The sequence below is a fragment of the Prorops nasuta genome, unplaced genomic scaffold (genome assembly GCF_024137725.1).
Source record: "Prorops nasuta isolate Cenicafe-Biocafe unplaced genomic scaffold, Cenicafe_Pnas_1.2 PNAS00048, whole genome shotgun sequence".
NCBI classification, from domain to species: Eukaryota; Metazoa; Arthropoda; class Insecta; order Hymenoptera; family Bethylidae; genus Prorops; species Prorops nasuta.
Window position 1 is genome coordinate 117,315 of NW_027116845.1, and position 72,089 is coordinate 189,403.

The 72,089-nt window shown below is 37.4% G+C and overlaps 3 protein-coding genes across 3 annotated transcripts; all 3 read left to right on the top strand.

Moving 5' to 3' along the window:
* Positions 1-20,575: 20,575 nt before the first annotated feature.
* On the top strand, positions 20,576-21,964 carry LOC136784108 (uncharacterized). The gene is made up of 3 exons (XM_066744626.1): positions 20,576-20,731; positions 20,777-21,066; positions 21,163-21,964. Exons 1-3 carry the CDS (start codon positions 20,576-20,578, stop codon positions 21,962-21,964), a joined length of 1,248 nt encoding a protein of 415 aa, XP_066600723.1.
* Positions 21,965-23,502: 1,538 nt separating this feature from the next.
* LOC136784109 (uncharacterized) lies at positions 23,503-24,288 on the top strand. The gene has a single exon (XM_066744627.1). The coding sequence runs from the start codon at positions 23,503-23,505 to the stop codon at positions 24,286-24,288; it is 786 nt and encodes a 261-aa protein (XP_066600724.1).
* Positions 24,289-42,824: 18,536 nt separating this feature from the next.
* Positions 42,825-43,583, top strand: LOC136784110 (uncharacterized). Its single transcript, XM_066744628.1, has 3 exons — positions 42,825-43,114; positions 43,178-43,511; positions 43,557-43,583. The coding sequence occupies exons 1-3, from the start codon at positions 42,825-42,827 to the stop codon at positions 43,581-43,583; spliced, it is 651 nt and encodes a 216-aa protein (XP_066600725.1).
* The last annotated feature ends 28,506 nt before the right edge of the window (positions 43,584-72,089 follow it).

Consider the following 72,089-nt stretch of genomic DNA (forward strand, 5'->3'; position numbering starts at 1 on the left):
AGTACCAGAATGCAGGAATGAAAAGCCCAATGTTTGATTCAACTCCAATAGTCAGTATGTGAGCGAACCTTCTTCCTTGGATTTTTAACTCTATTGTACCAAATGTATTTAAGTGAAAGTACAAGTATTACTATTTGCTATAATACACTTGCACAGTGACTGTAAAATACTAAATGATAACACTATGAGTAAGCCTGAAATCAAATTCATCATTTAACAATCTTAATCTTCAAAGAAAAAAAATATTTGAGGGAACATGAAACATCTCAGCTACTTACCAGTATTTGATTTTGCTCCATCTCCATTTTCTTTATTGCTTGTTGACCTAACTTCTGTAATATTTGGTTGTCTTCGCATTTTTTGTAAACATCTACTATCGTATAATTTGTTCAAATCCAAATACTGGTCAACTTGTATTTTACATAAATGAAGATTCTTTGGAATGTTTCACATCTTCAAATAAGCATTACCATAATTTAATCTGAAATATTTGTTCGCATATATATGATATAACCTATCGTGTAGTTACAATCATTATCAGTTTAAAGAAAACAAAAAGCAATACATGCATTTGATTAATGATTTCAGTACCTGAAAGTTTAGCATATGAATACTTCAAAGAAAATAAATATTTGAAGCAACATGAAGCATCTCAGTTACTTACCAGTTTTTGATTTTGTCCCATCTCCATTTTCTTTATTGCTTGTTGACCTAACTTCTGTAATATTTGGTTGTCTGCGCATCTTTTGTAAACATCTACTATTGTATAATTTGTTCAAATCCAAATTCTGGTCATTTCATTACCTGAAAGTTTAGCATATGATTACTTCAAAGAAAATAAATATTTGAAGCATCATGAAGCATCTCAGTTACTTACCAGTGTTTGATTTTGCCCCATCTCCATCTTCTTTATTGCTTGTTGACCTAACTTCTGTAATATTTGGTTGTCTTCGCATCTTTTGTAAACATCTACTATCGTATAATTTGTTCAAATCCAAATACTGGTCAACTTGTATTTTATGTAAATGAAGATTCTTTGGAATGTTTCATATCTTTCAAATAAGCATTGCCATAATTTAATCTGAAATATTTGTTCGTATATATATGATATAACCTATCGGATAGTTACAATCAATATCAGTTTAAAGAAAACAAAAAGCAAAACATGCATTTAGTTAATGATTTCAATACCTGAAAGTTTAGCATATGATTATTAAATACCTTAACAATTTCTTTCAATTAATATCCTCCTGATAATGACCGATGCACATTAATGTTGAAAGTATACTTCTCATAGGCACAGAGTTGTAAATATTAATCTTATTTAATCCAGTCAGCTCTATCCTCATCAATGAAAATGAAATTGTTCTGTTTTGATTTAATCTGAAAAAGAAAGACCACAAAGTATACTACATCCTGCATTGTAAAATATAATGTTATACTTATCTAATTCGCGAATCCTTCAGTCACTAGCTGTTAACTGAATTTATTTGTGATTGTGGAAATTTAACAGATGCAATATCGCAACACGATGAATAACCTCACTGCATTAAATAAAAATAACCTACATTACAATTTACACAGTTCAATATAGTCACCGAATTAATTATCGATTATATCGATTTTAATTGACAGTTCACAACCATATATAGTTTGGTCTTTGAGTATATTATGTTGGAAGCGTAGTAAAAATGACGTCATTTTTTTTAGCGACCAACTTCAGCCCGAGACATACATACACTGTTCGCCATGTATGGCTTACCCCTAATTTTTTGATGCGTTTAGGAACAGCTCCGAAACTATGACAGATCATAATTTCGCTCCGCCTACCTCACTTATGTATCTATTTAACAACTTTCTTTATAATGTATTTGTAATTATAATAAATGTTAAAAAATAATTAATAATAATGATTATGTATAGTGTTGAACAATGTTTAATTACTCATATAAAAATACATTATAAAATACATGGCCTAAGGAGTGATTACTTATGGCAATTGTCTTTTTCTATGGATCAATTTTTTTTTTTTTTTTTTTTTTAGGCAGGGGAAATGCTCATGTACACCAGCAAATCTGCAAATGAATTACAGACTACTGATAGTGTGGGACTCATCTATTTCAGACACATACCCACTAAAACCCCTCAATGCATCCTGGTGGTGGTACTGATCAGCTAATATTTAATAATCAGTCCAGTATCCCTGCCTGTCCAGTACTTGATCGACCCTATTCGGAATAGAGGCTGTTAAAATGCGCAAAAAATCGGGCTCGTAGCGCAGTTCCTCCCATACATTTTGAGCATTCTGTAGCACCGTCGCTCTTGTTCTCCGTGCTGGCGATACCCACAAATTTGTCATTCTTGCCCATACATTCTCAATGAGATTCAAGTCTGGAATCTTAGCGGGCCACTGCACCAATTCAATTTCCGGATGTTCCTGGAACCATTGCCGAGTCTCGCGAGATGTATGCACCGCGCTATTGTCCTGCACCAAACTAATTATGGGAACTTCGTCTTCTGGATATACTGCTCTTACTGACGGCAGTAATATATTCTTCAGGATGGATATGTATTCGCTGGAACACATTCGGGGGGAAATTTCAACTAATTCCCCTATAATGTCACCTGAAATCCACCCCCAGCAACCGCAAGTTATTCGTCCACTGCGGTCTCGTTGAACCACGTACCTAGGATCAAGTCGCGTATCATCTGGCCGCCATACGTGACATTGCTGCTCGACGGTGGAAACGAATACTTTTTCGTCAGTCCATATTGTCGTTCTCCAGTCTTCAATTGGGGTAGAATAATGCTGCAGAGCGAAACCCACCCGCTGTTCTCGGTGTTGAGCAGTTAGCGTGATTTTTTTAACAGGGCGATAGCAATGAATTCCTGAAAAATATGTAAAATTAATAGCGATATATTAAGAATACTGCTGAATTATAACTATCATTTTGTAAGAATTTAGCAATGATAAAGAATACCTGCTGCATTCATTCGACGTCTCGCCGTGGTGTTTGATAAAGGGAAATTCGTCTCCTCTATGGCATCAGCTATATTACCAAATGGATTCTCGCTTAGATAATGCACTAAGGCTTGGTCCTCCTGCTCATTCGATAATTTTGGACCACTATTATTCTTTCTGTGATCTTTCAGTGCCGCATCTCCATCGCTTTGAAACTTTTTAACCCAAAGACGGACCGTTTGCATCGAAATTCCCAAAGCAGTGGCAATTTGTCCGGTGGTTTTCCCACTCTCCCACTGACCGATAATTCTCCCCCTCATAGATTCACTGATATTAGGAGCCATTATTATTATGCAATTTTCAAGGATTTAACAAGGAATCACTTTCCGCGAGTGTTTACAAAAAACGCTAATAATGCAATGTGATTCTAGATGTTTATTTGTTTCCTAGAGAAGAAACAAATGAATGATAGAATGCTAAAAACAATACCCGCACAAGTTTCAAGCAAAACAAATTAACATCTAGAATCACATTGTTTTATTAGCGTTTCTTGTAAACACTCGCGGAAAGTGATTCCTTGTTAAATCCTTGAAAATTGCATAATAATAATGGCTCCTAATATCAGTGAATCTATGAGGGGGAGAATTATCGGTCAGTTGGAGAGTGGGAAAACCACGGGACAAATTGCCACTGCTTTGGGAATTTCGAAGCAAACGGTCCGTCTTTGGGTTAAAAAGTTTCAAAGCGATGGAGATGCGGCACTGAAAGATCACAGAAAGAATAATAGTGGTCCAAAATTATCGAATGAGCAGGAGGACCAAGCCTTAGTGCATTATCTAAGCGAGAATCCATTTGGTAATATAGCTGATGCCATAGAGGAGACGAATTTCCCTTTATCAAACACCACGGCGAGACGTCGAATGAATGCAGCAGGTATTCTTTATCATTGCTAAATTCTTACAAAATGATAGTTATAATTCAGCAGTATTCTTAATATATCGCTATTAATTTTACATATTTTTCAGGAATTCATTGCTATCGCCCTGTTAAAAAAATCACGCTAACTGCTCAACACCGAGATCAGCGGGTGGGTTTCGCTCTCAGCATTATTCTACCCCAATTGAAGACTGGAGAACGACAATATGGACTGACGAAAAAGTATTCGTTTCCACCGTCGAGCAGCAATGTCACGTATGGCGGCCAGATGATACGCGACTTGATCCTAGGTACGTGGTTCAACGAGACCGCAGTGGACGAATAACTTGCGGTTGCTGGGGGTGGATTTCAGGTGACATTATAGGGGAATTAGTTGAAATTTCCCCCCGAATGTGTTCCAGCGAATACATATCCATCCTGGAGAATATATTACTGCCGTCAGTAAGAGCAGTATATCCAGAAGACGAAGTTCCCATAATTAGTTTGGTGCAGGACAATAGCGCGGTGCATACATCTCGCGAGACTCGGCAATGGTTCCAGGAACATCCGGAAATTGAATTGGTGCAGTGGCCCGCTAAGATTCCAGACTTGAATCTCATTGAGAATGTATGGGCAAGAATGACAAATTTGTGGGTATCGCCAGCACGGAGAACAAGAGCGACGGTGCTACAGAATGCTCAAAATGTATGGGAGGAACTGCGCTACGAGCCCGATTTTTTGCGCATTTTAACAGCCTCTATTCCGAATAGGGTCGATCAAGTACTGGACAGGCAGGGATACTGGACTGATTATTAAATATTAGCTGATCAGTACCACCACCAGGATGCATTGAGGGGTTTTAGTGGGTAGGTGTCTGAAATAGATGAGTCCCACACTATCAGTAGTCTGTAATTCATTTGCAGATTTGCTGGTGTACATGAGCATTTCCCCTGCCTAAAAAAAAAAAAAAAAAAAAAATTGATCCATAGAAAAAGACAATTGCCATAAGTAATCACTCCTTAGGCCATGTATTTTATAATGTATTTTTATATGAGTAATTAAACATTGTTCAACACTATACATAATCATTATTATTAATTATTTTTTAACATTTATTATAATTACAAATACATTATAAAGAAAGTTGTTAAATAGATACATAAGTGAGGTAGGCGGAGCGAAATTATGATCTGTCATAGTTTCGGAGCTGTTCCTAAACGCATCAAAAAATTAGGGGTAAGCCATACATGGCAAGCAGTGTACATACATCCTGACTGGAGAAGATTATGAAGGAAAATTTTATTTTCGATATATATATATAGCTAACAGAGTATGAGATTTCTGGATTGCGCGAACCGATTTTGATGTTCTTAGGCGCAAATGAAAGCTTTTTCAAAACCATTTTAAAAAAAGCTTTACTTAAATAATGGCCATGAATTATTCGCGGAAAAAAATCGGTTTGAAAATTGGGACGCCCCAACTAGCTGTATAAGAGAGTAGTGCCTCGACGGCGGTATAGGCACGACTTTTTCTACTTTTATGTACTTGCCGTCGAGACACTACCGTGTCTCTTGATAAAAAATAAAATGGAAATGAATTTATATATGACTAGAGAGAAGAAAAGAATTACCAAACGAAATTCTGAGGAAATCAATAAATTGCATAAAGAGTTACATAATATTAATGTAGCACAAAATGATGCTAAAAGTGTAATATTTAATTTACTTAATAATTTTGCTGAAATTAAAGCACTCAAAGAAATTGAAAAAGAACAAATGCGTGATTATATTAAAAATATGAAAATAATTCCACAGAAACATTGTATACCAGAGGAACTACCAGAAATTGTAATTGACGAACACTGTAATAATGAAATTATAAGCAAGTTAATGTTGTTAAAAAAAAAATATTTACAAAATAATGATACAATCACATTTAAGTTAGTTAACAATTTGTAATTCTAATTTTAGGTTCTTCATATAAATAAATAGTAAACTTTTTTTTACAAAGCCATTGCTTCTCCTACTCAGCATAACATTCCTTCAAATTTTTACATATTTATTTATTTGTAATACTAGAAATATAACAAGAGATCTGATTTTTATGCCTTCAGTAAGATATTCAATAGTTATATTATTCAAACTTATTTCAACTTAGTTAAGTTAAATTAGAAAAGAATTTAATTAATTAACTATAAATAAGATAAAGAAATAATACAGAGTGTAGCAGTAGAATGAATGTTATTTCTAATCAACTTAAATAATTTGTGTACTACCTTCAGTTATAATTTGAGATGTGAGTAATCCGTCAGTCGTTACCGCTGTCAGATATTATCATAAGCTTCTATATTTGAAGAAAGCTAGTTACTTGAAACAAGCGTTGCCTCTTTTCAAAAAGTAAAAATAATTGATTTCCTTACATCCTTAATATGAAGGGTCAAAATTAACCTTTTTTCAATTTTTAGGAGGAAACGGACGTATTTTCTTTAAATAACTATGAGAAATAGAAACTAATATATACATTATTTTAAATTACAGTAGACATATATAATATTTGGAAATTTCGAGAACAAACAATACCTACTTGGTGATAGTAATGTCATGGCATCTATATATCAAGTTAGAAACTTCTAAGGCTGCTTTAAAATGTTTCATTTATTTATTTTCTAACGATTAGATCTTATAAAAAAACATTATAATCATGGCTTCATGGATATGAGTTGTACAGCTTGTAAACAATTGTCAATGCTTTTTGCATAGCAATCTATAAAAAGAGAAAAAGATTTCACAAAGACATTTGTTGATTAGATTACTATAGCTTAACAAAACTATATAAATTTAACTTATCTGATAATATTATGTCCTTTTTTGTAATAATTTGCACTGAAAGCCGTGAGAAACTTATCATTAAACTATTGTTTATCTTTAATACACGAGGGACTCACATTTTAAATATTTAAAAACTTTGTACGAATAAAGCTGATCAATCACAAATGTGTATGTTAAACTTCTATATGTATTTTACATTACTTTGATTATTGTATAAATCTAGTTTTCCATTCCTATCTTTCTGACACTTGCAAAGTAAACATTTCACACACATACATTCAAAAGGAGTAAGTAGTTACCATTAGTACCTACAGATGGCACTTAAAAAACCATAGAGTCTTAGCGTTACCAACCTTAGAAAAAATAATTACGAATTCTTTTCGGAAAATTGTCGCCGACCCTAATTGTCATGACACAAGTCCCACAGGTTAGGTCAGTTACTGCGATGCTCCTGCCACCTGTTTTCCACCAGATCTGGAACTAGTAATAATCAGTACATAGAGAGTAGACTCCGCGTCAGAAAATTTTTCGGTGAAATGAAGGTATTCGCATGTCTAAACACTGCTTGGTGGCGCTGTGGTGGCAATGAAAGGTATATTAAGGCCACGTGGTCTACAGCGACAACAACTTGTTTTAAAATAAGTTGCAATGATAAGTGACAGTCTCAATACAAATGACAGATGTAAAAATAGAAATTTTTGAGTTAATTAAATATGTTAATGGGGGTAGTCGATCATTTGAAGAGGGAAGTAGAATTCTTAATTCTAATCATATATTATTATGTGAATTATGCAGTTCTCATCAAACTTGGGATAAATATTTTGCACTTTGTTTACAGTCGACTGCTTTAACAAATTATCCACATGAAATAAATATTAAAATTTCATTTGAAAATAATATAAAAAATATTAATGCTCATTGCACCTGTCAAGCTGGGAATTCAGGCAGATGTAAGCACATAGTGGCTGCATTGTTATTTTTAAATAAGTAAGTACTGTGACAATATATTACAATAGGTCCATATAAAATTCTTTTAATACTTATAGAAAAACTAAAGAAAGCATAGAACAGATTAGTTGTACACCTGGGGCGGTTTACCACGCTACCAGGCGCGTCCCCGGGTGGTGGATAGGGGGACGGCCGGCAGATATGCCGGTTAGCTGCGAAATAAGCCGTTTCATACGGACGAATAAGCAGTCGCGAACCAAAATGGTATTCTCTCCCTCGCCTCATTTCATTCTCATGTGTCATCTGCCGTCGTACGGATTCCGGACGAGGGCCCCATAACATCACTTTTCTCATTTCACCCATTTCAGGGGACACGGGTACGGCCTCTGTGTTGACACTGCCCGAAAGGGATGTGTGGATGATTCCAGTAAGGTCATGCTCGTGTCGGATCCCGGTGTCTACGCACCGTCCTCCCACGGAGGTATGCGGAATGCCAGTGATGGAAGAAGGTGTAAGGCGGCCTGGATGTTTGTCCCCGGGTTTGAGCCCCAAGCCATGGTGTCTGATGGAGGTAGGCATCATGGTGATCACCCCTCCACTTCCTGAGGCGGCGCGTTCGGAGACGCTCCGCATGCTGGTGATTATTTATTAATTTATGGAAAACCAAACTTCTTCTTATTCTTCCCCTACAGGTAACGGCGTTAGCGCAGGATCGGGCTCCAGAGCCTTGGACTTGGATGAGGTGCGGCTGCGCCTGGAGGCCAGTGACAGAAGTGCGCAGGAACTGCATACGCTCATCCAGCGTATGTCAGTAGCAATGACGGAGCTTCTTGGACTCACGGACGGGAGAAAGGGCGTCAAGAGGAGCATCCAGGGAAAAGTGAGGGACCTGCGGGATCTCGTCGTCTCCGCTGTGCAGGAGGTGCAGGGAGCTGCGACCCAGGATTTTGGGTCACTTCTCCCTGTGCTTCTTGAGACGAGGGAGCGGGACGAAGCGCGAGAAGAGGTGCAACGGCCAGCGCTGAAGAATAAGGGTACGCAGACGTCGCTTCCGCTTCCACCGACTTCTAAAGGGGGGAGGGGGGTTTCGATTAAGTCGGGTGGAAGCGGCAATAGGGAAAGGGGCGCGAAAAGGGGAGCTGCCCTGGGGACGCCTTCTCCGCCGAAGGAGGGGGCCCCTGGGGCGGCTGGCCCGACACCAGTGGCTATGGCATCTCCTCCGCGGGAGGAGGGGGTGCAATGGTCGGTCGTGGCTGGGCGGAAGGGAAAGGGGAGGAGGGATTTGGGGCCGGCCCCGATATCCCGACCTCCTCATTCGGGTAGGGTTGGGGGACCTCCTCGTCGCCCTCGTGCCCAGGCCGTGCTCGTAGCGTGCGGGTCGGAAGGGTATGGGGGGGCGATGAGGTTGCTGAAGGAAAGGGTGGACCCCGGTAAGGTCGGGGTTGAGGTCAGGTCGATCAGGAGGACTCGCAGGGGAGACCTCCTGATTGAGCTGAATAAGGGAGGGGGCTCCGCGTCCACGCTCGCGGGGGCGGTCGCGGAGGCGTTGGGTAACGGGATTCCGGTCTCTGCTCTCTCTCCGATGGAGAGGGTGGAGATCCGGGACCTCGATGGGGTTTCGTCCGGGGAGGATGTGCGTGCGGCCCTTCTGGCCGCACTGGGCGAGGAGGCAGCCGGGGTTAGAGTCTCCGCGCCGCGAAGAACTGGTGGGGGCTCCTGGGCCGTCGGCGCTTCCATGCCACCCGAGGTGGCTGGCAAGTTGTTGCGGCTTGGGCGCGTTCGCGTTGGGTGGGTGGTCTGCAGGGTTCGCCCTGCGACCAGTATCGTGCGGTGGAAGAGGTGTCACCACTTCGGTCACACCTCGGGTAGCTGCAAATTCAGCACAGACCGTTCGGGGCTGTGTTGGAGATGCGGGGAGGGGGGTCATGTCTCTGCCAGTTGTAGGGGTTCTCCTTGTTGTCTCGCCTGTAGGGACTCGGGGCTTGCGCATGATCACGCTGGGGGCTCTTCAGCGTGCGGATCGATCGGGGTGTGGAGAGGATCGAGACGTACATGAAGGGTCTCCAGATCAATGTCAATCGTTCGCAATCTGCTCAGGACTTGGCCGTCCATTGCACGTACTCTGGCGAGTACACGGTCTGCCTTGTCTCAGAGCAGCATAGGAATAGTAATTTCCCAAGCACCGGCTTGGAGGATGTCGGGGGGGATTCGGCTATGCTGCCCGGTGCTTCGTGCAAACTGGCATCCGTCTCGTCCGGTCGGGGGTTTTTTCGTCTCTCGTTGGGGACATTAGGGTGTACAGTGTTTACTTTACCCCTAATGCCCCCATCGGGGAGTTCGAGGCTTTCCTGGAGGACTTGGCGGGGAGTGTCAGGGAGCATGGGGTGCCGGTCCTTATTGGTGGAGACTTCAACTCGTGGTCGACATCATGGGGATCCGGTTGCACTAACCGACGTGGAGAGCTTGTTGAGGAATGGGGCGGTCAGCTCGGGTTGACATTGCTCAACCGAGGTCGTTCTCCGACCTTCATCTCAGGCGACCGTGGTAGTATAATAGATCTCACCTGGGTATCGTCGTCGATCGCCTCGAGAGTAGTCACCTGGGAGGTGCTCGATGACGAGACTCTGAGCGATTACCGCTTCATCCAGTGGATTCTCACGGATGGGGGTCCTGGCCCTGCCTCGCCGGAGCGGGGGGTGTTCTGGGTTCGCTCGAGGTTCGACCCACTCTTATGCGAATTGGCATTTGCGTGGGGAATAGCCTCGAGCAGCTCGGCTTCCCCTCCGTCCGGGCGGGGGAGGGCCGGGGCGGACGTCGGCGGTGACGGCTCGGGCGTCTCGCCGGAGGGTTATCTCCGGAGACTCGTCGGGGCGTCCGACGCTTCTATGCCCAGGGCTCACGGAACTGCCAAGCGCTGGAAAGCAGCGTATTGGTGGTGTGAGGACCTCGACCGTCTCCGTAAGGCAGCGAATGCTGCCCGCAGGAGGTGGTCGAGGTCGAGGGGTGCCAATACGGAAGTTCACTTGCGCGAAGCTTATAAGACGGCGAGAACCGCTTTCTCCTCCGCTATACGCGAGAGGAAGCGGGCCGCATGGTTGGCGCTGGTGAATGAAGTGGAGGCAGATCCTTGGGGTCGCCCCTTCTGGGTGGCCTACAAGAGATTGAAGAGACAGACATCTGCTAGTCTGACGGAGTCTGAGACGGTGGTTGCGATTGAGAGTCTTTTCTCGACGTCGCAAGTGAGGCCTGGGGGCGTTCCATTCGTGGTTCGCGGTAACACCAGGCCGATCTTGGAGTCTGATCTCATCACGGAAGCAGAGATTGTCATGGCTGCCGGGAGGTCCCCTGCAAAGGGGGCCCCTGGTGTCGATGGATTCTCCCGGAAGTGGTTAAGGTTGCAGCAATGAGCTGCCCCGCTGATTTTGCCCGGTTGTTCAACCGCTGCCTGGAACTCGGCGACTTTCCCGCTATCTGGAGGAGGGCGAGGGTTGTCCTAATCCCGAAAGGGATCGGGGGCTTCAGACCCATATCTCTCCTACCGGTGGTGGGGAAGTTGTTCGAGAGGGTAGTTGTCGCTCGTCTTACGGAGGTTTATGAGGGGGTCGCACCTCTCGCGGACGGTCAATACGGGTTCCGTCCTGGTAGAAGTACCATGGATGCCGTATCGGCTGTCCAGAATTTTATTCGGATCGCCCTTCGGGGGTCTGTGTACCGGAGCAAACGCGTGGCCGTAATCCTTCTCGACATTAAGAACGCGTTCAATTCTGTGTCGCATGCGGCCATCTTGGAGGCCCTGGCCGCCAATGGCGCGGTCCCAGGGGTGATTGTGTATATAGTCCGCAGTTACCTGGGGGACCGGGTCATTGAGTGCGCTGGACGGCAGTGGCGCGTTGGGGCGGGTGTTCCGCAGGGATCGGTCTTAGGACCTCTCCTGTGGAACATTTGTTTCGACGGTCTGCTGCGGTTGAGTCTCCCGGAGGGCTGCACGTTGACTTGTTACGCGGACGATACGGCATTGTGTGTGTCTGCGGGAAGCGTCGGGTCCTTGCAGTTGAAGGCTAACAGGGCTTTGTCGCGTATCGTTCTGTGGCTTGAGGGGAGGAACCTGGAGGTGAACGTCTCCAAATCGGAGGCTGTTTTCTTCTCTAGGAGGCGGTCTGATCGGGCTCCGCGGTTTTCGGTCGGGGGCGAGACGGTTTCCGTCTCCCCGCGGGCGAAATACCTCGGTGTGTGGTTGGATCGTCGTCTTTCCTTCAAGTTTCACATTGATTGCATGGTGGGAAAAGCCAAAAAGGCTGGGTGGGCGTTGAGTAGCTTATTGCCGAACGTGGGTGGGTCGGGGGTCTCGGGAAGGATGTTGTACACGAACTTAGTGCACAGCATTCTTCTTTACGGGGCGCCTTGCTGGGCTGAGGCTGCCTCTCGCCCAACCATTGCGAGGTCCCTAATCTCCGCGCAGAGGGTCATGGCGCTGAGGGTTTCCCGCGCGTGTCGTACGGCTTCGTCCTGTGCGCTATTAGTAATCTCGGGCATACCACCGGCCCATCTTTTAGCTTTGGAGCGCAGGGAGGTGTACGATGCGTCGCGTGCGGGTGGCTCCTCGGCTGGCGTGGCCGAAGCGCGGAGATTGGCGAGGGCTAATTTAGTAGAGAGATGGCAGGCAGCATGGGACTCGGATGGTCGGGGTAGGTGGACCCACCGCCTCATCCCGGACATCCGGTCCTGGCTGGCTGCTAATTGTAGAAGCTTGAACTACCATGTTTCCCAGATGCTCCTGGGGCATGGTAGTTTCATGAGTCATCGCGCGAGGGTGGGCCGCAGGGCGACTCCCGACTGCTGGTGCTCCCCGAATCCGGTCGCGGATGCGGCGGAGCACACGCTGTTGTGGTGTCCCCTGTGGGAATGCGAAAGAGCAGAACTCTGTGATGCTTTAGGTGTGCCCTCGTTGGAGGTGGAGACCCTTGTGTCCCATGTTACGAGTACGCCGAGAGCTTGGAATGCATTTTCCAGCTTCTCGGTTAGGGTCCTCGCCTCCAAGGACAGTAGAGTCCGAGCTGAGGAGTCTGCTGCTCTCTCCTCTGGGGTGGGGTAGAGTCTGGGGTTTTTGTTTGTCTGGGGATGACCGCATACGGTCGTAGAGTAGAGCGTATACCCTCCTACCTGATGTTATAAGCTATGCTTGGTACCGGGTAGGGGGGCAGGTAGGGGGTTTTGGTGGGTTAGAATCCCACATAACCTCTGGCCAAAACATCGGCCGCCAGAGGTACTTAACAAGCCGTAAGGCTTTAAGAAGTTTCCCCCTACCTCGCAAAGCGTCGGAAAAAAAAAAAAAAAAAAAAAAAAAAAGATTAGTTGTACAGATTTGCGTCAACAATGGGGAACTATTAAGCAAAAAGTAAGTGATAATTTTGCAGCTAAACCATTTCATACTTTTGCCATATGGTGCTCAAGCCAGAAACAACTACACAGAATCTCCAGAACTAAGGAAAGAAATTTTTAAATTGCTGTGTAAAGCAGATATAGAATCAGAGCTTGGACAACATATAAGATGTTACAGATCATCTATGAAAAAAAAATGAAATTAATAATAATACCCTTCCACCAAGAATTATTTAAAATATAACTGAATGTAATATGCAAGAATCGCCTGCGATATGTAACTTAAATGCTGCTTATGGTGTTTAGAAGAAAAATTCTGAAAATTTACTGAGTCTACTTAGCAACTGCATTTGGTCAACATATTTATCAAATATTAGAATAAAACTTAGTAGCCGAGAGCAAGCTTTATTTTACAATAATAAAGTAGTTTTAACAGTAGAAAAGGCAAAAGAAATTTTTGTAACTACTATTAAGCAGAATAATAAAACTTGGTACAAAGAGAGAAGCTGGCGAATCACTAGATCTATTTGCTACAGTTTATATACTATGAAAAAAGATCATTTATCATCCGAATGGAAAAAGAAATTAAATAGCATTTACAAACCTACTTTTGAAGGTAATGAACATATATTGCGAGGGCAAGTAGGGGAAGCAAAAACCAGATTAGCATATGAAAAGTTGACAGGTATTAATGTGACAGAAGTGGGTTTATTTATATTAAAGACTACTCCTTGGTTTGACTACAGTGCAGATAGTATTGCAAACAGGATCCTTATCGAGATAAAATGTCCTAAAAATAAAGACAATTTTTAAGCTAGTCAGCTATTGAAAACATTAAATTATATTAAAATTGAAGAAAACATACCCAAATTGAACAGTCGACATTGCTATTATGCTCAAGTCCAATTAGGAATGAGTTTACTTCAATTTCACAAATGTCACTTCATTATTTGTGAATCATCACATGATTCTTGTGCAATTATTGAGGTCTTCCGAGATGATGAATTTATAAAACATTTATTACAAACTTTATCTGAATGTTATTTTTCACATATGTTAGTATGTTTAACAGCGGAGCAAGGAATATAAAAAGCATAATAAAGATAAATATGAATTTAATATAGTTGTCAAGTTATACAAATGTTGAATTTTTTTTAAATATATAAAGTAATATAATTAATATATTTGTTTCAATTCTTCACTAGAAACGATACTTGTCAAGAATAGGTGAAACTAAATTAACAAGACCACATATAATAATCATTATTTCATTTATATATTTGCTCATATCCCAATGAAGTGTAGATTTCAAAATAGCAAAAGTTTTTAAACGTTGAATAGTCCTTTCAACATGGACTCTTGCTGAAGCTATACTTCTTGTTTGTAAGCTGTCTTTTTGTGTCATTTTATTCATTTTGTCAGCAAATGGAGGTCTTATCAGTTTCATATTACGTTTTTTACATTCATTTGTAACGGAGTTCTCCGTTACGTATGCGAGATACCGAATAAAAAGTATAAACGCTACCAAATAGTGGATATTATTAATCCCCACGTTACCGACTCGTGAGATAGGCTCACGAGTGGATTATAGCTAACGTCAAGGATAGACCCCGTTGACAGGCAGAGGCCCGGATGAAAAGACCGGCGCTCCAGGAAACGATGTGCAGGTTGTTCTGAGAAGTAAGGCAGAGCCATGCCAAACAGCCCAGGCAACCTGAGATAAGGAGAAGCGGCCTCGGGGAATCCTAAAAGAATGACTGTGTCTATAAGTCCCCACGAGGAGGGGAGATAGAACATCGAGTCTGGCTTGAACACTAGTTATGCGCTTCAAGCAGGCTGCGCGAATGTCGTGCGCAGACTGCCATAGCAGGCAGTCGGAACGCGACCATGGGACTGTGCTGATGTGTCCGTGCGTGCTGGTGAGCGCGTGACGCGGCACTCAGCCAGCCATGAGCCCGTTCGCGTAAGTGAGGCGTGTGCTATAGGCCAGCCTGTACGTACGTCACGACTGGATACCGGCCAATGCATAGTGGGTTGTGCAGGGGCGTAGTTAGCCCGTTGGAATGTGTCCCGGTGCCCTCCGTAATTCCATAGGCTTCCGCTATGGCTGGACGGGCCGCGAACATTACCTCCGTGGTGGTCCGCTCCTGGCAAACTCTATGCTTGGCAATGATACCGCATGTTCCCCCACTCCTCACCACCACCTGTGTGTGGGTGGTGAGGGATAAATATATGCCCCTCAGCAGATAGGTCTGCGAGGCTCGGACTTCCACAAGGAACCCTCCCCTCCCTCCACGACCTAGCATACTGAGCGACCCTGGCTACCGCTACCGTCCGAATGCATGGCCGCAGGGCCGTATAAGATGCATAGAAAATGGAGTCGAAAGACTCAAATGATACCGTAGGGTTGTTGGCCACCCAACTGACCAACTGCCGCCCTGATACCGATAAATAAGGACGGGCGAAGGTAATGGGAAAACCCGTAGTATGAGTGGACCCTCACACTGACGGCAATAACGTTACAAATGGCGCCCAACGTGGTTTCTGATTATAGATTAATTATTCGGCGAACGAATAATCCACAAGTCCGAGAAGTTCCCGGAAGTGTTGGAGTTTTCAGGGAATAGGTGGCCCACTAGTAGTATAGCTATGCCGATACTGGAACAGCGGCGAGGGGGGTGCGGCGCGGGGGGGGGGGGGGGGGGGTCCCGTCGCGAGAGGCGGGAGGTGTCCCCACTCCTCTGACGTTATCCCCCCCCCCAACCCACTTGGTTAGCATATGAGTTCCCCCACTCCGCTGATGTCACAGTAATTTTTTAATTGCTTCACGAACGTGTCACAATTTTGATATAAGTTTAGGAACTGCATTGACCCCCACCACTTATGAGTCCCCCCACTCTGATGACGTCAGGGCATATTTTTTTAATTGCTTTAGGAACTGCTGTAATTTTTAAGAGAGAGAGAGAGTGAGTGAGTGAGAGAATAGCGGTCTCGGATGTGCTATTCGGCTGAGCACAGCGTTTCACGCTCGCCGCGACCTAAAATGCCTACAATCATCTTTTAAATATTTTTTCTATATACGATTGTCTTTTCTTCTTCTTCCATGGAGAGCGTTCCAGGAGAGAGAGAGAGAGAGTATAGCGTTTCACGCTTATCTGGACCGAGTCAATTGTCCTAACACGAGGTATTATATCTCAACTATACCCCCTCCCCTGATAAAACCCACCCTAAAGCAGTTTTGGTGCTCTCTACAGAGTGTGGATTGACACAGCATATGTATGAAACTCTACTACTACTACTACTACTATTAATTTGAACTCCCTATGTAAGGAGAATGTGGATGAAGGAACATAGATTGGTAGGAAAATAAAACGATAGATTTAGGGGGGAAAGCCCGAAGGCATAAAAAAACCCTTTTTATTTTAAACAACATAAAAAATTATAAACATTGAAAAATCAATGTCTCAACAGCCTTGGGTAACTAAGAGGAGGAGGAGGCTGCAGGGTAGACATAATTGGAACAGCATCTGTGAACAAAAACAATATTTATTTTTTTTTTCAAAATTTAATGAATTAATTAATTAATTAAATAATATTATAAGAGTCTAAACTTGTAACAATTCTTACCAGTTACCATAGATCATATTTACATTTTATGGTATTATGACCATAATCTTCACAAATGCTGCACCAACTCGGAGCAGGACAAGTTATATGGCCAGATGTCCATAATCACTGCATCTTCGACACCAATAGAATGGCGTCAAATCTACAACAGACTCTGTTTGTGTAGCCGTGGTTCGTGTCTATACAGAAAATAAAAAATATTACTATCTATTTTTTCAATTGAAATAATAATAATAATAATAATAATAATTTACTTACAGTTTGTGGACATTCCTGATGTATGTGCATCACCTCCTCCTCCTCTTCATCTTCCTCCATATCCGTATCCTCCAATAACAGATTAATATCCTCGCTTCCATCTCCAAGTCTCTCCTGACCTCGGAAAGCAGCTGACAAACGTCATTATTTTCCGGATCATCATCACTATCCTCATCGAACAGGATATCCGAATCACTGTCACTCACTAAATCAATAACCGAAATATCATTCTCCTCAGTATCCATTCGGTTGATGTTATTGCTGTTGTTTGGAACACCCATTACAATTTCTTTTTTTTACTAAATCACTGACAACAGACTGTATTGAGTGAACTTGGTAGACTGAGAATTAGATTTAAAAGATTATCACGTTTTCTCCAACTCAAGTAAAAGAATTGCTGTTTCAACAGAACATGCAAAGAAGACGTATTATCGTTTTTCTCTCTCTACTCTAGATAGAGTTACATGAAGATCTTTCAAATATAACACACATTTTATTTTTCGAGGTAAAATGAGTTTATTATCAAGGTTGTGATGATACATCGTATGAGCTCTGTAGAAATTGCATACGATCAGTAAAAATCAGAAGTCTGGAGAAAATTGAGATGTACAATGACCGGCAGGAATGGCGTCCCTTGATGCGTTTAGGAACCGCATTTTAGGATCCTTCACTGTATACTCAATTCTGCTAGGCGGAGATAGGGGAATGGAACGCGATAACTATAGTAGTTAGTTTATCTCGCTCTAAATGCGTGAGTGCGAGAGAGAGAGAGCTTTATACGGCATAGCAGGGCAAGCCAGGCGTCCCGAGGCTTATTTCTTTCTGTGCCATTGCCTATGGCTATCTCTCTCGCTCGGTAAGAATCATTCGTCCGTCCTTGTTTAGGTCAGTTCTACGCCAATGGATACTCTCTAAAGAAGATTTTCTAACAAAAAAAAAAGATAGTAATGCTTTTAAAACGAAAAAAAAAATATCTCCCGCGGGATTCGAACCACCGACAAAAGCGCTCTAACTAATTTTCGAGGCAAGCGACCTAGCCACTGAGCCACGAACTCTTCATGACCATTGATCAAGATTTCTTCAATGTAAATGATATTTTAAACTGAAGGATATTGAGATATATTATTATCAATGTGTAACGATTATAAAAATATTTCTCTAATAATAATTAGTTAAGTGTGCGCGTTTAGGATATTATTCTATACATGTTAAAATTTAAAAGAAATAACTCTTCTTAGTCTGATTAATAAACGAGTGAAATTTATTAATTAAAATTATGTTATATTTACAAGAAAAGTTACATAAGTGGAAACCAGTATATTCTTATATATAAATGAGTTTCTTCTATAATGCCAATAACTTATTGGTTTAAAAAATTAAAAGTAAATTAACATATGTATATATATATGTGCATTACAGAATATCACATAATAATCCAGACTTATAATGTTAATTGCACCAAACGCTGTAAGCGACAATAATCTTTCATACTGACGTTTGACAGTGACAGGTGCACAGTATTTTAAAATCCCCGCTGTAATCGCAGTCTTCAATGGTGTCGCCTGAGAAAATCTTCTTTAGAGAGTATCCATTGGCGTAGAACTGACCTAAACAAGGACGGACGAATGATTCTTACCGAGCGAGAGAGATAGCCATAGGCAATGGCACAGATAGAAATAAGCCTCGGGATGCCTGGCTTGCCCTGCTATGCCGTATAAAGCTCTCTCTCTCGCACTTACGCATTTAGAGCGAGATAAACTAACTACTATAGTTATCGCGTTCCATTCCCCTATCTCCGCCTAGCAGAATAGAGTATACAGTGAAGGATCCTAAAATGCGGTTCCTAAACGCATCAAGGGACGCCATTTCTGCCGGTCATTGTACATACATCGCTATGTCTTATTTACATGAAGATCTTTTCAATATGACACGTGGATTTTATATCTTGAGGTAAATTAATATTTTCATCAAGGTTGCGATGATACAGTATTTTGTACATAATCAGCAAATTTCAGAAATGTAGAGAAAATTGAGATCAGTACACATCTCTAATATAAAATTTCATACATATATACATCAGTTTATATAATTGATATGTGCACATACCTATTCCTCCTCCCCACCCTAAAAAATTTTTTGTTTATATATAAATCGATCAGAGGAGCATCAAATCATTTTAATAAGATCAGTGTGAAAGGATGGCTCCTATCTTTGTAGATTTTCAAGGGTTTAGATTGGCTGACAAATCTTTCATAGTGAAAGAATTTGCAGCTGTACGAAAGAAAGAAGTGCAACATATCCTATTTTCTCCACCATTCCAGCACGCTTGGCTTAATGATTGGGAGAGAAAGCAATCAGAGTAAGTGAAATTTGTTAATATTATAATGATTGATTGATTTTTATCTAATAAAATACATTTTATAGTTGGCTGTATTTAAATTACCATGGTCTACAGTGGACGGATGGTTATTCACCCTATTATAAACATAAACAAGTAATTAAAAAATATCTAACGTCTTATGAGGACGAGGAAGACAAGATTTTTGTGAAAGGTCTGGAAAAAATAAAATGGTTAAAAAAATAAATCTAATTTAGATATTAATAATGCAGATGAATATAATTGGGGCGAATTTAAATTAAAAAATAGTATGTATGAATCGCAGTTACCTGTTTGCATGAATCATGATCGTATATGTGCAATGAGAAATGTGTATTTCATGCAGTTTATGTATGATAAATTTTATAAATAAAAAAATAAAAATTGATTAAAAAACTTTATTTATATCACATATAAATATTTTTCTACCATAAATCAGTTTAGATGAATTTATAATAAATTACTTTCTATCACTTGTGTAAAAATGAAGATTAAGCATATATCAGGTTTCATTCTCATCACATCTCATTTATATAAAACCGTGCACGTTCGAAAACAAATTTTCATTGTCATTTAACACTTTGTTACAAGATAGTTATCCAACGTTCTTATGCTTATCCATTTTAAATCTTTTTTTCGTTCGGAGATTATCGAAGTTTAAAATGAATAACACTCTTTAGAAGAAGTTTAGTTTGGTGAAAACTGAGAGTGATTATGGTTCGTGGGTCATCGAGTGCCGCGATCGTATTCAGGAATTGAGAAATGTTAAACAGAATACACTTCCCGGTACGCGACAAAAGCATTTTACCGAAATCGCACGTATCAAGTGTCTCCTCCACCGAGCAGCAAGGGATAAAAGTTCAATAAAATTCGGTGGTGGTAACAATGTTGCTACTATTGCGGGTAATGATAAACTTATTTGAGAGAATCTTGATTCAGCATTTAAAAACCGAATATGGAGCGGTATGGTAGTTAACAGTAATTATATTGATCCACGCGAGTTTTTATTAAGTGCGGAAGAACTATTGCAAACTCATATAAACATAGTATTAAATAGTGTTAATTGTATTAAGGTAAACTGTTCATTTAACGGACAATTTGTATGCAAAGACAATAGTGATGAAAAGCATATTAATACGAAGAATACTACCTTATATAAGACTAATAACTTTAGTGAATGGTACAAGTCCAATGTCGTACAAGTAATTTTACATAGACTTAGTGAATTCCAAGAACGTGATAGTGGATGGGCATTGGAGAAAATTTAGTTTAATTGTAAACATGAACCATTACAACCCCCTGCAAGCAGGGTGTCAAATTCAGCTACCGTCTTCTATCATGTGCAAAAAAGCTGTGATAAATGTAAAAACAAATGATAATGCTTGTTTTGCATGGTCTGTGACTGCATCGTTGTATCCCGCACAACCACCTGCTGTGGTCAGTCGATCATCCTCTTATCTTGATTTTCGATCTGTTTTAAAGGTTGGAAGCATAACGTTTCCCACCACTTTAAATCAGATACCGAAATTTGAAGTTGATAATGATGTTTCGGTCAATACCTTCACCTTGGAGGAGCAGGATGATCATCAGGGGAGAGAAAGAGTAAACGTCGCATCTCTACAATTAACTAAGAAAAAGAGAGATCGACATGTCAATCTTTTAATGATCACGGATGAAGAGGGGACTGCACATTTCATGTGTATAACAAGCCTCTCCAGATTATTACATTCACAGCTTACGAAGAGAGGACACATTCACCATATTTGTGATCGGTATAAAATGATTGAACTACCAAATATTAGCACAATTATTTTACTACCAATATTAAAGTACAGTTATTTTAATATATATTCTAATATTTTTTTTAGGTATCTACACTATTTTCACACAGTGGAGAAGTTAAAGTTGCATGAGCATGATTGTGAGCAGCTCAATGATAACCTGCGTGTTGTACTACCTAGCGAAGGTGAAGACCGTTGGCTATCATTTAAGAACGTTAAGAATTGTGAACGAGTGCCGTTTGTCATATATGCAGACCTAGAGTGTATACTGGAGAAGACTGACCAATCTGATGATAACAGTAATAGTAATAGTTATCGAAAACATGTACCATTTAGTGTAGGGTATTATATAAAAAGTTCTCGTGATTCATCGTTCTCAAGTTACAATTCATATCGAGATACTGACTGCATCGAGTGGTTTGTACGTGAACTTGAGAGCGTTGCACAAATTGTAAGCTATTGGTTAAAGACCGTAGTACCTATGTCAATCCTTAGTGTCAGCGAAAGCTTGAGGCACTATAGTGACCCCAACTGTCATATATGCAACAAGCCGTTTCTTCCAAATCAACTTCGAATTCGCGATCACGATCACTTAACGGGTAAATACAGAGGACCGGCACATAATAATTGCAATTTAAACTTTAAAGACTCGCATGTTATTCCAATAATTTTCCATAATTTGTCCGGCTACGATTCACATTTTATTTTCGAAGCGATCGCGAATTTGTTGGAGGGATCTGTACATCTGCTACCTGTACATAAGGAAAAATACATTTCATTTAGTAAATTTCTTCGTAATTATAATATTCATCTGAGATTTATCGATTCATTTAAATTTATGGCATCAAGTTTAGATAAACTAAGCTCATATTGGAGGAATCTCAGCTAAAAAACTTAGTTTCACAGTTTTCTGGTTTAACGGAAGAACAATATAGCATGCTTACAAGGAAAGGTATTTTTCCTTACGATTACATACAGGGAGGTTCTCTAACGGCGGCATATAGGAGATTCGTGTTAGTTGACTATAGCGCTCAGGATGATGGTATCTGAGAGCGCTGATTGGTCAATATCATGTAGTGCCAACATGAAATGGTCCGTTACCAATAGATGAATAAGAAAAATGAGACCCATCCGCCATTTTGGAGTGGAGAAGTGTTTACATGCTAGTTGTAGCAGAAAGAGGTGTAAAATGGAAAAGTGTCAAATAGTGAGGTTACTAAAGTAAAAATAGAAAATAATGAATGGAAAGTTCGAATATTCTTACTTTCCATTCATTATTTTCTATTTTTACTTTAGTAACCTCACTATTTGACATTTTTCCATTTCACACCTCTTTCTGCTACAACTAGCATGTAAACACTTCTCCGCTCCAAAATGGCAGATGGGTCTCATTTTTCTTATTCATCTATTGGTAACGGACCACTTCATATTGGCACTACATGATATTGACCAATCAGCGTTCTCAGAAGCCATCATCCTGAGCGCTATAGTCAACTAACACGAATCTCCTATATACCGCCGTTAGAGAACCTCCCTGTAGATAGTATAAGTCGTTTGGGGGAAACAACTTTACCATCACGAGAGTTGTTTTACAACAGATTGTCTGATAGTCATATAACTGAAGAAGCATATAATCATGCTAAAGATGTATGGACCAAATTCAAAATCCAAACACTTGGGGAGTACAGTGATTTATATTTAAAGACTGATGTTTTATTGTTGGCAGTCATTTTCGAGAATTTCCGTGATAGCTGTATGGTAAATTACAATTTGGATCCTGCTCATTATTATACGCTTCCAGGTTTCACCTGGGATGCGATGCTTAAGCATACAGGAATTAAACTGGAGCTTTTCACAGATGTAGATATGTTACTTTTTATTGAACGTGGTATACGCGGTGGTTTGAGCCAGTGTTCCCATCGCTATGAAAAAGCCAACAATCGATACATGCAGGATTTTGATCCAGCTGAACCAAGCAAATATTTAATGTACTACGATGTAAATAATTTGTACGGTTTGGCAATGTGTCAACCTCTACCTACACATGGATTCCGATGGATCGAAAATGTTGATAATTCTGATATTAATAGTGTACCTGTAGATTCATCCGTAGGTTACATTTTAGAGGTTGACTTGGAATATCCACGTAAGCTACACGACAAACATTCCGACCTACCATTCTGTCCGGTGCGTGAAAAGCCGCCAGGTTCACGTCAGGAGAAACTGCTTGCAACTCTAAACGATAAGATACGTTACGTTATACACTATCGTGTATTACAGCAATGTATACGTTACGGTATTAGATTAACGCGAATACACAGAGGTTTAGAGTTTCAGCAGTCCACCTGACTACGCGAATACATTGAGCTAAACACACGTTTACGTACAGAATCAAAAAACGATTTTGAAAAGAATCTCTTTAAGTTAATGAACAACGCAGTATTCGGTAAAACTATGGAAAACGTAAGGAATAGAATTGATGTGAAGCTCGCTACCAAGTGGGAGGGAAGATACGGGGCAGAAGCATTGATTTCTAAACCGAATTTTCACAGTCGCACAATATTCAATGAGAATTTGGTTGCAATACAATTATCGAAATTATCCGCGAAATTTGATAAACCGGTGTACGTAGGCATGAGTATTTTAGATATCTCTAAGACTTGTTTGTATAATTTTCATTACGATTATATGTTTCCTACATTTGGTAGCAAATGTAGAGCTTTTAATACTGACACGGACAGTCTGCTATACAGTATCGAATGTGATGATGTTTATTCTGTCATGAAAACTGATATTACGAAATTTGATACTAGCGATTATCCTTCTGATAATCAATTCGGCTTACCATTGGCTAATAAAAAGGTTCCAGGATTAATGAAGGATGAAAATAATGGTAAGATCATGACGGAGTTCATTGGACTGAGATCAAAAATGTATACTTTTAAAGTACAGGGTTATACAAAAATTATCAAAAAAGCTAAAGGTGTCAAAGGTTATGTTGTTGATAGAAGCATAACTTTTGATGATTACAAGGATTGTTTGAATAAATTCAATGTACAATCCCGCAATCAAAATTCAATTAGATCTAAATTACATAAAGTTTTCTCGATTACACAGAAAAAAATTGCTCTCAGTCCGCATGATGATAAGCGTTTTGTCACACCTGGTAATGTAGCCACTCTACCTTGGGGTCATTATAGACTAAAAGAATAATTGTGTATTTATTATATTATATAAAAAACATGTTTTTCCTATTTATTTTAAATACAAGAATATTTATATTACATAAATTATCATAAAACATTGTTCTTATTTATCCACGAATTATGCGTTTTATCCATACCTAACCATTTTACATAAACCTTGTTCCCTTTCTTATGCAACACTTTTTCTACCAGGTATACATTAGGATTAGCTGTTTTTAGGAGCTCATATTCATAAAATCCTCCATATATATCTTTACCATGAAAATCTTTAAGTAAATATGTGGCTGGATTCGTCCTTTGCACTTTTGTAACTTGAAATATTTCAGTAGTCCAGTTCGCTGTGTACCCTTTAGCAAACACGTTCTTGTATTTGCTGATTCGCACAAAATCACCGACCTTGAACTTGGAACATCCAACGATCTTAATTGTGTTGTATACAGTCGCGAGTAGCTGCTCAGCATGCTCAGGTTTCACATCAGCTGGACGCATTCTTATAGTACGATGATTCCGTGTGTTATAATCATCCACAAGCTGTTGTAGCATATTTCGCCATTTGTAATTACCGTTCAATGTAAATCTTATCCACATTTCAGTTTTTAATGTTCGATTCCAACGCTCAACTATCGATGCTTTTAACGTGCTGTACGTAGAATAATGATTTATACCCCGTTTCTTCATAAGCAGTTTGAAATCGCTGTTATAAAACTCCTTCCCGTTATCAGTTTGCAAATTTTTCGGACACCTACCACTTTTCAAGATTTTATCCATAGCCGCAGTTACTTCTTTAGCACTCTTGGTCTTCAGAGCTACTGCCCAACCGTATTTTGATAGAGCATCGATTACTGTAAGAATATAGTGATGACCAGTATCAACGTAATAACGCATATCAACAAGGTCAGCCTGCCAGAGATCATGGAAACCACGTATTATAACTTTTCTTCGTAACAAATTTCTTCTCGTAGGGACATGTAACTCTTGCACCAGTTGCTTCTTTTCTTCACTCACGATTTTCCCTGATTTCCTTTTTACAACCTTTCCCTCAGACACAGATAATTTCTGTTTCTTTTCATCACTCATGATTCTTTTTCTTTCGAAAGCAATTGATTATCATGAGTATAAAATGTATGATGCATCCTAAACATTCACTTCTTGGATCCATCATTAATCTTACTGATTGTTTGGAAAAGTTTTGCTTCAATTTCCTGTAGTTTTTTATTTATTCTCTCTTTAATTTTTTCCCCCAATTTGGCTAAACTGTATTGCAAGAACTTTATATTCACAGCACATGTATTATTATCAGAATCAATAGTCAAATTTACTATTTTTTTGTTATTTAAATCCAGTGCTCTTTTAGTCACATTTAATGTACCAATATTAAATTCCTTCCTTACGTTAAAACCACTACCAATTTATTAATTGACATATTGACGTGTGGTACGCAACTGATGAAAATTTTAATAAATTATACCCTTTTATAGAATAAGATCCTCTTCACGCAACTCTTCTATTATTGACTGTATTTCATTATGGTGGTTTGTATGACCTGCGGTGGTTGATGCAATTAAAAGTCGCAATCGATCAACTAATTCATTAGGATCGTTCCAATGTATATAGTTTGCAGGCTCATCAGTAACACGCATAAATCCACTACCAGCTATCACTCGTTGTGATGGTACTTTATTGTAAATTAGTGGTTGAATAATTTTCTTATACTTTGGACCCTTATTCCCTTGAACCTGTTGGTAACTATCATTTGCTCTTTTATATTATTTAGTATGTTCAAGGATTTGCTTACATATGATCTTGTCATCAATGGTGTAGAGCTTTCTATCAGGCTTTTTCATGAAGATTAATTGAAAAAGACCTCTCGTACCAATATAGCGCTTTTTATCAATTAAAATATCACTTTCATGACTAATATCAAATGTGCATCTTTCTATCACATATTGGTTCCTTTCATCTAATGTAACTCCGAAACCATGATCGAATTGATCTTTACTACCGAAAAGGAACAACTGCATATAATGACGTGCAATAGGTGGAAATGATCTCCAATCTATGGAATGATTTATTTGTTTTTTGAGCAATCCTAAAGTTTCCTGTCTTGATGTTGAATGTGATGATGCAGACTCTTGTCCAGGCTCTGAATGTAATGATGCAGATTCTTGTCCAGGCTCTGAATGTAATGATGTAGATTCTAGCATTGATTTAATTGGTAATACTGATTTATCAAAAGTAGATTTTTCATCATTATCGTCATCATCATAGATCATCAATGATTTATTTGTAAGAGTACCGTTATTGTTATGTAATTTCTTTTTTTTCTTGATAGTATACTCATTGGGGGTTGAAGTATGATTACGCTTCCGCTTCTTGTCATGATTTATATCAATGTTTAAGTCATAAGATTCTTCATTACTATTATCTGTTTGCATAACTAGTTTATTCAGTGGATCAACTATTGGTTTAAAAGTTTCATTCAATCTACTTTCCACCATTGATTTTTCCGATTTGAGTGCGCGATGCTTTTCACGAATCACCTCACTCGTTTCAGCAATCTTCTTAAGTAGTGACTTTTCATCCATTTTTATTGTAAACTTTTAATTTTTTAAGCAGTCAATGTGCTAGTTCAATCGATCTTTAAAGCTGTTCAATCAACTAGTTTAGGAGTTCGACCGACAGGTTCAGCGGTTCACCTGACCGGTTTAGCGGTTCAACCGACCAGTTCAGCGGTTCAATCGAACTGTTTAGCGGTTCGATTGACCGGTTTAGCGGTTCGATTAACCAGTTTAGCGGTTCGACCGACCGGTTCAGCGGTTCGACCGACCGGTTTAGCGGTTCAACCGACCTGTTTAGCGGTTCAATCGTGCTGTTCAGCGGTTCGATTGACCGGTTTAGCGGTTCAATCAATCGGTTTAGCGGTTAACCGACCTCTTTAACGATTCGACCGACCGGTTTACCGATCCAAGTGACCCGTGTAACGTCCAGAGTTGTACGATTATTAAATTTAACACGATGCTCAATTACAATTTCGTATCATTGCTGAGCCTCTAGGTAGCGTTATTATTCTTTTAAATAAGGCGTCGTAGGTAAGGAAAAATAAAACCCTGGGCGTACAAAATGAGAAGGAAAAGTGAAATTCAAAATTGGAAACAATATAATTCAAATATTACCTGGTGATGAACAACAATAATAAAAAAACAATGAAGAAGGTAGAAGGGAGACTCTCCTGTTGCTGCTTCTCGGACTACGGTCGTCGTCGCCGTAGGGAACCAGGGATGATTGTGTGAGTGTTTGGTGAAGAGAAAAGTGTGCACTGAGTCAATTAGCGAGAAAAATTTTAATTTGATAATGATTTCGCTTGGTTACACAAAAAAAATATAAAAAAAAATTGTTCATTTGTATTTTAACAAAATTATAACGCTAAGCTTTGTCTCACTTTCTAGGTTCGAAACTTATGCAAATTCTTGAATTTTACTTAATCAAAGACGTACGAGATGAGTGAAAGTAATTTAGGAAAAAAAATATGAGTCTAACTTGAAAATGAATGAAAGAATGCATGCAGCGTCCATCCGCTCCGCTCTTAAATAATTAGCTGGGGGGGAAGAACGTCGCGTCGCCTTCAGCCAATCAGAAGGCGCTACTGCCTAAGCTTGAGTACGCTAGAGAATGAGACAAAGGGTGCTGAGCTTGCACCTTTTGTATACAATCGTTTACTTATAACTAAACGCAATTATTAAATAATATTAACAAAATTTAAAGATTAATACGGCATTAGCCGTCGCATGAGCAAAATGTGTCCTAATCCGGACGCGAGAGAAAAGTAATAATAAAAAAAGGAAAAAGGAGGAAAACTGCGAGAGGAAAACGATCACCGTTTTAGGGTTAAAAAACCCATAACAATTAAATTCTTAAACGGTTGACCGCTTCCAAGGGCAAGTTATATAAAAAAATAGTATGCACGTGGCTACCTGTGGTTCGATATCCCGTTACTCATGGGACCTGATATCTAATGTTTCTTATTCCTATGGTTGGACTTATATAAACGGTGGCCCGAATGGTTACGGAGAAGAAAAAAAACGTTAAAATAGTTAAGCGTGAAGAAAAAATGCCCGAATGGTTACGGAGGAAAAACGCTTAATATTTTATCGCAATTATGTTCCCCATGGTTTATTGGGGTTAGGAAAATCGAAATTCCAATATCTATCTTCGTAGATAATGGAATTTACAAAGGTTCGATTGTTTTCTTTTCGCTGAAGGGTTTCTCTATGCAAATAAAAAGCATGCTTGCAGCAAAGGCATGTGTTAAGTGGGGCAATGAAAAGCAATGATCTATGGCAGATGTTACAAAAGATGTGGTTAACATCTTTTGCAGCTCTAGGACGGTGTTGGCGAATTGTTGCTAGGATACTTCGTTTGTTGTCCGGAAGGGCGGCCTCGCAATAGGCACAGATCCTTTGGGTTGGATTGGTCCTAACATATTTGTATAATAACCGCTCACAAACGAAAAGTTCCTTTGGGGCCATGCTGATGATGAAACGGATTTGATGGTTAAAATTTGGACACAGGATGTATTAAAGATAGAATAGAAGAGGCATAAGGCAGTAAGCGTGAGATCCGCTGACTAGCGTCTGAGAGGAACCCTTATCGCGAGTAACGTGACTAACGGTGAGGTTCCAAGAAAACAAATAAAGAGAGAGAAAGAGAAGAAAAAGAAAAGAACAAAATTAGTATTTGTTAAATAAGTTAATCCAAAGAAGGGGAAAAATATGGGGAATTGAAAATGAATAAAGGAAAATTGTTTAACAATCGAGTTAAGAAGGGGAAAAATATGGAAAATTGAAAGTGAATAAAGGAAAGATTGTTTAACAATCGAGTTAAGGGGAAAAATATGGAAAATTGAAAATGAATAAAGGAAAGATTGTTTAACAATCGAGTTAAGGGGGAAAATATGGAAAATTGAAAATGAGGAAGATTTTAGACATTTAGGAAATGAATCTAATTTGCTGCTTGCAATCTTTTATTCCCGACTAAAGGAAAGCGCTAGCATTTTAAATGACCAAAACAGTAAAAGAAAGATTACCCAACAGAGAAAGAAGAGAAAAACGATGAGAAAGATTATTTAACAATTGAGTTAATTAATTCTTTTCAGAGAAAAGGGGAAGATCATCTAACAATCGAGTTAGTTAATTCCTTTCTAAGAAAAGGGGGAAAAATATGGAGAATTGGGTCCGCACGGCGCGATGGTAAGACGATCGCTGGCGCGTTTTGGAAATATGAAGCATTCTTAAATATAAATAAGACATTTATTCCTAATCGCAAGGGAAAATATGAATGAAAACATTTTAAAATATAAATAAGACATTTACTCCTAAACGCAAGGAAGATGATAAATGAAAACATTTTAAAATATAAATAAGACATTTACTCTTAAACGCAAGGAAGATAATAAATGAACCGAAATGTTCATGAAACAACTTCAAGGGATGCTAACGATCGGTCTGAACAAAATAATGAAAGTATCGGAACAATGTTTCATTTACTCTAGAGTAACAAATCTATTTAAAAGGGAAAAAAAAAATTTTGGGAAACGCTTAAGAATTTAGAATTATCGGCCTGGACGTTACACCCGTTTATCTGTATAACTGGTTTGCTTAATAATGTAACCGGTCCGTTTTGTGTAATTAAAAGCTTTACACTGTTCAATGCTCTACGTTAAACTAACACTTTCCAGCACTGATATGATGCTTTATGCTATTCGATGGTTGCATATTCATCGAAACCCTTCCGATATCGACCATTTTGCATACCACTGTCCTTATCAATTACTAAAAATTCATAATCTTCCTGCCAACGCTTTGAACACAATTCACAAAAATTTTCAAATGTCATATCAGTGTTTACATGATCTTTGTAAACATGCTTCAAGTTAGTCCCATCCTGCTTAAAAATGATTAACATATTTGCATTGTCACGAATCAGATGTTTTGGGATCTTAGCATAGGTCTGACAAAGATTGAAGCAATCGATGCTCGAGTGCTGACCCATTGAAAAGTAGTCTCTTATATTGTCCTGCTTATCGCTTGCCACATCATCAAATATAAAGATTGAATTTGGTAATGCATCTGTCACATTTATAACCTCACTATTATTTGAAAATTGATGATAACCAATTTCCTTCCAAATCTGTCAATATTTGTTCCAAGTAGCGGTACTTCGGTTGCTGCAACGATTTCGAATAAACATACAGGTTGTCAAATCTTACACCGTAAGGACTTTCAATAAGACTTAGCAATACGTTTGTTTTCCCACAATTTGAGGGTCCGCAAACTATACAGCGTATAGATGACGGTAGCAAAGATCCATGACGTTTCATATCACTAACGGTGGCAGTGTGATAATTGGTATTGGAGATATTGATACTTAATGGTTGCTTTACGAAATGCATTCTCAAACGACTGTGAGGTTAAATCGTAATTGCATGAGCTATTTATAGGCATGAAATCGGAGAATTCAATCAGTTTTCATTATGCCTGCATTTGTGTTGGATGTTACAAGTTTGGAGGAGTTAAGCAGTGATCAATTGGAATACGTACCGAAAATTGTACTTTTAAAATACTTTTCACACAGTATTGACAGGTATTGGAATAGATTACCCAAGCATATTCGTGCAGATCCTGAGGTTCAAAAATATCGGTATTGTTTACAACATTCCAATCTACCTAATACTACTCATGCGGATGGACTACCACCGTTGATAAAAGATTGTTATACATGTTCTGCGTTGGATGCGGATCATTCCTCAATAAAACACTAAACAAACTACCCTTTGAGCTTCATTTACCAGGATACAATTACTGTGGACCAGGAACTCGATTTCAAAAACGATTAGCACGCGGTGATCGAGGTGTGAATCAGCTGGACGAAGCCTGTCTAGAACACGATATCGCATATTCGCAATACAAAGACCTGTCGCAGCGTCATCAAGCTGATAAAGTGCTCGCAAAACGTGCACATAGACGTATCACAGCTGGTGATGCAACCTTGGATGAGCGTGCTGCAGTAACAGCTGTCTGGGCGTCTATAAACGCAAAGCGTAAACTTGGTTTAGGATTAAAAACAGATATGGTGAGGAAAGCAGCAGTGAGAAAAACTGGAAATAGTGCTGTAAAAAAATGGAAAATTCGAGTGCCTAAAAAACGGGGCGGCTTGTTGCCTTTGCTCCCACTGCTAGGTGCGGTGGTAACACTAGCAGGTGGAGCATCAGGTATAGCGAAAGCTGTAAACGATGCCAAAGTTGTGAAAAAACAGTTGGAAGAAATGCAGCGTCACAATCGTATGATAGAAGCAACTGCAAGAGGCGGACGGGGGCTGTATCTCGCACCGTATAAACGAAGCGGAGGAGGGGTAGCAAAAAAATCAATGTCAAAGAAGCGAACAAAAAAGTAACTGTACACGATCTACCAAGATCTGGTACTACAAGTAATATTCAATTATCTCACGTATGTCGTGATATACCAAATTTCCGTGGAGTCTTTATGCGTACAAGTCTACCACGAAACGGTCCATGGTCTAATGAATGTGCAATCGTTAATCTTGACGATTCTAATGGTCCAGGCACTCACTGGGTTGCCTACGTTAAATGGAATAATCTTGTAAAGTATTTCGATTCTTTCGGTAATCTGAAACCACCGACTGAACTTGTTCGGTACTTCGGTCCACTTAGTACAATTTATTACAATCATGGCCAATATCAGTCGTATGATACGAGCATTTGTGGTCAGTTGTGTGTTAAATTTCTAAGAGAACAGACGAAATGTCTTTATCATTTACGCTATCAGGACACGGTCATATATTGGAATCAAATTTTTTCGCTCCGATCAATCTGGACGACGGTCACTATGAGCTGGGACTCGTAGATTTTCAAAGTTTCTACTCGATCGCCAATGTAGATAAGACGAATAATAATTTTTACTTTGGTAAAAATAAACTAATAACCATACCTACAGGCTGTTATGAGTTGAGTGCGATAAATGAATACTTGCGTATGCGGTTGGAGTTACCGTATGATGATAATGTTATTATTCTGCGTGCCAATAATAAAACACTGAAAAGTGAAATAATGTGTAAATATTCTATTGATTTTACAAAAATTAATAATATTGGTTCTCTGCTAGGATTTTCGTCGGACCGCGTAATCCTACCAAACACTTGAGCCGAATAGGACGAACCTGTGAATATTTTAAAAGTAAATATTCTACGTATCGAATGTAACATTACCGCTGGTGCATATACGAACGGTAGACCACGACATGTCATCCACGAATTTTTCCCAAGCGTTTCACCAGGCTATAAAATCTCTGAAACACCGAAGAACGTCATTTACTTGCCAGTCATTGCAAGGGTAATCGATTGCAAGGGTAATCGATCGTCTCACATTACGTATTCTCGATCAAGACAATCGTCCTGTAAATTTTGGAAAAGAAGAGATCACCATACGGTTACACATTAGAAAATGTTGATTTACAAGAATATTAATGATTATAAGCAATCATTACTCGATGAACTAATCAGTCAATCAGCTGCAGTTGAATTGAATACATCATCATCATTACAGAGTAATATTGAAAATAATAAAATTGGAATTGGTAATAAGAAAGTGCTAACGAGAAAAAATATGGATTTTTTACACTCATTGGGTTTGACTGTGAAGAAAAAAAATCATGGATCCGTTGAACGTTACCGCACACAGCGTTGCCAAGTGTAGTATAATTTTCCTATAGCGTAGTATCCTTAGGATACTACGCTACAGTTTCTGTTCCCTGCGGGATCCTACGCTATAGTTTCTGTTCACTGCGGGATCCTACGCTACAGTTTCTGTCCTTGCGGGATACTACGTTTTGGCCATTAATCTTGAGTCTTGGCGAGGGGAAGTTAGAATCAGAGGGGCGAGGGGATTTTTAGGGAGTTTGTCCGTAGGTGTCAAATGGCGCGATTAACCCTCAATTTTATATCATCAACAAAAATAATATTTTCGGAAAACGATTGTGGAAAAGAAGGAAGGATTTTAATAAATAACAGAGAAAACAAAATATATCAGATGAGTATAAATTAATAAAAAAAATGAAAATTATTGTGAATTTTTAAGAAAATATACTTTGTGGTTATTTTATTTTTGTTACAGTTGAAATCCGGTTATGATGACTTTCAATTAAGGAAAAAAGTAATTATAGACTAATAAATGAAAAAGTATTAAAACATGAAGCACATCTCTGTATGGCCCAGTCATTTCAATAATTGTGACTTAATGTTATAATAGTGAATGTGTAAGCGATTAGTGCATATACAACAAACTCTTATTGTAAATTTAATAATCTTGTATGACAATGTTTTAATTGCTATTATCTTAAATTAAAGCTAGTTTAATTAACATATTTTTATTTCATCCCTTTCTCAAAATTCTAAACACATGGTAATTACCTATTCTTGTAGTAGTCCTATATTCGTTAAATTACATACAAAATTACAACTGTTTTATATTTGTAAAGCATAGCTGTTTGTTGCAATGATTTTTATTATTCAATGTGAGACAAATCGCATTTTATTTAGGTAAATGTCTTATTTATCCGCCACATCCTTCCATATCTTATGCGACATTTATTTGGCTCCGTTGCACTATTTTCTTCCAGTCTATATCATTTAACATTAATTTTCTAATCATTTATACATACACACAGATCTAATAATACTGCTGATCTGCAATTATTTTTGTAATTGTTGAAATGATTGTTAAACCATTATCTTCTTTAATTTGTAAAATGGACATTTGAATGATGCTATTAAAATTTGGCAACTTTTCTGCGAGATATGTTCTGATAATATTTGTGAAGATAAAGTTCTTTAAAAGGTATATGTATACTGCTGAGTTCATCTTGTTTTCAGCTTTAAATAGTTTTCCAACTACACGCATGGATATCTATTTTGAATATAGAATACATATTTCATTACATCTATTATGATATTGTTAAGATTGATAGAAAGATATCATTTCTTTGAAAATGATATATTATATATCTAGTAACTGGATTAATTAAGGTTTTCGAACAGATAAATTTCAGAAACAAATAGGACTAACAAAATATGTATTATATATTGAGGAAGGATATCCAAATGTGAATTATTTGAAGCTAAAAGCAAGATAAATTCAGCAGTATCCTTAAATGTATTGGAGAACAACATCCTCTCAAATTTAAAGAGAAGATATCCTATGGAAGAGATGCCAAACATTATAAGTAAAATAACACTGGTCAACAAAAAAGAAAAAATTTTTTGTTTCCTATAATTTTGTTGTTGTTTCTATCTTAAATTGACTTGTATTTTTTAAATTTGGCAGCAATTTTTCTCTAACAGCTTTTGTTTTTGAGTTACAGCTAACTACTCTCATTTACTACTTTCATCTACATTTGCGTTTTTTATTGGACACTGCAATATATGTTGTTGCTGTTTTCGATATGGCTTCGTCAAGAAGTTGTGTGCTTAATCCCGATTCTTTTTGCTATATTTGTGGTGAATATGTATTTGCAAAGTATCGAAAACCTATATCGGACTTTGTGAAAACTGCGTATCATCAATACTTTAAAATAAAATTGTGTAATCAGGATAAGCCGTGGGTTCCTCATATTGTATGCCAAAAATGTGTCGTATGTCTACGATTGTGGTCCAGTGGAAAAAGAGATGCAGTATTGTTCGAAACACCCATGATTTGGCGAGAACCTCAAAACCATCATGACGACTGCTATTTCTGCGTTGTGAAAATAAACGGAATTAACCGTGGCAATCGAAATAAGTGGCCATATCCTAACTTATCTTCTGCTCAACGACCCCAATTAAAATCACGAGAGGTACAACCCAGCACATCTAAATCTTCTGATGATCCAAATCCCTGTGAATCCGAACGAAATACAAGTGAAGATTCTGATTCAGACTACAAATTAAGCCAAGAACCTCAACCATTTAATCAGAAAGAACTAAATGACTTGGTAAGAGATCTAAACTTACCGAAAGAAGCTTCTGAAATATTAGCATCTCGTTTAAAAGAAAAAAATTTGCTTACTTCGGAAACAAACATTACATTTTATCGTACCAGAGAAAAAAATCTGTTACCGTACTTTTCTCAAGAGAAGGATTTAGTTTTTTGTAACGATGTTAGTGGTATTTTGCAACAGATGGGATTAAAAAAGTACCAACCTAGTGAATGGCGTCTTTTCATAGATAGTAGCAAAAGAAGTTTAAAATGTGTTTTGCTTAACAACGGCAATAAGTACGGATCTATACCTATCGCACATTCGGTGACTTTAAAAGAAGAATATGCAAATATTGCTAAGGTTATGGAAAAAATTAAGTTTGAAGATCACAAATGGTTAATTTGTGTTGATCTAAAAATGGTTAACTTTCTTTTGGGTCAACAGGGGGGATATACGAAGTTCCCTTGTTTCATCTGTCTCTGGGACAGCCGTGATAAAGAACACCATTGGTCACAAAAAGACTGGCTAGTACGGGAAGAGCTAAAAGTTGGTATCAAAAATGTGATAAACACGCCTTTAGTTAGCCGAGACCGTATCATACTTCCACCACTGCATATTAAACTCGGTATAATGAAGCAGTTTGTGAAGGCGCTTGATAAAAGTAGCAAATGTTTCAATTTTCTTTCACGCAAGTTTCCAGGATTAAGTATAGAAAAATTGAAAGCTGGTATTTTTGATGGGCCACAGATCAGGCAACTCGTCAAGGATTCTAATTTTGTCAAATCAATGACTGAAGTCGAATCCAAAGCTTGGAATTCATTTGTTTTGGTTATGAGTAATTTCCTAGGCAAAAAGAAATCTGATGACTACGTGGAGCTTGTTGAGGCCATGCTATCGAACTTGAAAGAACTAGGGTGCAACATGAGCATAAAAATCCACTTCCTGCACTCGCATTTAGACCGATTTCCACAAAATCTAGGTGATTACAGTGAAGAGCAGGGTGAAAGATTCCACCAGGATCTTCGGACAATGGAAGAGCGTTATCAGGGGCGGTGGGACTCACATATGATGGCAGACTACTGCTGGAGTTTGCAACGAGATCTACCTAAAGTCGTTCATTCAAGAAAATCCTATAAAAGATCATTTCATTGTATTTAATAAAAAATTTGTTTACATAATGTATTAATTTTCTGTATTTTTTTGTCAAAATAATAAGACTGTATATTTCAAAAAGTAAAGCTGTTAGCAATCTTCTAGTATTTTTTTCATATTCAGGGCCATAGAAATACCTAATAGCAGAGAAAAAAATAAAGGAAACAAGACTTGTGTTGAGCAGTGTAATTCAAGTGTCCATTCTTCAACTTTAATAGAACAATGGTTTACCAATCATCTTGACATTTATAAGATTAATTAGTCAATAGAATAGCTATATCTGAGTGTATATAAAAATAGCAAAAAATTAATCGTATATTTTGAAAACTAAAAGAAAGAACTAACAAGGCAAATAAATGTTACATAAGATATGGAAGGAAGTGGCGGATAAATAAGACATTTGCCTAAACAAAATGCGATTTGTCTCACATTGAATAATAAAAATCATTGCAACAAACAGCTATGCTTTACAAATATAAAACAGTTGTAATTTTGTATGTAATTTAACGAATATATGACTACTACAAGAATAGGTAATTACCATGTGTTTAGAATTTTGAGAAAGGGATGAAATAAAAATATGTTAATTAAACTAGCTTTAATTTAAAATAATAGCAATTAAAACATTGTCATACAAGATTATTAAATTTACAATAAGAGTTTGTTGTATATGCACTAATCGCTTACACATTCACTATTATAACATTAAGTCACAATTATTGAAATGACTGGACCATACAGAGAAGTGCTTCATGTTTTAATACTTTTTCATTTATTAGTCTATAATTACTTTTTTCCTTAATTGAAAGTCATCATAACCGGATTTCAACTGTAACAAAAAAAAATAACTACAAAGTATATTTTCTTAAAAATTCACAATAATTTTCATTTTTTGTATTAATTTATACTCATCTGATATATTTTGTCTTCTCTGTTATTTATTAAAATCCTTCCTTCTTTTCCACAATCGTTTTCCGAAAATATTATTTTTGTTGATGATATAAAATTGAGGGTTAATCGCGCCATTTGACAGCTACGTACAAACTCCCTAGAAATCCCCTCGCCCCTCTGATTCTAACTACACAACGCCGCGACGCAAGATTAATGACCAAAACACGTCCGAAAGCACTGAGAGCTTATTATACCTAAAACACTATACTTCGTTTCTTCTCTGTGAATCACACTTACTATACATTTTGCGTGGTGTATTCAATTCTCGCCAACAAACTATACAGCGTAGTATCTTCCAACATGGCGAACTTGGCAACGCTGACGCACAGCCTGTATACGACAATCGCATAAGTAAATTGGAAATACATGCCTATAATCCATATGCGAATGCATCATTGGGAAATAGTGATGAAATTCGTATACCTATACAACAACAAGATTTGATTCTTTTACCGAGCGGAAGTTACCTCTATATAGAAGGGAAACTGATTGAAGGTACTCGTGCTGCTGATACACCTTTGTTGGATAAAGTTATGCTCGACGCTAATTCTATGGCATTCTTATTCGATGAAATTCGGTATGAAATGAATGGTATTAAAATCAATCGTTGTAAAAACGTCGGCATTACTACCAGTATTAAGAATCTCATATCCTTAAGCACTGAGGAGAGTATGAGTCTACAGGTTTGTTCTTTTTCGCGACCTAGTGTAGAACTTGCCCTACACTGAAAGTGGACTGTAGCGCCGAGTGCAGTTTAGTTCACCTTTAATTTATACAAGTGTAGATACATAAAAGAACACACGCTATGCAGTTTTGTATTTTGCATTGTATACTGAAAACCCGGTTTACTTGAATTCCAAGTTGCGGATCTGTAATTATTTATAACTTTATATAGTATAACAAGCAGAAAGGCACATTTTCCTGGAAATACAAGTATAATTGTTGTTCTTTTTATTGTGCACAAAAATGGATACTTTATTAACATTAACTCATTAACGTCCAAAATGTCAAAATTTCTTGCACGTTTTCAAAGTGATTTTTTCCTATGTAATTGGCGTTGAAAAAATTCTTGAACCACATATTCTGATGTAAAATTGCATGCTCTTTCAGAATCCGTTGCCAGAATCATGATAAAACTCACAGGAAAAGAGATATGCTCGATTGAAACATAAAAAACACCTAAATTTTCGAAAAAAAAAATGTTTAGGATTTTTTTCGAAGTTTTACGGTGAAGATATCACCTTGCGACCGTGATCAAAGGTGATCATGGGAGTTGAAGTTTAACAGGAAATTTTTTTGTTGACCTTGAACCATCGATTCTTTACAAAATGGCGGAAAAAACGATTTTTTTTTTTCAATCTTCATCAACTTTTTTCTCGAAATCTATGGTCTTTAGAAAAAAATTCATAAAAACAAAAATGCCTTAGAATCGCTCGAGGAACATTCTCAAATTTTTTCAGAATTTTTTGAGACAATTTTTTATTTTCCGGGAAACTTGTGAAATGGAATTTTCAAAAATGTCTCCAAAAATTCTGAAAAAATTTTAGGATGTTTCTCGAGTGCTTCTAAGACATTTTTGTTCTTATGAATTTTTTTCTAAAGTCCATAGATTTCGAGAAAAAAATTGATAAAGTTGAAAAAATAAAAATTCGTTTCGGCCGCTATGTTCTAAAAACCTATTGGTAAAAAACGATTTCTGTGCAAATTTTAGGAAGATTTTTTTACTCTTAGCGTTACCCAGAGACTACGGCGTGGACGTGGTAAAATTCTGTCTCCTTTGGGGTGCTTTTTTCCCGTGAGTCCCCTTGCCTCTCACTTATTCATACTTTTAGGTGTGCTTTTTTAGCCAACATTTATTGCAAATATTTAAATTACATGTTTTGCAGAAAATTCTTGTTCTTATTGGAGAGTTTCCATTCGAACAAATCCTCAATTTGTCACTATTAGATCGTCCATGTGCTTTACTTTTGCGACTACATTTTTGTAAGTAGTATTTGGCAATCGAAATAGTGAACTCTTTTATTCCAACTTTTTTCTTTCCATCGTTAGCAGCATTGAAAATTACAAGAGAATTAGTAATAGACGCCTGTATAAGTCTCATAAAAACTACCCATGTCCATTTTTTTGATCGTATACTTGGGAGTATGTCATTGCAATGTCCGTCATGCAGGTCACCACCTCCCATGAATTTGTTATATAGGTGAAAAGCTTGCGGAAAAGGTATTTCAATTTTAGATTTAGCCTCTGCGCTGTATCTTTTTGAAATAGATAGAGGATTGACACCTGCTGCAGTTGAAGCTATTGAGACGGGCTTCGAATCCATGATAGTAATGAAATTTATGCCACTGTTTACGTCGTGCTTCACCACATATGTCCCTCTTGGAGCTTTCTTATCAAGCACATTTTTTTCGTTGACTCGATTATCTCTGATAGTACCAGTGCATTTCAAACGCAATTTCTTCAAATGTAATACCAAATCCATGTTCGTGAAGAAGTTGTCAAAGTACAGATGAAATTGAGAAATTTTGTTATAACTTATTATTTGAAAAAATGGTTGTAATAAATATAATACTACTCGTGAACCTAAAGCACATTTAGATAACTTATCTCCAATTTGAGAATTCTTGCCGCAATAAAGATCCAAATTCAGTAGATAGCCGTCCGAAGTACACAAGCCCCAAAATTTCAAACCAAATCTTATCGGTTTTCCTCGAATAAATTGTTTCAAAACAGTTTTTGCATAGGATTTGGCCATCATCTCATCAACGGATAGAGCAGTTCTGCATATTCCGAATTTCATGATGTTATTTTGAAAAAGTTTCAGTAGAGAACGAACGCGCCATCCTCGATCATTTGAATCTTTGTCTTTGTTTTTTGAAAACTTCAATTTAGATTTTGTGATTTCAAATTGTTGGCGAGACATTGCAGAAGAAACTACTTCATTAGATAAATACGGATCAGATGACCAGTAATCTCTCTGTGATTTTCTGGGATTGAATGTAGAAAAAATAACTATTCCAATAAAAGTATCAAGATCTTTCAATTTCAGATCATAACCATTGTCTTTACACGCATCAATAATATATTTTTTCATTTCAATAGAAAAAAAGGTTTCAAACAATTGAAAAGGTTCGCTCCTACGTATTTTCTTTTTTTGCGATTCGGACAATAATACTTTATCTTCACAAGAATCAGGGTGTAACTTTTCACCCTCAATCCAAGTGAATTCATGACCTTTTTCAAGTTTATCTTGTTTTTCAGAATAATTTGCACGAGCTTTATTGTAAGTGATATTGGGTATTTCATGTTCGCAATCTGAATCAAAATCGGAACCAGAATCATCGGAACCTGAATAGTCAGGATCCGGAATCAATACGTTGCGTTCTGAATCACTATCTGAAGAATCTGATTCATATTCAGAAGATCTTACACGTTTCCGCGACATAATGTATGAAATTAATGATTTCGTTTATTTATCACTCATCCGTATGTACAAAAATACGAAAGAAGAGAACAAAAAAAGACGAATATTCATGAATACATGAGACCAAAAATTACGCTTATCTGCCGAAATGAAATGGAAATAAAGGATGAAATTTTTGTCGGAATCTATAAGTCTTTGAAAAAAGAATGAAAATAAGTTAGAATCATTCGAGCAATATTGTAACATTTTTTCCGAGTTTTCGTAGACAGAACGTTTTTTTACCAATAGGTTTTTAGAACATAGCGGCCGAAACGAATTTTTATTTTTTCAACTTTATCAATTTTTTTCTCGAAATCTATGGACTTTAGAAAAAAATTCATAAGAACAAAAATGTCTTAGAAGCACTCGAGAAACATCCTAAAATTTTTTCAGAATTTTTGGAGACATTTTTGAAAATTCCTTTTCACAAGTTTCCCGGAAAATAAAAAATTGTCTCAAAAAATTCTGAAAAAATTTGAGAATGTTCCTCGAGCGATTCTAAGGCATTTTTGTTTTTATGAATTTGTTTCTATAGACCATAGATTTCGAGAAAAAAGTTGATGAAGATTGAAAAAAAAAAATCGTTTTTTCCGCCATTTTGTAAAGAAGCGATGGTTCAAGGTCAACAAAAAAATTCCCTGTTAAACATCAACTCCCATGATCATCTTTGATCACGGTCGCAAGGTGATATCTTCACCGTAACACTTCGAAAAAAAATCCTAAAAATTTTTTTTTTCGAAAATTTAGGTGTTTTTTATGTTTCAATCGAGCATATCTCTTTTCCTGTGAGTTTTATCATGATTCTGGCAACGGATTCTGAAAGAGCATGCAATTTTACATCAGAATATGTGGTTCAAGAATTTTTTCAACGCCAATTACATAGGAAAAAATCACTTTGAAAACGTGCAAGAAATTTTGACATTTTGGACGTTAATGGGTTAAATACAGCAGTACTAACGTTTCATAAGGACATAAAGTCCTTCCTCTTCCAGTTTTTGAGTTATTTGATTTCATATTTTTGAAAGACCTTTCCAGTGATTTAAACTTATTTTCTACTTGAATTGGGGTGACTTTGTACCCTTTCTCTTGCATTTCTTTTGAAATTTTCTCCCACATAATTTTTTTAGTTTTAATTTTTCTGTTCTGCAGCAATTTTACATTATTTTTATATATGTATAAAAAGTATTTTGTATTAGAATCACACCAATTAAATATTCTATTACAGTTTTCATCGTTTACTGCATTAGGTTCATTTTCTTTATTTTCTAAATTAAAATGTAACGGAACCAATATACTTTCATTATGACCTGTTGTGAACTCCACAAACTCATTATTGAAATCTAAGTCATTAACTTTTAAATGAAATTCCCTGCCATCTGAAACAATATATACATTATTGTATAAGTTAAATAATTACTCGAATATAATTAAAGTAATAATATCAAACAAGACAAATTTACATACCATCAATTACACATATGACATACCCATTCTCAATCAATAATTCATTATTACTTTTTCTTTTTAAAGAACCTTGTATTTTGCATTCTTCCATCATAATCTAATCTGTAAATGCAATATTTTTAATATTAGTTAATTATATTTCACAAATAAAAATTTCGAGTTTATTAAGAGTTTACTGTAATATACACATACTACACTATAGTTATTACACTACACTGCACTGCACCGTCTAGCTGCACTGATAAAAATGCACTACAGCCAGTTCACAGAACTGTTGTACTAGGTGTATCTGCACTGCGAAAAAGAACAGACAGTTGTGACGTCACTTCCGAAAAAAAGAACACTTTTATACGCTATTCTTACACTATCTTGCACTAGTGTGCACTAGTTCGCGAAAAAGAACAAACCTTACGTCATTCTGATTGGTTTATCAAGGCTCAAGACCGTGAAAATGTCACTAACAATTTCAGCTTTTGCGTTCCCCTGCATATGCTGTTAGAATTCTGCGAAGATTACAAACGTGTCATCATCAATGCTCGCCATGAGCTTATTCTGATACGAGCACGTAATGATATCAATTCAATATTTTCATCAAATAAGTTTACCGATTCAAGAATCGAACTGTACCGAGTGCAATGGAGAATACCTCATGTGACTTGGAATGAATTTACCAAACTACAATTTCTACGTATTATCGAGCAGAATAAAAACCTCACGATGGCTTTTCGTTCCTGGAAGCTCTACGAATATCCGCTTCTCCCTGAAACACAGCGACATACGTGGGCTATGAAAGCAGCTACATAATTGGAGAAGCCTAGATATGTGGTACTGACGTTTCGAAGAAATAAAAATAACGATCAATACTCAGATGTACTTAAATTTAGCGATTGTGATATACGTGATGTTAAAGTTTATCTGAATTCTGAATTTTATCCGTACGATCGTCTCGATACAGATTTCACAAAATCTCGCTATTCCGTACTATATGACATATATGTAAAGTTCTTCAATTCATATTATGCTGGAGAAAAACTGTCGAAACCAATGCTCGATTATCTAAACTTTTTAAAATATGGTCCACTTTTTGTAATTGATTGTTCACATCAAAATAAATCTATTAAAACTGGAACGGTTGATGTTAAAATTGAGATAGAGAGTGTTGGAAAAACATTCGGAGTAATACTACAGCGTATTGTTTAATTATACATGATAAAATTGTAGACTATAATCCACTTACGAATATTTTGAGAAATGTAAATTAGAAATGTAAGGTTTAGAAAAAATAAAACATTGTTTTTTAAAACGTATATAAAAGTATTTATTAATTTACACATTATTACTGTTATTACACGAAAAACATTATTATTTCAATTTAAATTCCAGATTATTGTATTTTCCTCCCAAATATCTCATTATTAATATATTTTCATTTGCTGCTTTCTGCAGCTCTGCAAATTGGTCCTGTGCCTTCGATTCCAATAAAGCAGCCATCCGCGCTGGTAAATAGAACCATTTATCAGTAAATAGTTTAGCTATTAATCTCATCCCAAATTTCGTGTTAACTTTCAGAATTTGAAGTATTTCGTACTCTTGATTTTCTTCAAGAGTGTTTAATTTAATAAAATCCATCTCAGGGACGGAAGCTATTGAATTGACACCATTTAAAGAGGACATTCTTTTTTCTATACTATAAAGAAAACCCTTATTATTATTATTATTATTAAATAACAAAGATTTAAATGATGTATTTTTACCTTTAGAAGACAAAAAAATATGTATGAAACTTGTGTAAAGAATTAATCTGGTATATATTTTAACTGATACTAGTTAATACTGTTGACTGAAGCTTGAATACAAGTGACACTAGTTACCACTGTTGGAAGATTTTCAAGAATAACGCTTATGCAGTATTAGTTGAATTTATAATAAAAAATTGTAGTGGAGGGGGTAAAAAATAATGATGGTAGGGATATCTTATAGATGTATGCAGATATCAATTTTCGCTGAAATTTAAAAAATTAATTGTTGTTTTGCTAATTACATCTTATTTTTAGCTTTAAAGAATTCAAAATATACACGTACAAAATCAAAACCAGTCAATTGAAATTTAATATTTAAAGCATACACACATCTCAATTTTATGTTACACTTTGAAATTTTGTTGATCGTATATTAAATTTCTAATTGTTGGGTGATGTATCATCACAACCTTGAAGTAGTTATTATTTTACAGTAAAAAAGAAGATGAAAAAAAGTTGAAGCCCCTTTCTCTCTCTCTCTATACCATCAGCTTATATTATCTTACTAGGTATAGAGTGTTTCATAATGCTAATTTAGGGTTTTTTATTCTTTGAATACGGAGAGGAGAGCAATTATCACTTCAGTAGTGATTCTAACAGTGGTAGTGGAACTTTTGGACATAGTTGAGGAAAATTATACATATGTATTTTAATAAAGGTGTTTCTTTATTTAAAAAAACATTGTAATTTCAAAAAAAGGTACAATTAAATATAAAAAATTAATTATTAAAAAAATTACAAATATATTCTTCACTTCTAATTGGAAGCCACCCTTCCTCATCATTAGGGTCCTCATGTTGGAGGTTGGGTGACCCCCAAACACCTTCCTGCATCCAACGGATTCCATAAAAATCAAAATCTTCTTGGAAATTAAAATTACGTGTCACCTCTTCTTCCCATTGAGCATTCCTGAATACAATTCCTTCACGCAAATGTTTTTTATGCTCCTTTTCAATAATTTTATCCCTTAAAACTGTAAGCGGATAATTCAAAAAATAAATATATATTATTTTATTTGTTATAACCAAAAAAAATATTATTTAATTTGTCGTAACTTACGGTTTCTGATTTTCTCCAAAAGCTTCTTATCCGGATTTATTCTTTTTAAATATCACATAAAATCGTACATGTGTGCGTAGATTTGTTCGTACATTTTTTTTTAAATAATAATAATCCCTGAGACTTTTTCGGTCCAAGTGCACAAACTAGAATGAGCGCACCCATCCGCAAATCCACTATAGGAATTTCATGTAATAGGGGAGACACGTCACATGGGTACCCCCAAACTATAAGGTAGTGGGGTATAGTTGAGGTATATTACCTCGTGTTAGGACAATGGACTCGGTCCAGATAAGCGTGAAACGCTATACTCTCTCTCTCTCTCTCTCTCTCTCTCTCTCCTGGAACGATCTCCATGGAAGAAGAAGAAAAGACAATCGCATATAGAAAAAATATTTAAAAGATGATTGTAGCCATTTTAGGTCGCGGCGAGCGTGAAACGCTGTGCTCAGCCGAATAGCACATCCGAGACCGCTATTCTCTCACTCACTCACTCTCTCTCTCTCTCTCTTAAAAATTACAGCAGTTCCTAAAGCAAATAAAAAAATATGCCCTGACGTCATCAGAGTGGGGGGACACATAAGTGGTGGGGGTCAATGCAGTTCCTAAACTTATATCAAAATTGTGACACGTTCGTGAAGCACTTAAAAAATTACTGTGACGTCAGCGGAGTGGGGGAACTCTAATGCTAACCAAATGGGGTGGGGGGAGGGGGGGCATAACGTCAGAGGAGTGGGGACACCTCCCGCCTCTCGCGACAGGGACCCCCCCCCCCCCCGCCGCACCCCCCTCGCCATTGTTCCAGTTTCGGCATAGCTACACTACTCCCACTATTTTCTGGAGGCTCGGAAACGCTGAAAAAGCATGAAAATATCATCTGGTTGTAAAAGGGATCAAATTCTGTTAAGAATTGATAGCCTGATCGAATTGACGTGTTCACGTAGAATTCCAGCAACCCATGCTAAGCTAACGAAAGACAGGATGAGAACGACGGGCGCAAATATAATTTAATATTATATTCGCCCGTGTTAAAATCAAACGCTACCGAAAAGGCTTCTTGACTTGGCAAGTGACAGCTGAGCGCTTGTTTGTAAACAAGTCGACCGGCTGAGCTGAGCCATGCTGCCTGACGGAGCCCGACCGGCTAACTGTCAGAGCAGTTCAATTAGCTAGCTATCGAGATGTTGCCAAACATAATTACCGAATTAAGCGCAGAATCGGAAATTTGGCAACAGATGATAACGCCTCGCTAACTCTCCGCGTACCGGCAAGTCGACTCACACCTCATCCTACCCTGGATCCGATAGAACTTAGGTTCTCTCCATCTCTCTCACTCTCAACCTTCCTCACTCTCTCTCTCTCTCTCTCTCTCTCTCTCTCTCGCCAATATCATGGCTTCTCCAAACGCCTCGCTCCCGACCACGACTGCCGTCATACGCGACGAACCCGCTCCAGCGCCCATGGCACTGGAGTTCCCTGACGAGGATTCCCTTTTTGGCATCCCCGTCTCCTGCGGGCCCGCTTGAGGGTCCCGCACTCGATCCCGTTCCCGTTCCCGTGGCGCAGGTTGTCCGTCAAACGCCAACCTGCGTTACTGTTAACGAGGTGGGCGGTAGCCCATCTGTTCTCGAGGGGTTGACGAAATACCCTATGGAGTCTGGGCATGAGGAGCTGGGTACGCAAGTACTCAGCGAATTAATGCAGCGACACTGCAGGATGCGTTTGGTAACCCCGACGCCTATGGAGGGGAGAAGTCAGGGTCTTCCTAGACGTAGTCTAGTGAAGTTGCTGGCTGCTCTCTTCCGAGCAGACCTGGACCTCTACCACGAAGTCGTGGCAGCGGTCGAGGTGGCCGAGGCACCTGCGTTGAGCACCCCTGTCCGCAAGCTCTCCCGAGTGGAGCGTAAGCGGGCCAGGGAGGCCCAACGGGAGACAGCGGTAGCTGTTCCGGAGACGAAGCGGCCGTCGTATGCAGCGATGGCGTCCGCTAAGCCTCCTAGAGGAGCAAAGCAACCGTTGCCGCCTAAGGTGACTCCGGCACCACCGGTGAAGAAGGCGAAGCCTTGCGAGTCGGTGGCCACGCGCGCTACCGGCTATTTCGGCATACGTGTATGCTGGAATTGCAAGGGTAAGGGCCATCGGTTTTCCGAGTGTCCTACGCCAATTACAGAGGCTTTCTGTAAGAGGTGTGGGTACACCGGGGAAACGTTGCGCACCTGCCCTGCCTGTGGACCGCATTGGGAGACAATCGGTCCATACGTGGCGAAAGCGGGTACGAACGTACCACGTAAGGTGATAGCGGCAAAATGCAGAACCGAGCGTGGGAAAGTACACGCCCAACCACGGCTTTCCGAGGCGACTCCGAAGGCAGTTCCCCAGGTGGTAACCCCACCGAAGAAAAAACCTTCGAAGCCGCTAAAGACTGTAACGAGGTTCTCTCCTTACGTATCAAGATACCGGATTTAATAAAGAAATTAAAGAGAAGCTAACGATTAGTAGTGGTTATTTCAAACTCTACATTACCGACTCGATGCATAGGTTTCCGAGTGGACAGGAAGTACCGTCTAGGAACATCCCTGTGGACCGTCAGAAGACCGAATGAAAAGACCGGCGCTCCACTTAAAAGTCCAAGCCGACCAAGCGAGCAAGGCAGGGCTGTGCCAAGTAACTTGGCGGCTTGAGACGAGGAGAAGTGGGCACAGGGACTCCTGCGAAAAGGCGAATTCTCTAGTCCCCTGAGGAGGGGGAAATAAGAGAGTGAGTCGGGCCTGGGACGTCGCGCAAGGCGGACGTACCCCACACCGGCTCACCGATGAGTGTGTCCGTGTGCGTGAGGTGAGCTTGCTCCGTACGCAACGAACACACTGTATGCTATCGATGCATAAGGGACCTGTGCAGGTATGGTAGGTTTTTGCTGCATGCCGGGTGCCGCCGCTAAGTCCATGGCAACGCGCATGGCACCGCGGACTTGGGCATTGCGGGGATGCACCACCCTGACAGTCCCCTATGAGAAAAGATCTCGATAATGTTCTCGTCTCCTCACCTCCCCTCACATGTGTGAGTGGGTGAGTGGGAGAGTGTGTCTATTGTCGCGAGGCTCGGGCTACCTGTAAGGGACCCTCCCCTCTCTCCACGACCTAGCACACTGAGCAAACCAGGCTTCCGTACCGTCCTCTATGCACTACCAATCAGCCCATTGGAAAATGCATACGATTGGAATGGCGGGGTAAGACCCCTATGTCAGCCCCCTGACACTCCGTATGTTTTAATATGGTAGAACGTGGTCACTTATTGAAGCAAATCCGCTAGGAGGCGCTGGCAACATTCACCAAAGTTTGCTATAGCATGTGCTATTTCAAACAGTCGTATCGTCGGTGTCATCGGTGTCGTCATAACAAGGTTATTATTTATTTGAATATTATTTTAAAGATGCCTCGTTGCCTTGTAATAGGATGTACATCAGGATCTATTTCAAATACTGAAAAGGTCCATTTCTTTTATGTCCCAAAAAATGAGACGTTAAGGGAAAAATGGCAAGTAGCTTTAAGAAGAAAAGACATCATCATAAATTCAAAGCAAGCTGCATGTCAACACCACTTTTTGCCAGAAGATATTTTATGGAAACGCGAAATTATTGATGACAAAGGAAAATTACTTGGAGTGGTAAATTGTATAGGTTATACAAACAATAAGCTAATTTCGGCAATGAATTTTTCCCGCTTCGACGGAATTTTTAGAGCTTCCACACAATATAACTAAACAGAATCGACAGGAAATTTTAGGGAAAATCCGTTGGAGCTAAAAGAGTTCATTGCCAAACTCAACTGCATGGCTATTCGGATATTCTATTCAGTTCATTCAGAAGAATAATTTTCTATTATTAACATATAGTCTTGATCGTTCTGATGCCCATAACTTTCTTAACTCATATAGGCTCTTTGAGATAATATTAATTATAGTAATATATACATAAAATAAAAATTATATTAGCGTACTTTTTTCATCTTTAAGTCTGCGCCTTTTAAGATTCCAAGGATCAGGAAAGGAGCTGTTCCTTGTATTTTCCCATGGTATGAAGAATCTTCTGTTGCTACTATTGTTAATAATTACAGCAGTGATAATGACTCTGCACATATTGAAAATAATAATTCCAATTATTTTCAACTAAATGCAATATCACTATCCAATAATATGGTAGAAAAGGAAGAAGAGGCAATGTTCACTTTTGGTAATTTAATAAACATTTTAAGCAGTAACCAATTAAAAATACCAAACCACTGGTCATATATACAGCATAAACAAAATGATATATGTTTTATAGTATTCTTTTTGGTTACATTTGAAAAAATGAAAAATTATGAGCATAAATTTCATTTCAATTCCACAAAAGAAATATTTTTAAACGAAAGTATGGAATTGAATATTAATATTTTGAGACATCCTCTTATAAATATTCCAGCAGATCTAAAAGTATTCAATACTATTACAAAAAAAGCTCAATTAGAACAGACATTGCAGTCTATAGATACTGTTCGGTTATGTCCTGGAATAGAACTCAATGAAAATGAAATGGAAAATGTTAATTACACTGAAGCTGGTAAAGACTTTTATGGAAACTGGCGATATAAAAATTGTTCTATTTTTTTAATGTCACATACATTAAAAAGATGCGAAGCTTGCTCAATTGGACAAAAATCAATTAAACAAAAACTGCGTCGGAAAAAAGTGGTCAAATCTTATAAAAGAATAAGAATAGCACTGCCAAATGAGTTAAAAGAAAAGAAAATAATGCTATTACAAAGAAAATACTATAAAGCCCAAAAAGCGAAAAATCGTAAAAATCATTTAATTTTGAAACTGAAAAATGAATTGACAAAATATATAGATGAAACTAGAGAAATTAATATAAAATCTGTTGAAACTCAGTTAAAATTACAACAAATTTCTGCTAATCAAATATTAACAGTAAATGAAATTTTAGCAGCTGCGAAACACAAAAATATCAAAGGCCATAGATATAATGAAGAGTGGATGTTGCTATGCATGTTACTCCATATGAAATCGCCTAAAGGCTATTTATTTTTAAAAGATAATAAAATAATTCCTCTTCCTTCTGTACGAACTATTCAAAGGTGAGGCAAATTATAATTTGAAGTTTTATTTAAATATGAAAAATTTGCTATAATTGTATCAAACTTGCTGTATATACTTATATGCGTTATATGATAGTACTCGACGGTAATATTTTGCCGTCGATTCACTACCATATCTCTTAACTATTTACAAATGTAATTTGTAAATATGTAATTGAAATATCTATATTCTTTCAGATATCTTTCTTTGATAGATACAACTTGCGGCTTTGACAAGCAATTTTTTGAACTGTTTAAATTAGCGTTACTGAAGAAGAAAGAAGAGTACAAACATGGTATTCTTCTACTAGATGAAATAAGTCTAAGAGAATCAGTTCAAGTACGAAGTAGAAATTTAACATATGCAGGATTAGTCGATTTTGGCGAAGAAGAATCACCCGCAACGTCTTTCACTGAAAAAGCTAATTATGGCTTAGTTATAATGTTCAAATCTCTTGTAGACTCTTATTCACAAGCTATAGCAGTGTTTGCCTCAAAAGGTCCTGTAAAAGGAGAGACGCTAGCAAAACTTGTGACTAAGGTATTAGCAATACTTTTTTGTAGGAAATAAGTTCAGTAATTTATTGTAAATTTAATTTAGTTTTGAAATTTGTAAGAAATATTACAGACATAAATTACTTCGCATGTTTTTAGGCTATTGTTTTATTAGAAAATATTGGCGCTAAAGTCCATGGTATTATAACTGATGGAGCATCAACAAATCGAAAATTTTGGACCATGATGGATATTTGCGGAAAAAAAGATTCACTAGTAAATAGTTTTAACCACCCCACAGTCGATGGCAGGAAGGTTTATGTTTTTTCAGACACACCGCATCTGCTTAAAACAATCAGAAATCGCCTATACAGTACTCCACTACAGGTAAATCATAGTAAAGTATATTATTACATAATGGTATATACAATTTCTAACTGTGTGATTTAAGAATTCTCATATCTATAGGTATATACCTTAAAGTTATATTTCTAAGCGTTATCTTACGTTGTGGTCCATTTTATTAATCTAATTATCATTTAATTTTTCCATAAGCATATTTGTATAATTAAGGTTTACCTAAGTAATTTATCTACTATATTACAAATTTATTCTTAGTGAATTGCAAATGTTTCGTCCATTCTTTTCTTTTTTATTCTTTATACAGTTTAAGCAAATCTGGCGATCCAGTGTAAGGGTGTTAAATCCCAAAAACATTGATTCAGTTAGGAATTTAAACACAAAAGTTGTATAAAAATAATGAAAACCTAAATTAATAAAAATTTTAAATTTAATAGATATTGAATTAGGAGATGCATTTAAATATAATATTTTGTTCATTTTAAGTTTGTTTATTTATAAAATTATATTTTTCGTTTTGTCACAATTATACATTAACCCTGTATATTAATTATGACAAAACAAACTTTAAAATATTATCACTAATTTTCTTTAGCTCGACCCAAATGAAAATCTAATTAAAGGGACTATTTTGTAAGCATGTATGAAAAAGAGAAATCACTACCCGCAGCGATACGCATATGCCCAAAAATTACAATGCATCATTTAAATTTAAATAACACTGCTAAAATGAGAGTTTCCTTAGCAACACAGGTAAAGTAATTTATTTAACCTTGTAATTATGTAATGTTGGTTGAATCCCATTATATAGATCTTAGTAATATTTGTTTTATCTTAAGTAAAAAATATGGCCCTCAAAGTGCTAACAAATATAATGTTTTTAAGTAAATTTAAATTGATTTTCCAATATATAAAGTAATCAAAATGATCATTAAGAATTCCCATTACCTTAAACATTATACCATTTTACGTTGCACTTAATATAATATTTTAAAGTTTCAATCAGTTAATGAAATTCTTGTTTAATGCATTTTCAAATTCTGTAAAGACAAAACATCAATTGATAGTAATATATATTGAAGGTCTTCAGTAAGTCAATGGCTCATGGTTTAAGATTTTATAAAAGCATTTTACCAGAATTAGGAGAATGTGACTGCACTACAAATTTTTGTGAGCTAATTAATGATTGGTTTGACGCTTTAAATATAAACAGGCAGTTTGAAGGTTTGACTACTGAGCATAAAAATTATAAAGTATGTAATATATAAAAAATGTATACATATTCCATTGGATGTTTTTATTTAAAAAATAATGTTATAGATGTTGCAAGCTTTTTTGGATAAACTTGACCAGTGGGAGCAGTATGTAAATGAAGGAAAAATACCTCAAAATTATTTCTTAACAAGAAATACGGCCGAAGGCCTTCGTGTAACAATAAAATCTGTTTTAGACTTAACAAAATATTTAATAAATGTGATCGGCTTCTCGTCAGTATTAACAGGTCATTTAAATCAAGATTCGCTGGAGGTTTGATTATGTTTAGAAATTATTAATCTTTTCTATTATAAAAAGCAGAAATAATAGCTGTGTATACATCGATCTTTACACCAGAACCACCAGAACTACCTAACCAGTTGTTATGACTTTGCATCAATTATTGGGATAATTTTATTTTTATAACACATTTATTTGTAGCAAGTCTGATTTAAGTAAATTATAGAATTACATATTTTAATAATAGTCGTTGCGTGGTTGTTCTTGTGGCAGTAATTATATCAATATTAGGGTACACTTTAAATATTAATTCTGTAATTTTTTTTAGACTCTGTACATCTCTCCATCTCTCTGTAGGATTTGTATATCTTTCTAAACTTTATAGTTATAAATGAGACTAATATATCATAATTTTTGGATATAGAGATTCTTCGGTTGCATAAGGCAAAGCGCAGGTAGTAACGACCACCCAGGAACACCAACTTTTCTTCAACTATACAAAATTTTGAGTACTTCAAGTATGCTTAAACCTCCCCGTTATGGAAATTGTTCGGTCGAAGAAAATTTGAAACCGTTAATAACAATTTCTGATATTAAAGGTTTAATTAAAGATAAGGAAAATGAATCATTAAAGATAAAAGAAAAACTGGATCTTTCCATTCGAATGAATGATGATTCTACAGAAATTTTCGATGTTTACATGTTTGAACATGATTATTGTAAACCTCAAGTAATTGACTGCATAGTCTATTATGCCACAAGTTATGTTTGCAATTATATTGAAAGAAAAGTTAAATGTAATATATGTAAAAGCGCATTCATCACTTCGTCGACATATTGTCCTTTTCCAGCAGCTGTATTTGCAAACACAAAAATTAGTCAGGATAATTTGGTGCATCCCAACTTAAAAATATTTAAGTTAATTAAACATTTGGAAGAGTTATTTTCAAAATTTTGTAACAGTAGTAATGTTTATCAATCAATTTTAGACAATATTGATATACATTTATCGTATCCTTGTAAAGAACATGCAGATATTGTTTTATCGAAAATAATAACTTTTTATGTATATTTTAGGATGCGGCAATATTGTTCAAAAATTAATAGCGAGAAAAAAAAATTAATCAGAATGTTAAAAAAATATCAAAACATTATAAAAATTAAAAAAAATCTTATTTTAATTATACTGTATATAGTTATGTGAATTAAATTTATTTATTTCACTTTACTACATTTATATACATATATAAAATCTATAATAAAAGAGTTTTATAAATGCATCAAATGTCTAATATTAATCATTTTTCTTTCCAATTATTAAACTATTATTGAAATGATTATCTAAAAATAATGAAATAGAATAGATTATACTTAGCATGAATTTTGTTAATTTATTGAATTCTAATTATTTGTTATGATAAATATATATATATATATTTAGATATAAAAAACCATTCAAGAGCATTAAATTCATGAAAGTATGTATTGTTTCATGTCCTCATCATGTCCTCATTTCTGCTCATTTTGAGACTATAGCATAAACGATATAAACCGTATAACAGTATATGCTATACACTACAGTTCCTACAGTCGCATGGTATGGTGGAAATGGTGGAATGTTGCCAGCGCCACAGCGTCAATAAGTGGACATTGGAACTAACATAGTGTCAGAGGGCTGCCCTATGTTAACGCTGGGTTGTTGGTCACCCACACGACCAACTGGCGCCCTGAAAGTACCGAATGTAAGGATGGCCGAAGGTAATAGGAAGATAACTATCACGATCAGCCCATCGTGGTAGAAGAATCAATTACAAGACGAAAGCGGCTCGTAAGGAGATTTGTATTGATAGGGTTTCGCAGTTAGTCGAGCCCTAGAAATACTTCTCCTGCAAGTTACCGAAATATTATCGGTACGAGAAATAGTACGATCCCGCACGCTACCGTACACCTAGGTGAATTTCCCATCAATTTTCCTTCCTATTTTCCTTCCTTTTCATTCCTTTCCTATCCATCCAAAACAAAAATAAAATTGATGAGCTTGAGCCGGTAAAGGCCAATGTTTTCAGGACGAGGTGAGACAAAGACCACACGTGGACCCCCTGTCGGAAAATGATACCGGTACTGCCATCTAGCGGTAATCGACGGCAAGACGAATCAATACTTCGTCGAAGTGTTGCCTTCTGTCGTGATCGATGGTACACTCTGTGAAATCGAATCGTTCCAAAATGTAAACACAATTTAAAGGTGTCTTAGTTAGCTATTGGACAAGACTTTTCCACATTGTGCAGCCTACCAGGCCTAGCACCGAGTCCCAAGCAATAAACAGAGGGCAATAAACCGACCGAAAATGACTAACCCTTATATACCTGTACTCGAATGATCAATCAAAAATTCTAATTTTAATATTATTAATTAAACATTCTTAAAACTGTTATCAATACATTGCTTTTCTTTTTAAGATGAGAATGAGCCGAAACACGAGGCTAATCGGACGATTATTTCTGTATTATGTGTATCCTGTAGTTCATATTTTATTAAATTCTAATGAAACTATATTTTATTTTGTATATCTGTAATTTGATAAATTTAAATATATATATAAAACAATATAGCAGAAAGGATCGATTAACAGTTATCAGAGTTAATACGATAGCTAAGGAAATAGGAATTTTTGCAACCTTTAAGAAAGGGCGAAAAATATATTATGTATAAAAATATTATTAAATGATGAATAAATATTTATTTCATTTAAATATATATGTAATTAAAGATATGTGTAAATACTTTAAATTCCTATCTAAATTATTCAAAAGAAAAGTTTTATTAAAATTAAATAATTTGAGAACTGCAAGATAAATGTAATACAAAAATAATCGTCCGATTAGCCTCGTGTTTGGGGTCATTCTCAACTTAAAATTAAAAGCAATGTATTGATAACAGTTTTAAAAATGTTTAATTAATAATATTAAAATTAGAATTTTTTATTGATCATTCGAGTACAGGTATATAAGGGTTACGGCCGTATTCATAGTCGGTCCTTAAGGAGTTCCTTAGATTAAGGACTCCTTATCTAGGGAATTTTAACTGTAGCAAAATGGAGTTTGTCCTTAGCTGTCAAATGGCGCGGTTAACCTTAATTTTTAATTGTAAACAAGAATAATATTTTCGGAAAACGATTGCGGAAAAGAAGAAAGGATTTTAGTAATTAACAGAGAAGAAAAAACATATCAGATGAGTATTAATTAATAACAAAACATGAAAATTATTGTAAATTTTTAAGGAAATATACTTTTTGATTATTTTATTTTTGTTACAGGTGAAATCCTGTTTCTGATGAGTTTCAATGAAAGAAAAAAGTACTTATAGATCAATAAATGAAAAAGCATTAAATTATAAAGCATTTCTGTGTAGCCCAGTCATTTCAATAATTTAGACATAATGTTATAACAGTGAATGTGTAAGCGATTGGTGTATATACAATCAAGTTTTATTGTAAATTAGTAATGATGTACGATAATGTTTTGATTGCTACTTTTATAAATTAAAACTAGTTCAATTAACCTATCATTTATATTTCTTTCCTTAATCCAAATTCTATATACACATAGTACGTAATTAGATATTCTCATATTAGTCATATATTCTTTAATTTACTAATAAAATTAACATAATTTTATATTTGTAGAGCATAACTGTTTGTTGCAATGATTTTTATTATTCGATCAACGTAAGACAAATTGCAAAGGGTTTCTGCAAATGGCTTATTGATCCACCACATCTTTCCACATCTTGTATGACATCTATTTTCCTTGTTAATCCCTTTTTCAAGTTTTCAACATATACCAATATTTTTGTGCTATTTTTAAATACACTTGGATATAGCTATTCTATTAACTAACTGATTTTATAAATATTAAGATGATTGGTAAACCATTGTTCTGTTAAATTTGAAAAATGAACACTTGAATATTGTGCTTATAATGTTTGGCACCTCTTCCATAGGATATCTTTTCTTTACATTTGAGAGGATGTTGTTCTCCAATACATTTAAATGTACTGCTGAATGCTTCTTGTTTTTAGCTTCAAATAATTATCCAACGTCACATTTCGATATCCATCCTCAATATATGATACATATTTTGTTACTTCTATTTGTATGTGAGGTCCATTTGTTCTAAAATCTTAATTTATCTTTTTACTAGATATATATTATATCATTTTCAAAGAATTGATATGTCTTTTTATCAATCCTAACAACATCATAATAGATGTAATGAAATAAGTATTCTATATTTAAAATGGATATCTATGCGTGTAGTGGGAAAACTATTTGAAGCTAAAAACAAGATGAACTCAGCAGTATACAAATACCTTTTAAAGAACTTTATTTTCACAAGTATTATGAGAACATATCTCGCAGAAAAGATGACAAATTTTAATAGTATCATTCAAATGTCCATTTTACAAATTAAAGAAGATAATGGTTTAACAATCATTTCAACTATTACAAAAATAATTCCAGATCAGCAGTATTATCAGATCTGTGTGTATGTATAAATGATTAGAAAATTAATGTTATATGTTATAGACTAGAAGAAAATAGTGCAACAGAGCCAAATAAATGTCACACAAGATGTGGAAGGATGTGGTGGATCAATAAAACATTAGCAGAAACCCAATGCAACTTGTCTTACATTGATCGAATAATAAAAATCATTGCAAGAAACAGTTATGCCCTACAAATATAAAATTGTAGCAATTTTGTTAGTAATTTAAAGAATATATGATTAATATGAGAATATGCAATTACGTACTATGTGTATATAGAATTTGGAATAAGGGAAGAAATATAAATATTAGGTTACTTTAACTAATTTTAATTTATAAAAGTAGCAATCAAAACATTAACGTACATCATTACTAATTTACAATAAAACTTGGTTGTATATACACCAATCGCTTACACATTCACTGTTATAACATTATGTCTAAATTATTGAAATGACTGGACTACACAGAAATGCTTTATAATTTAATGCTTTTTCATTTATTGGTCTATAAGTACTTTTTTCCTTAATTGAAACTCATCAGGAACAGAATTTCACCTGTAACAAAAATAAAATAATCAAAAAGTATATTTCCTTAAAAATTTACAATATTTTTTATGTTTTGATATTAATTAATACTCATTTGATATATTTTTCTTTCTCTGTTATTTACTAAAATCCTTTCTTCTTTTCCGCAATCGTTTTCCGAAAATATTATTCTTGTTTACGATTCGAAAATAAAGGTTAACCGCACCATTTGACAGCTGTCAGTGGCTGTCAGCTATGACACACACTGTATAACAGTAATATACTATAGCAATTTATGCCTATATACCAATGCAGCCAACCAAACGGCATAAAAAGTTGTAAGTAAAGGAATCATATCCTCAAGGAAGCCTCAGACCTTCCTTAAAATAAGGAAGCAAAAAATTATATCTATATCTAATTAAAGTATACTAAAGTAGTATTGAGCCGACTGTAGCATAAAACAATCAACCAATCACAATGAAAGAGTCATCGCTATTCCCATTGTGATTGGTTCATTCCTTGCCTAGTGAATAAGGCGTCCTTAATCTAAGGAGCTCCTTAAGGACCGACCAGGGGGGAGACACTCTCATAGGCGAAGTGGGGCAGCGTTATAGTTCCTCAAAAAATTTCAGAGTTCCTAGGTGGCGCTGGTGTCGCTACTTTGACGACGCCGATATCCCGCCATTTTCCGACCGCCATATTTCTTGCTGCTTGAAAGAGTTGAAAGTCTTTTACCGTAAATGTGTATAAAAATACTCTTAAAGTAAAGTTATTTCGACAGTAATTTTAAATACTGAAAGATGTTTGAAAGTTGTTTTTAAGTGTCAGGAGCTACAAGGGCAATTATATAATAATAACTTCAACCTGATTTTCTTTTTTTTGAAGTAAGTAAAGTTCAATGTTATCGAAGGTGTTAGGTTAATTTCAGTATAACGAAATATTAAAAAATGATTTAATTTCTATTTCTTGTTGTATACAGAATTTAGAACCAATGGGCGTGACAAAATCAACTAGGATGTCTAAAAAAATGCCCTAAAACTATTTATGCATTGTGCCAGGATGATCAAACAAAAGCAAGCATCGAAGACACTTCATTTCAATGAATGTAATTGGACTAGAATGGGTCAAACAAATTAGAAACCAGGTTTGTAAAATCTATCTTTGAATGGTTTAAATAAATATAAAGTATTTTATAAACATTTTGATAAAAATGATGTGATGATGGATTCTTCTATTTGTAGGCTAAAGAAAAACACTGTGCCACCTTGAAATTTACCATCAGCGCAAGTTTATGAGGATTTGGAAGAAATTATCAATGACCCTCTTGCACTGCGAAGGGATGAAAGTGAAGTTCATCAGGTTTTTAGTAAATGTAGGATGTAAGTGATATAATTTAAAACCTATTTGAAAAGATATTCCATCAATTTGCTTTAAAACAAAAATAATCGAAAGTAGTAAATAGTTTAATTACATATTTCTTTAGAACATCTCATTAGTAATTTTATTATTTTTTCCTTTTTAGCATGAAATAGCACAGTATATTCAATGTGGTATTTTAACATAATTTTCGTGCTTAAATTACTATATTATAACCGGTGGAATCGATCCAGGTTAAAAATAATCTAAACAATTAGTCCGGGAACACTAACTTTATTCAACACTAATATTAACTCAAAGCAGGGGCCTCCCGCGATGCTCTGGCACACTTATTATACGTTACACCAATTGTCTTATCACTAAAGAGGGAAGGGAGGACTTGAGGGAGGTGGGCAGGGTCAAATTCAGGGAGGGCACTAACTGGGAAGGTGGGCGGCAGGGAGAAAAGCAGGGAAAGAGGACTCAACCGCTCCGGCGACGTCTCTCGGCTTCCTCCCGCGTCGCCACTCTTCTAAAACTCCGCACGAAACCAATGTAAGGATGGGGGCCAGGAATGAGAAGTCGGTGCTCCCCAATAATCCCGCGACGACCCAATCAACTTCACAGTCCTCGACGTGCGGTCTGCTAATCACGAAGCGCAATCGGTGTCCAACCGACTCGTACGATAGCAGGAAAAGATCTGGCAGTCCTCACTGCCGGCAGAAGTGGCCCGGTCCATAATTCCTCGTTTGTACAAGGGTCCGGGTCCGTTTCCTAATTCCTAGGACATTAGTAATCAGCAGGGCAACAGCGCATGCTCTCGATCATCGAGCCAATTATCAGAGGTAATATTGATTATGATCCGCATTCGCACTGTTCCCTGGGTTTCTCAATCTCTCTTCCAGCTGCGTCGTCTGCTACATGGCTTGGTGGCTGCTCGGGCGGGGCGATGCGGTGCGGGGTCGGCAATGATGGGTCGGTAGTGGCGCGGTCAGGGGCGATCGCCGCTCGGCCCGCTAGCGGCGCGACGCGGTAACGGGAAGGAACTGGTGGGGCGTTCAGCGGGGATAGGCGGTAGGGAGACGGTAGGAGCCTCGCGTAAACAGTCGCGCTCAGCAGGAAGGTTAGAGTGAGAGGGCATTATAGGCATTGGGGCATGGGAGAGTAAAGGATAGCAGAACAACAGTTTTCTAGCTCATGTTGGAGCAGAGGAGACTTCTTAATACTAACTTTAAGTAAAATAAAATATTCTTAAATCGAATAAGCTTATTTACAACTAATCCTACAAACATTCGCCCAATTCCCAATCATACCATTTCCTAAAAACATACACTCTCCTTCCGTGGGCGACACTTACAATATTCCTTCTGCGGAAAACTACATGGTAGCTCCACGGAAGGTTCATCATACTACACTCACACATCAGCAGGCATACTGGGGGGGGGGGGGGGGCGCCGGAGGCAATAAGGGGGAGAGAGGAGAACTAAAAAAATATGTACATTTCTGTAACGTGTTTCCACCACGTTACAATATATAAAAAAATCTAAACGAATATTTAATAAAAACAGATTATCAGCTCTTTTTATTTTAACTTTGGTTAGATATTTCTTAATTATAATAATTTAAGTATCAAACAGTCATGTAAAATCACTACGTTGAATATACTGTGCTGTTTTTTGCTGAGAATTAATAAAGTAATAAAATGACTAACGAGATATTCTAACAAAATGTGTAATTGAACTTTCTAGCAATTTGCAACAGAATATATATTGTAGAAAATTGTTTTGTATACCAAAACCTATTTAAATAAAAATTGTCTGTGTCAATGTTATGGAAAAATCAAATGGTCGTTCCGTGATTTATAGGAAGAAAAACGTAAAATCTCTATGTTGCGGGAAAATCATGTTAAAGATAAAATTAAAAAATGAGGCAAGTGGGATGTAAGGTACATTAAAAAATATTTTAAAATTTGAGACGGTCTAATATATTTATATATATATATATTGTAACGTGGCACAATTAATTCTTTACTTCGCATTCACTATTCTAACTATAATTAAAATAAAACTCTGATCTTGTGAGCCAAGAAGGAACTAAGTCTTTATTGGCTCTAGGTGGAAAAGCTCTAAGGCATAAAAACCACCGTTTTAAAAGATTTTACATAACTTTTCAATACGACCGTGAAGCTACAAGGAAGAATGATGAATAGGGATTATCCAACTGAATCACTGACTTATGCTGTGAATTGCAACAATTAATTCTGTTAAAGAATCTAAATAGAGATAGTATGAATTTATTGAGGTTACGGCTCTACTCAAAGGTTATTTTCCCCAACACTCCCGTAAAATGCCACCAGGCTAAAGTTTAGTAAGGGAAAATACATAGTTGCAACCAAATTAACTGAAATCGTTACCAAAACGATTAAAGATACCACCAGGCAAACTAATACAACTAGAGCCAAGTTCGCCACCAGGTACAACACCACGAAAATCAAAACACTCATAGTCTGAAAAAGGATAATCCCTATTTTCCAAAATAATCTTTGATCAATACAAATTTACATTACAGATGCTAATGGTAGAGGGGAGGGGCTCTTTGAGCACATGACAGTCTTTGTGGTTATGATACTTCCGAAGAATTCAATTTGCTAGACTACTAAAAGTATGTTGGGATACCCAATACGTGATAAGACTCACCTCCAGACAACTGTTGTAGCGGTGCTATGTATTATAAGGTAATTAGGATCCTACCAGGTATGTCGGAAAAAGGTGGAACTCTTCACGATTTTGCGTCTCCCTGTCTGGAACTCCACTATATTCCTTTCCTATCCCTTATTCCTAGGGCTCCCTTCACTTTTCAACGCAGGCAAGCACCATAAAGATTTCCACAGGTTCTTCGATCAAAAAAAAACTGTCACCATAACGTCCTTTCCGATCAAGGAATAAAACTCGAGTGAGTGCCTTCACGCAGCTACCTCCCCTCTAATTTGTTATTTTCTTGTCGTTAAGACAACTGTTGTATGGCGTGAAAATAGCCCTTAACTACTAAATACTAGATCTAACTATTCTATGATGATGCAGAATATCCCTCTCGACTGTGTGTAAATGGGTGCGTGTATGTGTGGGTATCTGTACGAATCCAATTCCTTCTTCTCTCTCCCTCTTCCTGCTCCTTGTTACTCGGCCCCTACTTCATAGCTCAGCTTGACCGAACCTACTTTACTTCGAGCATAATGAGTAAGGACCTCCTAAATGCTTAAAAGAAGCAGAAATTAATGAGTGATGAGGAACCCATCACAATATATATGGTCTCAATAAAATTAAAACAAAATTAACTTCATATATTTGTCATTTAGTAAGTAATACAGAAATTTTCATTATTTCAATCAAAAGCTGAATCATTTTAAGGTTTTTGAATGAGACGAAGAAAATTATTGTATAATTTTATACGAGAGGAATAAAATTAAGATTTAGACTGTTTTTACCTTCATATAAATCTATAGATATATATTTTTATACTTATGATCGACTATGTTAATATTAATATGATAAGTGTAATTTTAATTGTGTAAACTTTTATTTATTAAAAGGTTCTATATAATTTAAAGCACCTCTCATGATTTGTTTTGTATTATAATTTTGCTTTAAATTGTGAATATCCACCTAATAATATATACGTTATGTTTTGTATAGGTATGTTAATTTATGATTTTATAATTTTTTCCTTTATAGTATTTAATTATGGTATAATGTATGATAAATAGTATATTAAACTTGTTATGTTTGTTTCATATCTATTTTGTAAAATTATTTTATATAATAAAAAACTGTTTAACCTTTATATAATTGTAATTATTTATTTTTAGTATTTTCCTTTAAACTTTAATTTTGAAATTATATATGACTGAAAAGCCCGGTTAGTTCCTCCAAAAAATCTCATAGTTCCTAGGTGGCGCTGCAATCACGGCCCCACTTCTTAACACGGCAGTGTCACCCCCCTGGGACCGACTATGAATACGGCCGTTAGTCATTTTCGGTCGGTTTATTGCCCTCTGTTTATTGCTTGGGACTCGGTGCTAGGCCTGGTAGGCTGCACAATGTGGAAAAGTCTTGTCCACCAGCTAACTAATGCACCTTTAAATTGTGTTTACATTTTGGAACGATTCGATTTCCCAGAGTGTACTAGAGGTCGATAAACTTGTGGTGATGCCAACAAAATATCCACATTAATTTATGCTCATATATCTTTTTATTTACCTCTATCACCTTAGCTCTACAAAATCTCTTTTAACATTTTGCCATATCTAAAATAGTATAATACTCAACTTAACTGAAACTCGAATAAAGATGTCAATAAAACTAAAACTATATAGAGAGAAACTTTTTTTAGAGGGAAAACAAAGGAACAGAAGATCGGACGGACCGGAACGACGTTTTTACAGCATAAACTGTACATGTGCTCGCCACATTACTCCCTCCAGAGTACTGGTTATTTGAACCTGATGCGAAAGTAACTTTTTTTTTCGAAGGTCCACTGTAGGTGCGTAGAGGTGCGGCATTTGCAGAATTCCCAACACCTTCCATTTCCGACTCTCTTTCGAAGTAAGCTGGTTTAAGTCGTTCAATTGATATTGTGGTTGCTTTACTATTTACGTCAATTAAATAAGTTTTGTGGTCCAATCGCTGTAATACTAAATAAGGTCCTTCGTAAGGAGGTTCCAAAGGTTTTTTTACTGCGTCTATCCTTATAAAAACATGTGTGCAATTCTCCAAGGCTTTATGCACAAACATTTTCTTTTTTATATGATGTGAGGTAGGAACTGGTCTAACATCCCTCATTTTATTTCTTAAATCTTCTAAAAACAAACGGGGTTCATTGGTTTGAGGTATGTCAATAAAGAACTCACCAGGAAGGCGTAGTGTTGTTCCATATACGAGTTCGGCGCATGAGGCCTTAATATCTTCTTTGTAGCTGGTTCTTAAACCTAACAACACTAATGGTAATACCTCAGTCCAATCTCTTTCAGCATGACACATAATGGCAGTCTTTAAAGACCTATGCCAACGCTCCACCAATCCGTTCCCTGCAGGATGATATGCGGTGGTATGTATTTTCTGGGATCCGATAATCCTGGTTAATGCATTAAAAATCTGCGACTCGAACTGAGAACCTCTGTCGCTTGTGATAATTGACGGCGAACCAAAACGGGCAACCCATATATTGATAAATTCATTAACAATGGTGTCAGCTGATATGTCCTTAATAGGAACAGCCTCTGGCCAGCGTGTAAACCTTTCTATCATAGTGAGGCAATATTTATATCCTTTTCTTACAGGCAAGGGACCTATTATGTCAATGTGTACATGTCTAAAACGTTCATCTGGAATTGCTATTTTCTAGGGTACAGTTTTGACATGTCTATGTATTTTACTTCTTTGACACTGGAGACATGACTGTACCCAACTGGATACATCTTTGTACATGTAAGGCCAGACAAATTTTTCTTTCAGCATTTTTAACGATGACTTAACACCGGGATGTGCTACGTTATGCACTGAATCGTATATTTGGCGTCTTAAAATTTTTGGAATGAATGGCCGGACATCATTTCCTGATATATCGCAATATAACGCTTTAGATGAATCCTCTAAATGAAGTTTTTTTAATTTCATTGAAGACTGATCCGATTTCAATAGATTGGTAAGCTCTTCGTCGGACTCTTGCGCTAGAGCTAGTTCCTCTGTCGACACAATTACAGGCATACTTACCACTTCAAGTCTTGAGAGAGCATCTGCGATAATATTTTTTTCCCCGGGAACGTATATTATTTTGGTTGTAAATTGGCTAACGAACTCTAAATATCTGACCTGCCTTGCAGACGCTTTGTCTGATTTCTGTTGAAAGGCATATGTTAGTGGTTTATGATCCGTTTTGATAATTAATCTTTGCCCTTCTACCAGGTGTTTGAAGTATTTTAAACCATTATAAATTGCTAAGAGTTCCCGATCATATGTACTATATTTCTTCTGAGTATCTGACAATTTCTTTGAATAAAATCCTAGGGGTTTCCATTGATCCTCTTGATACTGCTCTAGAACTGCTCCCATACATGTGTCAGATGCATCTGTATATAGTGCTAATAGAGCATTCTCTTTAGGATGTACCAACAAGCATGCTTCAGTGATTTGTTGTTTGCAATTGTTAAATGCCTTGGTTGCTTCGTCGGTCCAAATTATTGGTCTCTTGTCTTTCTTTTTAGCTCCATTTAAGTATCTGTGAAGGGGTGCTTGAACTCTTGCAGCATCTTTAATGAAGCGACGATAAAAATTTATGATTCTTAAGAACCTGCGTAACTCTTGTATATTACTAGGTTTCTTGTACTGTTGTACAGCTTTGACTCTATCGTCCATTGGCTTGGTACCTTCCTTGCTAATTGAGTAACCTATATATTCGACTTTGTCAACTGAAAATATACATTTAGACGGATTAATAGATAAACCAAACTGGCGTAATCTTCCAAAAACTGTACGGAGGTGTTCAGCATGTTTCTCTTCATTCTCAGATGCGATTAATATGTCGTCTATATATGAATGACAGAAAGTCAAACCACGCAATACAGTATCGATCAACCTTTGGAAGGTCTGTGCAGCATTACAGAGCCCAAATGGCATAACTAAATATTCGTATAAACCAAATGGGGTTATTATGGCAGTTTTCTCCATATCACTTGCGGCTAAAGGCACCTGATAAAAAGCTTTTTTAAGATCCACTTTGGTGAAAATAGTACAACCTTGTAGTATGTAGAAGAAATCGTGAATGTGAGGTAATGGATAACGATCAGGTATCGTTATAGCATTTAGCCTCCTGTAATCGCCGCAAAGTCTGAATTCTCCCGTCTTTTTTTGTACCATGTGTATAGGTGATGCCCACTTACTTGAAGATGGTCTGCATACTCCTTTCCTTATCATTTCATCAATAGCCTGTTTGGCTGCTTTATATTTATGAGGAGGCAGTCGGCGAGCTTTTTCTGACACAGGCTGGCCCTTAGTAATAATCTGATGCTCTATAGTGTGAATTCCTTGTTTCACTGATGCGTCCCTGGTAACATCAATATATTCCTTAAGTAAATTGCTATATTTTGCACTTGAATCAATGGTTGTTACTGATGGTTCTTCAACGACAGGTACATAACCAAGAGAGCTTAGATTTGTTATTCCATCAACTAATCTTTTCTTTGATAAGTCCACTAATAATTTGTAGTTGAGCAGAAAATCTGCTCCGATTATTGCACATGACACCTTGGCTACAATGAACTCCCAATTAAAGCTTCGTCTTAGACCTAAATCAACATTTATTCTTTTTCTTCCATAGGTTTCTATAGGTGTACCATTTGCAGCATACAATTTATATGTCTCTGAAATTATGTTATCAGGTACTGATGATTTTGGTACGACTGATATATCAGCACCAGTGTCTATCAAATATTTCATTCTTGTTTTCTTGTCGATCAAAATCAGGCGGTTTTGACTATAATTTCCATCATCAAACGCCTGTTCTTGAGATGGTTTTATTGGTTTTCCGCTCTAGGATTTATTGGACGATTATCTTGCTGTGTCCAATTGCAAGGTGATTTACATTTAAAAGAGTCCTTACCAAATTTTTGGTGATAGTAACAATAACCTCCTCTATTACTGTTATTTGATTTAGATCTATGTCTATTATATTGTTTATTGTTATAGTTGCGACCTCTAGACCTTGATCTACTAGCTGTTTTTAACTGACTAGAAAGTGCAGCAATTTGTTTACTTAATTCGTTAATAGGAGATTCCATAGGGTCTGTAGTATTATTATTATTAGCAGAAACAGCTGAGACAATTCCCGTATTATTAGGTCTAATAATCTCCATTATTTGATCTGCTTGGTTTGCTAGTACGTTCAGATCTTTGGTATCATTAATGACTAATACAGCTTTTACATTTTCTGGTAGTTGGTCTAGGAAAAGTGTTCTCAAGATGGAATCATTGCATTCGCCACCTGCTTCATTTCTCAGTTTTTGTAAAAACAAGGATGGTTTCATTTCTCCCATTTCCCTTCCTCTCAGAACTTTGCGTAGTTTTGATTCTACTGTTTCGTCTAGAGCATTAATGATCCTAGATTTAAGTGCATCATATTTTCCACTGCTTGGTGGGTTACTGATTATATCAGATACTATAGGCAAAACACTTGTATCTAAGTTGAGTATTATGTACCTGAATTTTGTTTCGTCATTGTCCACGTTTGAAATCACAAACGCAGATTCTACTTGTGCGAACCATAGGCCTGCATTATCTTTCCAGAATGGTGGAAGTTTTGCTATTGTATGGTGGTTCATTATAGTACAATTTTCAGCTGCGTCCAAAAACTCTTCTTCAGTTTCCTCCTTACAAGATTTTGAAGCTAATTCTTCCTCTTCCTTTCCTTTTACTCTTGATCGAGTGAACATTGCGTTCCAACATTAGAGTTGGCACAAAAGTTGGATCACTTTGGGGTCACCAGAAATGAATGTGGTGATGCCAACAAAATATCCACATTAATTTATGCTCATATATCTTTTTATTTACCTCTATCACCTTAGCTCTACAAAATCTCTTTTAACATTTTGCCATATCTAAAATAGTATAATACTCAACTTAACTGAAACTCGAATAAAGATGTCGATAAAACTAAAACTATATAGAGAGGAACTTTTTTTAGAGGGAAAACAAAGGAACAGAAGATCGGACGGACCGGAACGACGTTTTTACAGCATAAACTGTACATGTGCTCGCCACAAACTCGATCCTAGTGCTGCCATCTAGCGGCCCGTAGATGAAGCAGAACTATTGAACGCCTAAATCGAAATTCGATTAATCGAAAGGCGATTGTTATCGAGCAGAAGCGATAAGTGAGGATACGAGAATCACTTAAGTCGTCTGCGCATGTCCAAAGCTCGGGTGGGGGTAACCTATCCGACGGACCGCTAACGGGGCAAATCAAAACTTTGCCGGAGCACTTCAGCGACCACCCTTGGACCAGACACAACTAAGCACTATTATATATTCATACGTAGATGGCTGAGTCCACAGGACGTAAGAGGAGTCCCGGGTCGGGCGACTCTGATGAGTTCGCAGAACCGACAGCTACCGATGCTTCCCAGGAAAACCTGGAGAAGAGGATCTCGAGTCTAGACGAGAGAATGGAAAAACTGGAAGGGTCTTTCCAGGATTTCATTTCTCAAGTCCAGCAGGTTTTTGACAAGCTGCTGAAAAGTAAGACTGTTCCCGATGAAGCAGCAGTGGCAGCTGCTTCTGCTACCGAAAAGCGCGCTAAAGGCCGACCGCGAAAGACCGCGGCCGCTCTACCGGCATCGGCCAATCAGGGTCAACCATTGTTGACAGTGACAAGGCCGAGTGATGATCCCGAATCTCAACCGACATCGGACGATGCTTCGGCTGAAATATTCCAGGGGGCCTACAGGACGAGGATCCTGAAGGGAAAACCTGGAAAAGCTACCGGCCAAGGGGATGACTGTATGCCCCGTTGGCGTGTTCTCGAATCCCTCCAGAGGTCAAACTTAACCTTTGTGGGCGATGGAACGGAGGCGGTAGAGAGTTTTATTTCTCGAACTGATGCCGTCCTGAACCTTCTCAGGGTAAGAGATTCCGACCTCGTTGACGTCTTTCCCCACATCCTAACAGGTGTGGCGAGGATGTGGTTTGAGGATAACGAATTCTCAACCTGGTCTGACATTAAGTCCGCCTTAAAGTCTTATTTCAAATCAAAAACATGGGAGGAAGAACTGGAGACTGAGCTTCTAACAAGAACTCATGGTGCTAACGAGCCTGTGCGAGCCTATTTGCAGACTATACAGTCGTATATTCGGAAAATAGGCAGAGAAAGATCGGATTGGAGCCGAATCGCTATCGCGCACAAGAATATGCTACCGGTGTATAGAAGAGGCATTGCTATACATAAATACATGACGTATCGAGAATTCGAGTGTTTGGCGCTCAATTTCGAAGCCGCTAATAGGCCGTCATTAAAATACCGTCTGCCTGCTGCGCCTAAGGAAAGTTTAGTTCCTGAGTTGCCGTATACCGGCAGTCATGGAAGATCCCGAGAGTCTAGGCGACACGGTGTGCGTGCCCTAGAAATGGATAAAACATCCAGCTCTGATACCGACGGGTCAACAACGGAGGATTCGAATGATAACAAAGAGCATTTGAAAGCCTTCCAATCAACAAGGAACCGAGAAGGAACCAGTTCCAAGTCGAAACCTTCGTTAGATAAGGCAGCTGGCAACAATAACAGCCGGCAGTGCTCAAAACGTAAACAACCGGGCCCGAGCGCTACCTGCTTTAATTGCGGGAAAGCTGGACACGGTTGGAGTGCGTGTAAAGAGCAGAGAACAATGTTCTGTTACCTTTGTGGCAGCAAAGGGGTTTCTACAGCGGAGTGCCCTAAATGCTGTTAAAAAAATGCCAAGAGGAGTTCGTAAAATTTCCCAAGAATGTTACGACACTCCAAGAGCGGAAAAACATAATACCGAAAATCTTGGTTGAAATCCAAGATAATATAATCCCGGAAAATTATGTTGAAGAATATTCAGTACAGCAATGTGTGAATATTAACCATAATTATCGCTCCCGCGACTTCTCAGACCAACATGTTATGTTGGAGACGGAGAATGTAAACAAACACTCAAAGGACACAAGCGCTCGAGTGGTTGCTACCGAAAATTCGAACGATGATCAATCGGTCGATAAGTTACCGGTCGGGATATTATTGATATAGTAATTACGACGTTTGGCGATAGATCTAGGAAACTAGCGTTCTACACCACGATCACCGTAAAAGGGAAAAAGCTGCGTGCGCTGGTGGACTCAGGAGCCTCACGCACGTTTGCAAGCAAAGTAGCCATTAAATTGTTTAATTCAATTGTTATACAAGCCAATAAAATAGAACCCTTAAGAGTTACTGCTGGCAACAATCACACATGTAAAGTAATTGAGTCCGCCAAGATCCCGATATTTCTTGAGAGGAAGACAACTATAGTTGACACACTATGGATGCCTTCCTTGTCGAGTGATTTTATTTTGGGACTTGATTTCCTTCAAGATGCTCATGTTGTCGTGGACTTCTCCACGGGAGAATGGGCTTACAAGGAAAAACCTCAAAATAAATATTGGTTCTCGAATGCCGAATCACTAAACTGTGTAGTGGTGAATAACGGCTTAATGGTTCCCGATAATGATAACGCTAAGAAATTAAAAGAGTTTCTAGAAATTAAACTGCCCCCCATTTCTGGAAAACCTGGAATTTCAAAGTTAACGGCAGTCATAATTGACGCGCAAGATCACGAGCCAATCAGACAGCGCGCTCATAGGTGCACGGATAAAATCCGCCAAGCTATGTGGCAAGAGGTTGACTATATGCTAACCAATGGCATTATCGAACCGTCGCAAATTGATTGGGCGAGCCCGGTAGTCACATGGCGAAGAAAGCCAATGGAAAGCTCCGCTTTTGTGTAGATTTCCGGCGCGTTAACGCTGTAACTAAAAAGGATGCGTACCTATTACCGAACATGGCTGCGATCCTAGATGAGTTACGACAGGCCAATTATTTAACAACGCTCGACTTAAGTCAAGCGTATTGGCAGGTACCGCTAGCAGAAAAGTCACGTGGTATCACGGCTTTTATTGTTCCAGGCAGAGGCTTATTTCAATTTAAGCGAATGCCTTATGGATTAACTAATGCTCCCGCAATATTCCAGCGTGCTCTGGATAAATTATTGGGTCCCGAATTTTATCCATATGTATTCGTTTATTTGGATGACATTATCATTGTCACCAAAACATTTGACGAACATTTATTATGGTTGGATAAAATTATCGAAAAGTTAAGGCAAACTGAGCTAACGATAAATAGGGAGAAAAGTTTCTTCTGTAGAACGGAAGTAAAATATCTCGGATTTATCGTGGACAGTCAAGGTCTTCGCGTGAACCCGGCGAAAACAGAAGCCGTAATGACGTTTCCGATACCGAAGAATTTAAAGCAAATTCTTAGATTCTTTGGAATGGCATCTTGGTATAGAAGATTCATTCCAGAATTTGCGACAGTTGCTGAACCGCTAACGAAATTGACAAAGAAAAATCAGTCATGGGAATGGACAGCCAATCAGCAGTCAGCATTCGACGCGCTGAAAGGATGTTTAACATGCGCGCCAACGCTTGCATGCCCAGATTTTTCGATCCCGTTTGCATTACAGACCGATGCTAGCAATGTTGGCTTAGGTGCTGTTTTGACACAAGTTATCGAAGGTCAAGAAAGAGTAATCGCATACGCGAGTAGAGCGCTTACGGATCCCGAAAGAAAGTATACCGTAACCGAGCAGGAATGCTTGGAAGTGGAGTGGTCGATGAGGAAGTTTCGATGTTACCTTGAGGGTTATCACTTCACTGTAATTACCGACAACAACAGTCTCCGATGGTTGCATAACTTAAAAGATCCATCTGGAAGACTTGCTCGTTGGGCTCTCGCCTTGATGGAATACAATTTTACGATCGTACATCGTAAAGGAGCTTTAAATCACGTTCCTGATGCTTTGTCAAAAGCACCGGAAAGTTTAAATGCTTTGCTACCGTCTTACGCCGATACCAAGGATGCGTGGTATTTAAAGCGCGTAAAGGATATCGAAAGATCACCAGAAAAATTTCTTGATTGGAAATTGGATGGAGAGTTGATGTATCATCTACGACGTTCAGATTTGGCAGATGCTGAGCTCGAAGATCTTGATGCTTGGAAACTGGTGATACCCAGGGAGTACAGGCAGAAAGTGCTCGAAGAATGCCATAAGTTACCGCAAGCCGGCCATAAAGGTATCGATCGTACATATTGACGCCTTTCGATAAATTACTTCTGGCTAGGTATGTTCAAAGATGTAACGGCTTACGTCAGTCACTGCGA

Excerpts from the sequence above, each read along its gene's own strand:
- LOC136784109 (XM_066744627.1), top strand. The coding sequence starts at position 23,503 with ATGAACAACGCAGTATTCGGTAAAACTATGGAAAACGTAAGGAATAGA.
- LOC136784108 (XM_066744626.1), top strand. The coding sequence starts at position 20,576 with ATGAACCATTACAACCCCCTGCAAGCAGGGTGTCAAATTCAGCTACCG. Across the intron at positions 20,732-20,776 it reads CCGCACAACCACCTGCTGTG|GTTGGAAGCATAACGTTTCC; the intron begins GTCAGTCGATCA and ends TCTGTTTTAAAG. Across the intron at positions 21,067-21,162 it reads ATTCACCATATTTGTGATCG|GTATCTACACTATTTTCACA; the intron begins GTATAAAATGAT and ends TATTTTTTTTAG.
- LOC136784110 (XM_066744628.1), top strand. The coding sequence starts at position 42,825 with ATGCTGTTAGAATTCTGCGAAGATTACAAACGTGTCATCATCAATGCT. Across the intron at positions 43,115-43,177 it reads CCTGAAACACAGCGACATAC|AAATAAAAATAACGATCAAT; the intron begins GTGGGCTATGAA and ends GACGTTTCGAAG. Across the intron at positions 43,512-43,556 it reads GTGTTGGAAAAACATTCGGA|ACTATAATCCACTTACGAAT; the intron begins GTAATACTACAG and ends ATAAAATTGTAG.